At 25.6% G+C, this 72,089-nt stretch overlaps 1 protein-coding gene and 1 long non-coding RNA gene across 41 annotated transcripts; both read right to left on the minus strand.

Moving 5' to 3' along the window:
* Positions 1 to 831: 831 nt before the first annotated feature.
* Positions 832 to 33,385, minus strand: LOC114123048 (collagen alpha-1(III) chain-like). 40 transcript variants are annotated; one of them, XM_050202147.1, is made up of 30 exons: positions 33,122 to 33,385; positions 13,930 to 14,068; positions 13,439 to 13,861; positions 12,389 to 12,667; positions 11,966 to 11,983; positions 11,117 to 11,878; positions 10,443 to 10,499; positions 9,330 to 9,374; positions 9,180 to 9,257; positions 8,924 to 8,959; positions 8,680 to 8,757; positions 8,559 to 8,594; positions 8,346 to 8,417; positions 8,232 to 8,276; positions 8,004 to 8,072; positions 7,858 to 7,911; positions 7,278 to 7,340; positions 7,074 to 7,118; positions 6,856 to 6,942; positions 6,623 to 6,724; positions 5,947 to 5,982; positions 5,218 to 5,340; positions 5,080 to 5,106; positions 4,826 to 4,954; positions 4,697 to 4,723; positions 3,972 to 4,088; positions 3,701 to 3,817; positions 3,360 to 3,476; positions 2,932 to 3,060; positions 832 to 2,870 (listed from the first exon to the last, which is right to left on the minus strand). In XM_050202147.1, exons 1-30 carry the CDS (start codon positions 33,167 to 33,169, stop codon positions 1,537 to 1,539), a joined length of 4,692 nt encoding a protein of 1,563 aa, XP_050058104.1. In that variant the 5' UTR covers positions 33,170 to 33,385; the 3' UTR covers positions 832 to 1,536. The 40 variants fall into 40 exon arrangements, with proteins under 40 accessions (XP_050058104.1, XP_050058092.1, XP_050058107.1 ...); XM_050202135.1 differs by having other exon boundaries at positions 12,206 to 12,667; XM_050202150.1 differs by having other exon boundaries at positions 11,117 to 12,001; positions 12,569 to 12,667.
* Positions 33,386 to 35,194: 1,809 nt separating this feature from the next.
* On the minus strand, positions 35,195 to 36,290 carry LOC126550115 (uncharacterized). The gene is made up of 3 exons (XR_007604162.1): positions 35,958 to 36,290; positions 35,701 to 35,838; positions 35,195 to 35,434 (listed from the first exon to the last, which is right to left on the minus strand). It is a non-coding gene; the product is annotated as an uncharacterized LOC126550115 (long non-coding RNA).
* Positions 36,291 to 72,089: the final 35,799 nt, after the last annotated feature.

The following is a 72,089-nucleotide window of genomic DNA, read 5'->3' on the forward strand; positions in this document are numbered from 1 at the left end:
AAAAATCTCATGTTTTAGAATCCAACTGTGTGAAATATTAATTATACAACATTACTTATACATACTAGAATATAATATTATTTTGCCCCATTAATTAAATTTAAATGATAGAAAATATATTTATTATTTTTGTTATACTTATAGTATTTTTAAGAATGCAATATTATTTTACAAGGGTAAAAATGTGTACTTATTGTATTCATACAATTAAAATATAATAGCTGATCATTGTATAATTATTGAAGGATGTTATTTGAGTGTGTGTGTTGATTTGTGAAAAAATCGTTTATAATTTTAAAATGTTTTTAATAGGCTTATGACAAAAATATTTTGATACTTTATGTTATAATTTATGCCACTCAAAATGAAGTAAATAAATTAACACTACCTATTTTTATAAATATAAAACACAAATTTAAAAACATTTTGGGAAATACATACCTAACCCTTTTAATTCTAATGTAATGTTACTTTGAATTAATGCCTACAAATATATAACTAAATACAATGGAAGATGGAACCTCGATAACTAGAATCTGTTGGGGGCGAAAAATAATTCAAGTTATCGAAAATTCGACTTACAGAAAACCTCGATAACTCATAAATGTAAGGCAAGGCTAAGGCATTCCTTCGAGTTATCTAAAATACGACTTATCGAGATATATTGTATTTATTTTAATATAATATTTTCTTCAAATAGTTCAAAAGAAAATATTTATTTTATTATTAGTGAAAGTTTAATAACATACATTGCTTCATATTATGCTATAATTTAATCCATCAATAAATACTTCAATATATCATATCTAATAAAAAATGTACACACGACTATACAATTCAAATTATACTTTATTTATTTTTAATTGACATTTAGTTACGGTACATAAAAACAAATATTTATTAAGTGAAATAAAAATTGTCAATCAACGTCTATCCAGGAGTTACCTTCTTATAAATATATACAATTTTATCGTAAAAATATATTATTTAATTAGGCTTACGAGAGTATCTATAAATTGACAGTAAATGTTTGGTAACTTCTGGACGGGTTATAATTAACAGATAGTATTAACTAATAAACATAATAAAAATAATTTTATCGAAATTCAATTGGTACAATTACAATTATTGTGTAATAAAATATATTATACGTTTAAAATGACTTTAATGTAAATTATTTAATTGAATATTGTATATTTTGATCCTTTTAAACGTTTATTAATATAAAAAAAAAAACGATTTACATAAAAAAATATCCTTATAATTTGGATTGTATTCAATAAAATTAGCTTAAACTAAAAATAAAATTACCTGAGCATTTTGAGTATTAATTTGTATAATAACACAATATAATTGTCAATTGATTTTTTTTTTTAGTACAATATAAAAAGTCATATAGATAGTATTTTCCAACATATAAAAAAAAACTGAAATGTTAAATTTATCCTTTTTCATATCTTGTTTTATCTTATATTTGTTTTTTTTTAATTTGTATTTTTTTAGTCTTTAAAATATTTGCATTGATTATTTTTGATATTATTCATCTTTAGTTTTCCTTCTTACAACTTTTATCTTTCTTCCAAATTCTTGTTGGTCATAAATTGGGGCATTTGGGTAATTTTTTCTACTTGGGCTTTTAATTACAACGGATGGATTTAATTGACTTTGTTTTACTACTTGATCAAAACTTCCTCTAATGGTTGCAGTTTGTGATTCACTTTGTTCACAATAAGAACATTTGTATGGTACTTGATAAGCCGATGGGAAAACAGGATTTAACTTTGATGATACCACTTCTTTTGATGTTGCACTACCTGCACCGCAAGATGGATAAAACACTACCGGCACGAATCCAATAACAGCGCCCTCCGGTAAATTATTTAAGTCAAATGTTGGTTGTTGCTGTAATTGATTGGTAGAATTACTTGTAGGTGGAACAAAATAGCATGGACAAGATCCTGGGTTTGGCACTATTGGTAAGGGATAAGGAATTATATTGACCGGTGTCGAAGAATCTGGTGAAAGGGTACTAAATTGTTCTTCATAGGATACTGTGCTACTTGATTCCACTGAATTAGTATTTTCAGGTTTAGATGCTGTTTTAGTAGATATACTATACAACGGAGTGCTAGTTTCTGGTTTGCTTGATGATAAAATAATTTGATTTGATTCTTGACTAAATTGATATGGTAATTTGGGCGCTTTCGTAGGGCTGTCAACGTATTGTGGAGTAAGTGAGCTGGAATATCCTGATGATCCTGAAGATGGTCCTGTTAAGTCATTTTTACCTAAAATTACAGCTTTTTGGCCATCGTTGGAATCGGGTACATTTGGAACATTTATGCGTATATCTATCAAACTAGGTTTACTTGTATATTCCGGAGAAGTTTGACTAGACTTACTCTTATAACCAGATGTTTGAATAGAAACAGGTGTTGTTACTTGAGGTTTATCACCTTTAATTTCTGTTGCTGGGTATGTAAACTGTTGTTCAGGATAACCATAAACGTTTCCATTGAAAGGATATTGATCACCAGCTACAGATGGGTATACATTAAAATCTGGTTGGCCGGGATATATTTGATTTTGACCAGGATACAATTCATAAAAACTCGGGTAACCAGATGGTGCATTAGGTTGTGGGTAATTAGGGAGTGGCGCGTTAGGAGGAGGTACTGGATATCCTGAACTTAAATATTCTGGATACACATTTGGTTGCTGAGCACCATAGTCAGGAACATTTGGCTTTTGAGGATAGCTGGTAGGATAAACATAATTTTGACCCGTGTATGATGGTTGAGAACTAGGTTTATTTGGATAACCAGTTTGAGTTTGTTCAACTGATGATGGATAACCATTAGATGGTGAACCTTCAAAATAAATGTTGATTTATTATAAACTTAAAAAATTTAAAGTTATTTAAATATTTACCTGTTACACTTCCACTGCCTGGATTTATGGGAGATGGACTAGGTTTTGGTGAACTGGGATAAGAACTTGGGAATCCTGGAGTTCCTGGGGTTCCTGGAGTACCTGGTTGACCAGGAAGGCCTGGTTGCCCTTAAAATAGATCACAATTATGTTATACAATATTAGAGAAATCACAAGCATTACGTTACTAATACTTCTAGAAAATATAAAAATGAACAAATATTTGAAATACTTGAATTAGATATTTTTTTAACCACAGCACAATTTTTGATACTTAATAATAAAATTTATATTCTTACCCTATCATTGACATTTTAAATCGATATATTTACATAATTTTAATATTAAAAAATTCAATAAAATGTGTTTTTATAGGTAACTTTAATAACTAAAATATTTTAAAAAAAAAAATGATTATAATATTTTACCTGGAGATCCTGGATATCCTGATGATAGATTAGGTTTTCCATAATCGACAAACGTTTGAGGATTTTGTCCAAACGATTGGGCTGGTAAGCCTGGGAGACCAGGGGTTCCTGGTTGCCCTAAAATAAATATAAGAAATTAGCATAATTTTATTTAAATCAGTAAGATACTTCTATTAAAAAAAAAGTTAGAATAAGATTGAGTAAAATATTTAATATATTATAGATGGGGATAAATTAATCACTAATAAAATAAATTTTTTGTACTTTAGAAACTACTTAGTAAATAGATATTCAAATAACTATATTTAAATGTCTAGATTAAAACATAAGTTTAAATTTACCTGGTTTACCAGGAGAACCTGGATATCCGGCAGGAGGTGTAGGTTTTGGGTAGGATGGTCCCGCGGGAAGTCCTGGTGTACCTGGAGTACCAGGCGTACCTGGTTTTCCTGGTTGACCTAAAATATGGATCAAAATTATGAAAAAATATATAGCTTAAGTATAATTAAAACGTTGTCTTGAATAGTGATATGGTATAATAGAATAATTTAGTGTTTTGATATAAATCTATTTAGTATTATATTTCAAGTATTTCGACAGATTTATTTTTACCTGCGCTTCCGGGATAACCAGAATAAGATGGCTGTGATGGGTATGTAGGTTGAACTGGATATGTTGTTGGGGGATTTGGTTTTTGGTATGAAGGTATACCTGGAGTTCCTGGTTGACCTAAAATTCCACAAATAACATAATATACATAATAAATAATTGTTTTGTGTATGGATGAGATAATAGGTATTATATAACTGTGATTACAATTCAGGTTTATAATGATTATAAAAAAAGACAATATTTTTCTTCTTTAAAAATAAAATAAAATACATACGTTATCTATTTATAGTAATTTTTAATTATAAATTTTATAAATACCTAATATTTAAAAAAAATATATAATTTAATTACTTTGAATTACTTATTCAAGTTATATATTTCAAATTTGAAACCAATAATTTAAGTTTACAGTTCATCAAAAATATTTTATAAAAAATAATTTAATAATATCATTTGTAGCATGTAAACTAAAAATATGTATTATTTGATAAATTGTATTTTTAAATGAACTATGAATTTATCAATGACACTTTTTCTAATTTGTCTTTTTTACAATTAACTAGTTACTTTAAACAAACTGTCCCGATACCGTCATCATAGAATTATTATGTTTAAGAAAATGATTTTGAAGTTTTAAACAATTTTGTTTTTAATTTAACTGATTTGATTTAAACTTATTTTTTTAAATTGTAAATCTGTATAGGAACTGTTATAGTGTTATTTACCTGGTAATCCTGGAGTGCCTGGTTGTCCTACAACAAAAACACATTTTAAAGATATTTAATTATTTTGATTTTATTATTTCTATTAATTATTTGAATTGATTATAAATATAACTTTTCAAATATTTTTACCTGGACTTCCTGGATATGAAGAACCTGGATAACCCTGTGAGCTTGGTTTAACAGATTGATAATTAGGTTTTTGATTCAACGTGGAACCTGGATAAGCTGAGCCTGGTGTTCCAGGTGTACCTGGTTGACCTTAATTTTAAAAATATATATTATTACTTTAACAATTTAATTATTATTAAACCTAGAAATTTTAATTATGTTATTTATTTAAAACGTAAAATAATACTTTTCATACTATAAATAATAATATTTACCTGGTAATCCTGGAGTTCCAGGTAGTCCTGAAACAATAATATTATATTATTATCTTTGTAAAAACAATAAAAAATACATTATTTCTATATTTCAAGCATATTTAAAATATAATTAATTTTAGTTTAATATATTGTTACCTTGACTTCCGGGATAAGAAGATCCTGGATATGGAGAGGGATTTCCATATTGGTTATTGGAAATCGGTTTTTGGTATGAGGGTTGGTATACAGACCCAGGTAGACCTGGTGTTCCTGGTTGACCTATGAAAATAATAATTTGATTTATATAAAAAAAAGTGTGAACAGAATAAAAAAATATATTTGATATAATTGTTGAATATTTCATTAATATGTAACAAACTATTATAGCCAATACGAAATTATTGATGATTAATTAATCGGAGTGTTTTACAATATATTTATTTATTAGGTTAAAAAAAATATAATATATACAATACACACTTATTGTGTATAATGTATAAATAGTTATTAGTTAATACTATTACAATATTTTATATGAATCTTTTTACTATTAAAAATTATTTTTCTGTACTAATTATTTGAAATTTAATATTATTTTCATATAAATATAACGTAGTGAACTTTTTATTTCTTGAAACAATGTAATGTGATTTAATAGATTTAATATACCTAACTGTTGTTTTGGATAATAGGTACTTTTTTTTAAAGTACCTATTTCATTAGTACTATAATAAATGCATACAGATATAATAATTTTTTTTCTGTATAATATCAATATTGTAATTAATATTGAAATGATTTATGAAATTAATTTTTTATACTAATATTTCTGAATAATCGTAAAATGTGCTTTCCAATATTTAATATTATTTGTAATATAATTACCTGGAAGTCCTGGAGATCCCGGGGATCCTGGTTTACCTGAAAAATGTGTTTAAATAGGTTAGTCAATACATAAATCAGAATAATATGATAATATTATACTAATAATTAACATATATATATATTTGATATTTTGTTTTGAATTAGTTTTATTTAATTCCGTGTTAATTTAATTCGACACTTCTTAGCTCAACAATAAATAGATAAAATAAAAAATAAGAAAATAAGAAAATAAACAAACCGAATAAATCAAAAATATCTAATTTATATTTTTGTTAATTAAAGTATACTAAGAATGCTATAATTAGTTAGCAATCTTATTTATTTAAATATTTAAATTAATTATTATCTGATTTAATATTTAAAACTTTATTTTTATTAGGCACGATTTGTAAGTTATTGATTTAATTTATTTACTTTTAAATTATAATTTAAAATAATATATTGAAATCATATAAAACTAAATAAATAATAAATATACAAATTATAGTTATTATATTATACTAGTTAATGTATGTATTAGTATATATTACACGGATTTTTAACGTAAAATTTAAAAAATAAAATACATATATTTAAGCAAAAGTAATTTAGTTATTACAATTTTGTTTAAATACAAAATGTTTATTTAAGAAAAACTATTTTAATTTAATTTTTTTTCTGTTTATTACTGCATTACCTGGTCCTACTGGATATGCTGATGGTGGTGGTGTAGGTTTCGGGTATGCAGTTGTACCTGGTAACCCTGGAGCTCCTGGTAAGCCTGGAGTACCTGGTTGGCCTAAAAATATAGTATTTCTTATTAAGATACAATTTATAAATAAATGATTGTGATATTTTTATAAAAAATAAACATTTTATTCTACTACGATATTTAACAATATACTACAATTATAAAAAAAGTTGATTTACCTGGACTTCCGGGGTAACCGGCATTTGGTTTTTGATAAGTTGGTTGTGGTTTTTCATAGGATGGTATGGCTGATACTCCTGGCTTACCTATATAATTTTTATGAGATAGATAAATATCAAAAATCTATAAGCGTTTTGGTTATCATAAATATAATTAACATATAATAATAATTATGTAAATAATACATTTACTTTATTTCAAATAAATATATATATACCTGGTAATCCTGGAGATCCTGGTGTTCCTGGAGTTCCTGGTTGACCTTTTGAAATAAAAAAAAAAAATGGATAATATCCAATTAATATATTAATGCATTTTTATTATATTATTTAAACAACATAAAATATTTTAAAATATTATATTTTATATTAAAACAATTTTGAAATTTTGCATAAGAATAATAATAATAATTATTTTGTACCTGGGGTACCTGGATAAGATGATCCTGGATATGAAGATTGTGGAACGTAAGATCCTGGTTTTCCTTTAATATAATTATTGAAAATTAGAAACTTGCAATTTAATTTAAAGTTACATTGACAGTTTGATTATTAGTTAAAATCTTGTATCATAAGTATGTTATTATAGGTACATTCATTAATATGTATATATATATATTTATTATATAATTACAAAATAAATCATTAATACCCAACAAAAAGGTATAATAGCTTGTATTTTGTAAAATAATGATATTTATGAAAATATAAAACATTTAATATTTTGGTCATTAGTTTAATGTATTATGAATAATACATATTTTGTTATATGTTTATAAATCTAATAATACAATATAAGCTTTAAAATACTTCTAAATTATAATTCAACTTTCAACTCAAAATAATTTGAACTGTAATAAGAATTAATGAACATCTTAAATAATATGTTATAGACGCAATCATATTATCATAAAATCATTACACACTAGTTATTCTAACCACGTTACACTACATAACATACCTACTATATATTATTAACAGATAATATTATGTTTAAATTACCTGGTAAACCTGGAGAACCTGGAGAACCCGGAGACCCTGGTGATCCAGGAGACACTGAAATTAGTATAATCAAAGTATATTATAAGGTAAGTTAATAAGACACCTAATCATTTTTAAACAAAAATTATTTTCATGTTGCTTATTACCTGGAGCTACAGGGTATGAAGGTTTCGTGTTTGATGGAGAACCTGGTAATCCTGGTGTTCCTGGTTGGCCTATATAATACAAAAAAATAGTTAATTATAAACATAAAAATAGTTGTTGAACTGAATTAAATCACAATATTTATTACTTATTATAAACAAACAAAATCATTAATGTATGGAACATTTATGTTTTAGTAAGTTAAAGATAATAAAAATAATTATTTATACCTGGTGATCCTGGGTAACCTGGAGTACCTGGTGATCCTGGAGCTCCTTATAAAAATATAAGAAATACATTTTAAGATTAAATTGCATTAATTTAATAAAGTCTAAGAGTATTACCTGGCCCACTTGGGTATAATGTTCCGGGGTACGTTGTTGGTTTTTGGTAAGAACCGGGAAGGCCTGGTGCTCCTGAATAAATAATTTAACATTCTATTAAATATTTTTTAAATTAAATTTAAATAATATACTCTTTTAAAATATTTGTATTAATATTTTTAAACAACGATTATTATTATTTTTTTTTTTTTTGTAACCATATTGAATGTATACCTGGTAATCCTGGCGAACCTGGTAATCCTGGTGATCCTAAATTAAATTTTGAAAAATAATTAGTTTTAATAATACTTTATTCAATTTTAATTTAAGGTTTTATGGATTGTAATGTAATTACCTGAAACACTTGGGTAAGTAGATGGTTTGTTATACGACGATCCTGGTAAACCTGGTGAACCTGGCAATCCTGGGGCTCCTGTATAAAAATTAATATCTTGTTGCATTTACCATAGTTTAATGTTAATTACAGATTAACAAATATCAAATAAATGCAATATTAAAAACTATAATTCCTTTTGTTTAAGACACTTTAAGTATAAAAATATTATAGTAATGACGTTAATAAGTCATGAAATACAAACCTGGAATTCCTGGAGTTCCTGGTAAACCTGATGAGCCTAAATAAAATTTAAAAAAAAAATCTTATATTAAACTTAATACAATTTGTTTTTACTCTTTTTAAAATAATTAACATAATATTAAATATTTTAATCACGAATTTTTTTAGAATTTGAAAAAAGATAGTGAATAAGAATAAATTAATGTATTAATGAAATTCGAACTTAAATGCAGATTAAGTTAATTTACGAATATTAGAGTAATTATTGAATTATTTACCTGGTGCACTAGGATAAGACGATGGAGGGTAAGGTGATGGTTTTTGATATGATGGATAGCCTGAAGATCCAGGTTTACCTATGAAATTGATATTTAAGTTGAAAATTAGTTTTCTAAGTATTATAAGTATAACTTTAATTTAATATTCACCTGGTGAGCCTGGAGTTCCGGGTAATCCTGGAGAACCCGGAGAACCTATAAATATTATAAAAAAAAATACATTTTCAGAATAATAACATACTGTTTTTTGTGGTTAATAAAACTGTTACTTTCTAATTCTTTTGAATATTAAGTTCTATACAATTTTTTTATTATACAAAAATATTCTATTTTAATATAATAATATGGAATTTTTATGAGCATATGAAAAATTGAGGTTGTCATAATTACAGTTTAAAAAGTTTCTTAGTTCATAGAATGCATTCAAGTTATTTAAATATGTTTTTTATTTTACATATTTTCAATAATCTATAAAGTGAAATATCGTTTTAATCATTATAACCTGAACTTCCTGGATAAGTGGATGATGGGTAAACTGTTAGTTTTTGGCAATTGGGTAATCCCTGGACTGCCTGGGGCGCCGGAGAACCTGATGGTCTTTGTAATCATGGATAATAATAATACAATGTATTTTAATGTATACGATTTAAAGTGAAATGATAATAATTATTTTCATAACTAATATATGATAAAAATTGTAGAAATCATTTAAAAAAAAATTTTGGAGTACATATTTTATGTTTTTCCCTGAACAGTTAACAACTAAAAAAGAAAGAAACATCGGTAATCGAGGTTTTTAACATATGAAAATTTACGCAGGTAATGTCACCTGACGGCATATAGAACAATCACCTACCTCCCTATCACAACCAACAATATTATTTAATAATAAACTATGATGATGACGTTTTATTTTCTCTCTCTGATGTAGCACAATAATAATACTTAAACTTGTATGTAAGTTATGAGATTATAAAATACTATAATTACCAATTTTTGTTCTCAATTTAAAATTAAAATATTGTAAAAATAGAGTATACACAAACATAATTACGTCTTTAATTTTAAATGTTTTAATAGGTCAATTCATTATAATTCTAAAGCTAGGAACATACGGTTAGTTCAGCAGAATGATCATTTTTTAGTATGCATGTATTCAGGGACAGAAAATACAATTAGTTCTCTAACTTACTCTTCATTACAATTATTTTAATTTAATAATAATATAATTTAACTAAATACAATGATGTAGTGAGTTTATACCTGGATAACTTGGATACACTGTAGATGGACTTCCCGGTAATCCTGAACCTGGTTTACCTAAAAATATATCAAATTTATAAATAAATAAATGTTTTTCTTTTATCTTACATTTTATTAAATATCAGATATAGCATCATTTATCATTGTAGATTGAAAAAAATTTTTAAAAAAGTAGTGTAAAACATAGTTTAGAAAATTGAATTGTTATAGTAGATCCTACTATAAGTACTATAAATATAATTGATCAATTAAATGTTAAGCAATGCTGCCTGTATGAATATGATTATTATACTTTTAAAATAGTAATATTTTAGTGGGTGGATAAAGAGGTTTTGTACTGTACTATAGAAATGTAAGAATGACATTTGAGAATAGTAATAAATTGAAGGATAACAATAAAAAACCATACACTTCTTACACAATTATGTCAAATTTATTAAAAGTGATGGCTAATCTTAAATTTATTTTACTTATTGCCAGTCTATCAATAGAAGTGTTTATTAATTATTTGACCAAATGAAAACACAATAATAATTGCATCATTTATACTAATAATATAAAATTAAATAAATAAATAAAAACTACTATTTACAAACGAAGTAATAAACCAAAAATCCGAATCACCACAACGTTTTATAAGATCGACCTTAAAAAGTTAAACTTAAAAGTTTTACCTGGTAATCCGGGAGTTCCTGGTAATCCTGGGGATCCAGGTGTTCCGGGAGTTCCTGATGATACTGGATAACCACTTGGGTAACCTATTGATCCAGAAGAACCTGGAGTTCCGGGTATTCCTGGAGTTCCAGGTGAGCCTGGAGCTCCTGGAGATCCTTGTGAGCCTGGATAGCCAAATGATCCTGATGATACTGATCCTGGGTAGCCAAGTGTTCCTGGATATCCTGGAGATCCTGGCAATCCTGGTGATCCTGGTGAGCCCGGTGATCCTGGTGAGCCTGGGTAGCCAAGTGATCCTGGATATCCTGATCCTGGTGATCCTGGAGATCCTGGTGCTCCTGGTGAACCAGGAGATCCTTGTGAGCCTGGGTAACCAAATGATCCTGGGTAGACTTGTGATCCTGTTGAGCCTGGAGCTCCTGGTGAGCCTGGAGATCCTGGTGATCCTGGAGATCCTGGTGAGCCAGGGTATCCTGGTTTACCAAATGCACCAGGTGTTCCCGGAGAACCTGATCCAGGATATCCGAATGAACCAGGTGATCCTGGTGAACCTGGAGATCCTGGCGAGCCCGGTGACCCTGGTGAGCCGGGAGATCCTTGTGAGCCTGGATAGCCAAATGATCCTGGAACCCCTGATCCTGGATAGCCAAGTGATCCTGGGTATCCTGGTGAGCCTGGTGAACCTGGAGCACCTGGTAATCCAGGAGATCCTGGTGATCCTGGAGATCCTGAGCTTGGGTAACCAAGTGATCCTGGTGAACCTGGTGTCCCTGGTGCGCCTGGTAATCCAGGAGATCCTGATGATCCTGGAGATCCTGAACCTGGGTAACCAAGTGATCCTGGTGAACCTGGTGATCCTGGTGCGCCTGGTGATCCTGGTGAGCCTGGGTATCCTGGTTTACCAAAAGTACCAGGGGAACCCGGTGAACCCGGATAACCACCTGATCCAGGATATCCTAAAGAACCTGGAGATCCAGGTGCTCCCGGTGCTCCTGGTGAGCCTGGAGAGCCCGGTGCTCCTGGTGAGCCTGGCGATCCTGATCCAGGGTAACCAAGTGATCCTGGTGATCCTGGTGAGCCTGGTGCACCTGGTGATCCTGGAGATCCTGATCCTGGATAACCAAGAGATCCTGGTGATCCTGGAGATCCTGGTGATCCTGGTGATCCTGGAGATCCTGGTGCGCCTGGTAATCCAGGAGATCCTGATGATCCTGGAGATCCTGAACCTGGGTAACCAAGTGATCCTGGTGAACCTGGTGATCCTGGTGAACCTGGTGATCCTGGTGCGCCTGGTGATCCTGGTGAGCCTGGGTATCCCGGTTTACCAAATGAACCTGGGGAACCCGGTGAACCAGGATATCCATTAGAACCACCTGATCCAGGATAGCCTAAAGAACCAGGGGACCCTGGTGATCCTGGGGAGCCGGGGGATCCTGGTGAGCCTGGTGAACCTGGTGAGCCTGGTGAGCCTGGTGATCCTGGTTTACCTGGATATCCTAACGAACCAGGGTATCCTGGAGAACCAGCAGAACCTGGTGATCCAGAAGGTCCTTAAATATAAATATTTAATTCAATTTAATTATTTTTATTTTTTTTAATTAATCTATTATTAAATGTATTTCTATATGTTTCTATATCCCTATGTTTGTATTTTATATAAGTTATAAATAAAACACAAATGTATTATAATATGAATGGTTTTGAATTTTAGAATATTAATAAGAGGACGCAACATCCGAATGTGTTATCTGCGTCTTACAATGCTTAAAGCAGCAAATTCACGATCAGCAGATCACATTTATCTCCATTAGTTTAAGCATTAGAGTGAATATACCTATTATGAAACTTGATAGTCGGAACATTATCTGTATTTGTATGTTGGTTTTTACGGTAGTTCAATTTTTTAGCAAGTTATGAGTATATATATTATATGATATACCGTACATTAATAATACTTATAACTCGCTTAATAACTGAACTATCATAAGAACCTATATATAAATTACAAACACAGATAATGTTCTTACCATTAAGTTTCATAATAGGTTTATTCACTCTAATTTTTAAAGTAGCGAAGCTAAACGTGATCTGCTACTCTTAAATTTGTTGTATTACACACTTAAAAGAAGAAGACAACACATTCAGGTGTTTCGTCTTTCGTCCTCTTAACTTTTACTGAATTAACTAATGTTAATTGAAAAAAAGTCTATTATTTTTACTATGGTTTAATTTCGAACTATTTTTTATGTTATTATCAAATTACAAGATGGAATATTATAATTATACATTAATTATTAAGCTTCTTAATCATAATTTCATACCAGGTGCACCTGCTGGTCCTGGTTGACCAACTCCAATAAAGCTAGGGTATCCTGATGAACCTGATCCACCTAATTGACCAGTACCTTGAATTGGTCGTCCTCCTCCACATCCTTTCGGGAAATAAAGATCACCCCATGCTGTAACCACTCCATGGTGTCCATGATGTTCATGCTCAGAACCACCTTCAGAACTTTCATTAGCTTGATTTTCATCAGCAGGGTCATGTTTATGATGGAAAATTTCAACAGATTCGCCAGGTGTGACTACTCTGTATCCCCAGCCATCAGATATATAATGAGTTGCTTGTAATTTTCCTTCTGGATCTACATATCCATAACAACCATATGTGAATCCATCCGGGCCTTTGTTTTCATGATGGAATTGACCATTTGGACCTACTTCATAGCCGAATATATAGGCCACTATAAAACAAAAACAAATTTGATATAAAAGATATTTTAACAATTTATATACATTATAGAATACATACTGGTATCGAAATTTTGCTCATGATATTGAGTTTTGTTGCTATCTTCAATGTTAAGTACCACTTCCAAATCATTTGGGTTAGTTTGCTGAGATAAGGCAAACTGAACTCCCACGATTGCAAACAACAGTATTAAATACATCTAAAATAAAATAAGTGTTCCAATATAGTTTAGTTTAAAGAGATTTTAAAAATGTATTAAAATAAACGTATCTCATTGCTGTTCAATTTAATGTTTAATTAGATTATACTTTTTTCTTCAAGTTAATGCTTAAAAAAAATTTCAAATCTGATTATTCTATAATATATTTGAAGTATGACCTAGTTATTTTTAAGTAGTTATAAAACATAAGCCATTTGTGAACATCACATGAAGAGTATTTGAAATCTTAGATTCGTTCGAGGTATTATAAATTATAATGAAAAATACAGCTTAATACTACTATAATAAAAAGTATAAGTTAGTTACTAGTTTAAAATTAATTATATTAATTTTTTTTTAATTACTTGTAAAAATCAATATTTTAATAAAACTATTATTAATAATAACAGCATTTTTTTCACAAATATACTTTTATTATCTTCTAAAAATTAAACAGCAGTGTTATAGCGACACAGATCATAAAATTTCGACTTCGATGTTTGGATAAATATTAAATAAAGTCTTATAATCTTTTAACAGATAATTTATTTAATTATTTACTTAGTAGATGATTTCATTTTAAACACACTGTATATATTTATATACATATTTTGTGTTTCTAAAACATTAAAATCTAATAATTGACTAAATTATTCAAATCATATAACCTTTATTATATTATAATATGTATATATTAACGAATTCTTCTGAAAACTCATCTACGTGTACTAACACGGATGTTTTGATTTTAAAACCTAATAAATATGGTCATTCTATTATCCTTGCAATTTTGCCAATAAACTTTAAACTGTTTTTTTTTTGTCGCCATTCCAACAAAATGTAACCGTAGTTGTTCTTCAACACAAGATGGAATTTTAAAATTATAATCGTGTTGGCATTTTTGTCCTACATTTATTCACTGTGAGAACCTACTGGTCGGATTCATCACACGAGCTGGAGCACTCGTAATCACCACTTAGAAATTCAACTCAGACTAACGCATTCGCATGGTGAATTACCTACCTTTATTTTATTGAACCATCGCGTAGGTGCGCTCAGTGTGTTGTTATTTATTATTGTACGAATATGCGTATTAAAATATAATAGTTTTCAGCTAACTCCAGGGTTGCATATTTGTCTAAAACTTTATAATAATAAAACAATGTGTAGTTGAATAACTTTTGTGTTACAACTGATACAAATATTTTTTCATTATATGTTTTTCCCATTAATATTACAGAATATATTATAACACATAATATATATGGTACTATGTTCAATAAATTTAATAATTTAACTTTAAGATATATAGGTTTAGGTTATCGTACGACATTGTTCAAGTCCATTTGCGTTAAGAAGATGTACATAAGTTTACAATTATTTTAAAATGCAGGTTACTTGTTTCAAAAAAAAAAAAAACACCTACATAGAGACCTGGCTTATATTTTAACCTTTTGATTTAATAATAGATTAATTAATTTTAACGATATAAAAAATAATAGTGTCAAATGGGTTCTTTTGAATCTACAATTTCCAATGGCATGCACTCGTGCGTTAGTAAGATGGAGAAAACACACGTGGGTATAACGTTTTATTAACACGCACTACTTTATAAATCAATTAAAAATCACAATTAGTTGTGTAGTAGATACCTATAATACTAGTAGATACTCATAATATAATATGTTTGATTTGAAAATATTATCCAATTATAACAAATAATCTACAACATTATTTATTAGAAGAACTGTGTTTATCATATAATATTATATTAGCTATAAGGTTAGCAATAATTGTAGTTAATTATATTATATGTTATATATTTTATACATCTTATTCTTCAAAAAATACTTATAGACTTTTTAAATAAAGTATAAATGTTATTTAAATCATACTAATAAAGTAATAACTAATAAGTAATAGTGAATTGAATTGTTATATTGATTTTCACTAAAATTACTTTTAAGTTACTATTTAGCTCCACAAAAAAGTTTTAATTGTACCTACTGTTTTGATCGTATAATATAATATAATTTGAATCAACAATCAGATCTTCGATTTTAGTCAATGCGATCAATATTTATAGCAAAGTTCATTAACACTATATCCGTGCATGACATATTATTTTTCCCTTAGAATTTATGCTGAAAACTCAAAATATGAATTTTATATGCTTATGTAACAATTAAAAAGAAAAAACTATCAAGTTAGAAATAATCTACTTAATATTATATCTGTATCAATTACCTGTTGTCCTTGAACTGCCAATTATATATTAATGACATTCGTCGTATTAGTCATAAATAAGCATATACATTTTTTTGTAGGCCGAAAGACTAATTTTGGAGAAATTTATTTTTCCTAATCTCATCTTTATTTTAATGTAACACTGAGGTCGACTAGTTTTGAATTTATTAGATAGTAGGTATATGTGATTTCCTATAATAACTTAACCAAATCACTTCATCGAGTATATTGCATAACCGTTGTAAATTTAAGCAAAACTTACATGCATTTTCCATCAATATTGGGCAGCTACTAATAGTTAAATAATATAAAAAATATGTAAATATAATATATATTATGTTAATAGATAAATCATTAACTATAAAATAAATATAGTAAAACATGACTATAATCTTTTATATTTTTTGATTTAAAATGAAACTGCAGATAAAAAATACTGAATATCATTAACTGGAGCTCTTATTTGTTTCTAAAATTTTCAAACGATTAAAACAAAATCTTAAAAATAGTGTGTTCCATTAATTTATTAAATATTTTTAAAATAATATGAGCATATTATTCCACAATCGTTTTTTTTTTTTTTTTTGGTTAATTTATGTTTTAAATTTGACCATTAAAATTTAAAATGATATCATAGTAATACCTAAACTTAATTTGGAATAATATTAAAAATGTAGTTAAATAAAATAAATATACATAATATATTTAGATTTGTTTGCACTATATGATCATATAAAAATAATTAATCGATCTTTTTGGTTTTAAATGTTAGACATAGTTTAGTTACCCAAAGTAAATAAGCAATAATATTTTTATATGTGAATGATAAAATATTAATACAACAGAAGTGAATTCTTTCTCAATTCACATGATTTACATAAGTGTAGTTACCTACATCATATTATTATAAAATATAGTTTTAAATAAACATTGTCACATAAGAACAAAAATGCATTATGTTTTATAAATAGATAAAATGTCTACTTGTATCAATCAATCAATATCTTGTGTACAATTTTAAAGCAAAACGATTTTTTTTTCGTTCAAGTACCTATTATATGTTTAGGTAATAGGTAATTAGATTATGAATAGTGGAGGTTCATATACCCAACACGAGTTATGAATTCATTATGACTAAACATAGACATTTTCGTATGATTATTCAAAACAGGTGCTGAATGAATTTTAAAATTATTTTCCGAAACCATAATAGGTAGTTTGGTTTAAAGCTTAAACACTTAGTTGACTTGAATTTGTCGGTCTGAAAATATTATGGATATTAATTGTGTCAATCGAATAATTTAGGTACATATTGCTTACAATAACTTCTAAAAAATACTAACACACGTACAACAATTAAATTTCAATGCCAATAAAAAAAAAAACCTGATTTCCTTATCTAATCGTTAACGGATAAATAACATTATACACAAGAGTGTACGTACGTATACGATCACGAGATGAGAGCATTTTTCTCACATCGAATGTCGTACTTTTATACGATTGCCTATCTAACACGGTAAACGGTAGTAAGAAAAAATAAATTATTACTTTATCTCGTCTTCACGGCAGGTTAATACGAATCGTTTTTCAATCGCAAAGATGAGATAGGTAGCACAATAATACGCATAATATAGTATTAATATCAAGGTACTCTGGTACGGACGGAACGCCGTGAAGTATAGTGGTAGGATGTAATCTAACCAAAACAGTAGAGGTCTTGGAAAATCAGTCACTGTCTACTAGGTCCACAAAATAAATCGACCGCCATATATTGTATTACGTAATAATAATACCGGACCCGTGGGAATTGCCAATTCTAAAACACTTGGGTTGCGGCTGTGGAATTCTGTCCGTACCCTTGCCGAGTTCTATCCTCAAATCCTCTTATACGCATGACGCCCGGGAAGACGGTGCACAGATTTTTACAGGATTGAATATCAAAATAAACCAAATTACGTACATTATAAGTTTGTTGTTCGGTCGAACACCGTACGTGTCAAACGCGCACGTGACTGTTGTCCCCCAAAACAGATGAGCATAGCGGAAAATAAACATAACATATTAAAACTTATACTGCAAGTACGTGGACGCGTGGTTTACTGGTATTTAAGGTCCTGATAACTTACTAACGTACGTACACGTATAATATGATAAAACAATGGCATAATGTGGTTATTGTCGTTTGGTATAACGGTGTATTTTTATTTATTTATTTTTTGTTTTGTAATGTTAATACAGCTGGGATATAATGTTGTGATTCGGCTTTGTTGAACTTTTTCTTTACGTGCGCGTAGGCTTAAAAATTCTAATACTATTAAAGTTGAGTAAATAGTTCCTTAGTCACGATAACATCATTGTATTTTAAATATAATATTAATGTATTCAATGTACAAATGAACAAAACAGAACGGATACTGCAAACATTATGAATATGCGTTTGCGTAATTTTGCAAACTCGGAACCTAAGTTGAATCAACAATTTCAAAACAATTTTATACGCCGTAACGATAAGCGTATTATTTTAATGATGAAAATACACACCTATTCAGTATGTGCGGATTTCTAATCTTTGATATAAAATATACAGAATATCCCGGGACGCGATTCACAAACACGTTTCAAAAATACTCGAGCTACAATTTGTGTATATAGGACTGTGACCTTTTTTTGGGATTTACGACGAGATTTACTTACTTTGCGAAAACACATAGGATAAAAGCTATTATCGCGTGCTGTAGACCCTTAGATAAAAAAAAGATTATTCATCAATGTTCAAAGTGAAACAACGTTTATTTAAACGCTATTAAATTATAACACACGCACAATACACCTAAACTGTGCAGTCGGGACTACGATTTATATTGTCGTGTTACGAACGACGATGGCCCATTATCCGTTAAAAATTGTATTTTAATGCACCCGTGCACGGGGTCCCCAAAATATAGTAGCAAAACGGGTGCAATATGGATTTATGTGATATTATTGTTTTCACATCGAACGCACGCCATCGGGTGATACGCGCATTGTTTACTACTGCGGTATACCGTGTATTTGACCAACATCGACCATTGTTTAGCAACACTCCATTGTACCTATTATATGCTCATTATATTATTATTACACCACGTTCGATCAAGACGTATTGCCTATATGTTAACATCGCAATACGATACGACGGGTGATAATAGCGCCACGCGGGCACCTGTACGTTTGATCGCGCCTAGATTGACGAGTCTTTTTTGTAGGGCCTTAACAATAATAAACAATATTTTTTTTACGCATTTAATCGAAACGCTGTTTACCGCGGTACACAACAGGTGAGCACGGCCGGTAATATAAAATATTATGTACAGACTGCAAAGGCTAATGCGTGACTGACGGACAGGCTCGTCCGATCGATACGATTATACGATTATTATTATTATTATTATTCAGTGTCGAATACAATGTAATAATATGCAACAGTATACGCGAGTACTGTATTTTACACTCGTATTATACTCGAAGCGGTGTTGTAACGTACGAAACACGTCGAGCGAATAGAAGGAAAATTCATTTCAGCACTTCAGTCGCGCGGCGCGGTCCTTCGACGGCAGGATTGCCTCCGTTTATTATTATTTATTGTTACAATCGACACGATCGCATTATATTATTATCATTAAAATTATACGCGTTTTAACGGCGGCGCGCATATAAATGGTACACAGGCGCCGTCGCTTTTAAGGTGAAGGCCGTCCGGTATCATCATCGCTGTCGTATTATCTACCGCGTCCGCGTATACCCGGTTACGTGAACGTCCTTATCCGTCAGTCCTTTACATATTATTATTAAAATATAATGTAATATGCGTTAATTTTTTTGTACACGGCCTGGCGTCGGAGACTGGTCTGACCAGATATTTTATTATATTAATATTATATTAATATTAATATATTATTATTATTAGTAGTAGTAGTAGTAGTAGTATCGTCATCGTCGTTTGCGTTACGCAGTGATATTAAATTAAACTTCCGTCGGTGATCTACCGTCTCCGGGCCACGCGATTCCGATATATATTATTATAAATCATAATAATATTATTATGCGGTACGGGCGCGTTCGTCGGTTCGCGCGCGTGTGAGCGTGTGCCGTCGGAATTCCACGCGTTCACTTTTGCGCACATGTGTATGACCTAAACGGTTGAAAGTTCAACGTGACCGCCCAAAACCTTCTCGTACGTTTAATAATATAATATCGTTATTATATATATATATATATATATATATAACATTATATACGAAGAAGACCGGTATACGGGTCCGCGCGTGGGTAAACACTTTCGACGACACAGACGACGACGACGACGACGATGTTGAATAATAATAATATCGTTCGCTTACATTACGTTATATATATATACATTTTTTTTCTAGGTCTACTTCGCCCGGAGCCTGCGTTTTATTTCTAGGAGAGTATCCGCGCCCTCAACACCGATGTAAATATTCGTACACACATGCGCTCGAAGGTCGACCGCCGCGGAGATGTGCGCGCACGTCCGTGTGCATCTTATTGTCTGATATAATATATAATATTATGTGTATGAGTGAAAGTTTCGTTATTCGACATTCCTCTCGCGCGGGCCGCCACCGCCGCCGCCGTGAACGGTTATAATACGCGTCTCGAACAGAAAAAAAAAAAAATAAAATAAAAAGTAATAATAATAAACGGAATAACAATCGAATGCCCGGCGTGTACGGGGACAGTGCGGGGAAATGCCCACGCTCGGAAACAGCGGTCCATAAACCGGCAAAATACCGCAGAATATTCAACAGAGATTATAAGACGTGTCTACGCCTGGTGGATGCGCGTAAACAACACACATTATAATATTACCATATTGTATTATCGGGGGAGCCGTATTGATGTGGCCGCTCGCTCGGTAATATGTGATAAAATCGAGTTTTGGTAAATAAACGTTTTCGTAAGTGTATTTCGACAGCGTCCAAAGTGTCTTTATATATACATACGTACGCGAACCTACACTTCAGTTTTTACGTTCAGGCGAATAAAAATGCATCTTCGACCCGGACAGACTCGCGACGACTGTGTGCAAATGACATTCGTATTGGGACACGAATACTAAACGCTTGTGAAAACATAATTCATAAACGCGCGTTCCGTCTCTGCAAACACCGTATAGTGCGTCGTAAATTTTAACTGCGATATAATATATTACACTATCGTATTTTGTACTCATCGCGCTACACGTATAATAACAATAACAATGTAAAAGTATAGTTTTCGTTTCGAATATTATTATAATATTATTTAGCATTTAACCGTAATATTCGTATGATAAAGTTATATGTGCCGCGTATTTCAGTTCCGTAGGTGTAAAAAGTACCCAAACAGAAAGTGTGGGTGCGGTGACTATTATAATAATGTATCGCTTTCAGGTCTTTGCGGTCGAAATGATTCCGAACATAATAACACTATACAAATAATACGTACAATACACAATTCGTTTTAATGAGACAAATATTGTTAAATATTGAAGTAAAAATGATTGATGTCTATGAAAATAGCAAACACCGATAAATTACTTTCACTGGCCCCGGGGTAGGTTCTAAGCTTTATGTCAAGTTCGACCTACGGTATTTACGCGCATTGCTTCCCGGCGGTACCGAAAAGACACCATTCCCCGGAACACCGTCGTACCGTATATAGTATAATGCGCATACGTGTGCGAGTGCGTACCCGTACGGATTACATAATATTTGCCCACACATGTGAAATAATACACACAACAATGGACGAAGGCGCGAACTCCGACAATAGATCTGCAGACGTGCTGGAGATATAATACGACACAAGCAGCACATCCAGTATTTTATTTTGTCTTATTTTTTTGTTTTTGTTTTCGTCTATCTCAATGATAATAATTAATCGCTGTCGTGATCCATGTGAAATGTAGTTACACAGTGTATGTGCAGTTTGACACGTTTATAATGTCATTCCACACTCCGGAAACGAATGCGAATTCGAATGTATAATATATTGTAATAATATACGAACGCAGTAAAAGTGCTGTCTGTAGCCTGTGATTTTAAATTTTTTCGCAAACTATAATACGTTCACGACTTTGTCAACCTTATTTATGCAGACATTAATACACATTTATAAACAATTTTTTTTTTACTGATCCGTCCATAAAGCTTTTGAATACATTAGGTATTTGTTTCAAGTAATACGCGTGCACTTTTTAACAGCTAAAGTAATCCTCTATAAAATGTTTGGGTATACGCTTAAAAAGTTTAAAAGTTAAAGTTAGAGAATTGCAATTTTTTTTATCAAAAATATTTTACTATACTTCGCGATGGTATTTTAATATTTATTCCGGTTTTTTATAGAAATAACATCATGAATAACATAAACAAGATAATTAATATTATTGAATATATGTTTTTTCTCTCCAAACGAAGCTTTACACAATATCAAACTCGTCGTAGCATGTCTTAAGGTTATTAATATGTAACTATATTATAATAGATAAAAATTATTTAAGGATGTTGTTAAATTCTTTATTTCTTAAAATATGTTGAATGTTAAAACAATGATCGAAGGTCTATTATTTATTTCCAATACAATTTACGAAATATCTTCAAGAGGAAACTTTAAACTTTCTTAATATCAATTTAAATAATAAATTATTTTTCCATCACGATGGATGGACACGATCAAGTCTATTCAGAAAGTTAATGTTGCTTAATTGGTCATAATGATCTTTGAAGCATTTATTTATTTAAACTAATTAGTATGAAATAAACTTTTTTGACATAGAAATATATTAAAACACGTGATAAATATAAATATAAGTTTTGACTTTTACTGAGTACTATTTTTTACAACTTATAATATAAGTATAGTGTATTTGACTGTTCCTTTAACTTAAAATATATGTATAACGGAAAATCATTTTCAGATAAAAATTTAAATAAATAATTATTTAAGTCTCGATGATTGCAATATATTTCCAATTTAAAGTTTTAACTACTATTTAAAAAAAATCCAGCGATGTATGTAAACTTTGAGTTCAATAATAAATCGTTGTATATGAAAAACGATTCTGAGCGGAGCCTGTATCTGACATACGGTCTCACAGGTGAGTTCCAAAACATCGTATTTATTATTGTTATTAATACGTATTATTTGGTTTATAACAAAATAACAATAAGTATACATTTTGTAAAAAATCAATATTGCGTAAATAATCCCGTTTTCTATATTTTTTTTTTCGTTTTTTTTTCTGATTAAAAATAGTATGTGGAATTTTTTTTAGTTTTGACCAATTTATATTTTAGACTAAAATAGTATCAACTAGATCTGATATTCTACAAGATTACACTTAAATTTTAAAATTAAAATATTATTAGTACACCTAAAGCTGTTGTTAGAGAAAAAAAAATAAAATTAAAATACACTCATCATTATAAAATCAATATATTTATCGCTTTGTTCTGAATCTAAAATAGAGTTTTTTTCATACTACAGTTAATCAATAACGATTTAATTAAAAATGAAATGTAATGTATGAAATATACATGACAAAGAAAGAAAATAATTAATTCAAATTAAATTATCTTTAATTTAAAACGATGAATAAATTCTAGAAAAAAATATCAATTGGATAAAATATCCAAGTATTTAAAAAAATAATATTTAACCATACCTATGTATTAAGTTGATCAATCTAAAATAAATATATTTTCAGTATACTTGTTACATATATGAATTCAAGATATAACAAAACTGTTAATACAAAAATTACGTAATTTTTTACGAAGAGGGGAGACAAAAATGTTTGTCACGAATTCGCACTCTCACAGACTATCATATTCATAATAACAATAGTAAATGGCTGTTAATTACGGGTATATCATAACTGACAAGTTCGACTCGTATCACATGTAACCTATGTCTATTTCTGAACTCAATAAAGAAAAATAGATTAGTCAGCCAAACAAAAATAGTTAATACTCATTACTAAACCTTTTGTGTCTTTCAAGATCTTAAATGTAGGAAGTGCAGTTAAAGAAAAACTGGTAACAAAGATGCACAGTTTGGTTTTACACTCAAATTATGATTTTGATAATATTATTATAAAATTGAAGTGTTTCGAATTACGTTTTCATTATTTAACCATGCTGTCATTCCCCATTAATGCGTGCATATATGGTCACTTTATCATCTATCGACACGGAATGATGTCCGACCGTGAAATTAAAATCGTCAACTAACAATTCCCACACACACACACACACACACACACACACACACACATACAGTGACAATGATCTAAATGGGAAAAATGAAAACGATAAATAAAGAAACAAACAAATGACATAGTATTATGCAATACAAGTCACGATTGTCGTTATCCCGCGTGGGGAGTTGTACGTATCAAAAATAATGGTAAATCCCAATTATGAGGGAGGACCGCGTCGTTCAATGTATGACTAAAACGGTATCGGCCGTCACGCTCATAACGTTTCGTGTTGCATTGGCTATTATTCATCATTATTATGGTACACGCAAAGGAATATCACATTTTACAGCCGTAAATATTGTTCGCATGTATAATATATTAATGCGATGTAAAGTACAACGGCGGCGGCAGCATCCTCGCGGCAACTAACCTTGTCGGCCGGTCGACGGCGATGTCCTGAACGTCAAAAGGAGTAGGAGCTGTTTTCTTGTTATGCATAATATGCTATAATATTCGTTCGGCGTTCGTGTGTGCGTGTACCGTGTGGGTGCTGCGGAATATTTCCGACGAATTGAATTCGCCACGGAGGCGCTACGACCGGCTTTGGAGACATCGAAATTAATGATAATTATTGTTGTCTCATAATAGTGCTGTAACAACCCGAGAGAGATATGTCATACGACCATATACACTACGTTCGAATAACATTTTCTACCGATCGTAACGACCATATTGTTATAACGGTTTGTAATATTATCGGCCATGAATCATCACGAAAACAACTGAAATAAATGTTTAACCTATAAGTACTATAAAATTAAAGACCAAAAGTTGAAACCGTTTTATTAGTGAAATATTTAACGATAAATATTCTTTACGTTATATAATATACATATTAAATTTAATGTATTTTATTATGAGTTATCGCACAAAATACAAATAAAACCGTATGATTTAAAAGAAAAAAAAATAAAGGAAAATTTTTACAATATGTCTTTCTCCAATTTTTTTTTAAATTGTATTATCTTTTCTATATAAATAAATAGGTAATTCGTTAAAATGTTTAATTTAATTAATACATAATTTTATTTATTTATTGTATTTAACTTAAAAAAACACAGTTTTATAATAAGTATAAAAATATAAAACTAATGGCTACCCCAAAAAAATAGTAACGCCGTGGTTTTAAAAAAAAAAATCTATTTTGCTAAATAAATTTGAGTACTCCTTGTAGTTAACGTGTCGCCACTGTAGGCGTGTAATAATTTGTTTAGAAACAAACCCAAGGCACTTAGACATATAGCATTAGCATTGCTAATAATATTATAATGTACTCGTATGGCGTTATGAAACGACACAGTGACCGAAAAAAACAATAGAAAGACCACCCGCCGTATCAGCCAGGTTTATGCGTCACATTGGCTACTTATACTTTCCATATTGACGCACAGCTATGAGGAATATTTTGCAATCCGTTCCGTACCGAAGGGAAATAAAATTGAAAACGCATTGTTTCCAACTTAAGTCCGTCGAGACGTAAGCAAAATAAAAGTCGTTATTAACGATCATCCGACTTGGAAATACACATAAAAATCACGAGAACAGACGTGTACCCTATCCCACGCATCTCTCTTGAACGGTTGCCAAGTTTTATAAATTATAAGACTGGTATTTTTCAAAGTGCACACATATTATATGGTCAAAATCACACGACACGTGTGACACGATGATAGGTCGTTTTGAAAATCACGTTTAACCAGCATGGAAAAAAAAATAACGATACTTAAGAGCAGATTTCCAGGTAGTATAATATATATATACATTAGATTAAAGTGGATTTTGAAGAAGCCATTAGTTTCATCGTCTACAATATTGATTTTCTTTAAAATACTTTGACAAAACTTAGAAAACATTATATATTATTGTTATAAATTGTACACTTCTATCAGGAAATGACTGGTCGCGTCTAAACCAGCTTTAGGTATATATATTATATATATATTTTTATATAGATTTTTTTTTTAAAACAACAGAACGAAACATCAATTTATCAACATTAAATCTATCCGATTTCATAACAGATGTTTTATAAAAACCTAATGGCAATGAAATATCATCAGTTTTGTGTGCATTTATTTTTCAAGAAAATCCTTATACAATTACAATTCCAATCATTTGATGGTATATCTAAAGCCTTATTTTCACCAGCAAACGTTAAGTTATTTCATTATGTAATCCGTAATTTATGTTTCTAGACGACAGAATTGTAATTTTGACAAAAGCCGGGTTCTTATTAAAGCTGTCATCCGTCAGACATATTTTTTTAACTGGTTGATAAAATATTTTATTACATAATACAGGATCCGGTGAACGTATTGCAAAAAAAAGTTAAAAAAATGATTCATTCCAAAAAGTCAGAATGAGTCAGTAAATTACCCTATAAATTTTAAATAAATTACTTATGTTCGAATAACAAATAAAACACGTATATGATTTCTTTTTAAGTCAGAGATAGTGTGACCTATCTCCTTATACCCTTGACCGAATGACTTGTTACGTTTTAAATTAAAACGTAATCACAATCTATTACATGCTAGAAGTATATTAATAATTTACCCCATTAAATTAAAACTACACGCTAATTTCGTCACAGCGAATCAATAGATATTTCTATAAAAAAACGTAATTTAAATAACATATACTCAGAGATGTTTTAAATGAAACCTGATGTACAATGTAATCCTATTATAAAATCGTTGTTTTAATATATATATATATATATATATATACATTAAGCTTATACATTTTGCTAATTAATATAATTTTCGTATCAATTATTACAATATTGTATAAGATATTATGCGATAAATCATCTCTTTGGATTAAATGTGAAAAATAATATATAATGCAATACTATTATTACAATTAAAAAAAAAATACCAATGTACATGTTAAAAAGAATATATGACAAAAAATTTCATAATATATTATGTATAAATAATTAAAATAATAAGAAATAATTAATAGTAGGAAGTGACCGTAGCGTGTTTTAAGTAGAGATAATTCAAACTTTAAATTGAAATAATATTTAATTCAAAATGAAGATAAATTTATGATACAGATTTTCCATTTTTAAAAACTCTATAAATATTTTGTCATTTGAATCATACAAATATAATATTAACTACAACAACTCATATGAATAATGAAAATCAACAAAGTTTTTGATAACTCGTAAAAATTTTATTTTATTGATTTAAATGTCATATTTTTCTTTTTCGTATAATATTTATAATATTACATCAATAAGAGAGGCTTACTTTATTCTGTAAGCCTTATCTCGGTCTACAAATGTGAACTTATTTATTTTTAAGCATTTCCCGTTGAAAAATCCTGCGTAAGCCACATTTTTTATTGGTGCGTATGACAATATAATTTATAGTACATAATTTTGTATTTAGTTTTATTTAATATTTGTATCAACCAACTAAAAAAATATTTATACGAAACTCAAATAAATCAAAACCGTTAATAATCGGTAATTGAAAAAAAATCCATAATTCATATGAAATATTTACTATAATGAGTGAAAATTTTGACAACATTTTCGTGTGATGACTTGGAGAATAATTTGTCAGAATTTTATACTTTATACAGCATTAAAAAAAATCCAAAAATAAAAATCCTTGTAAAATTAATAACCAACGTGTCATCAAAGTCATAAATGTATTTTGACACCGACTTGATAAAATCACTCACCTGAAGGACAGAAATAATGAAAACTAGAATTTTTGCAACCTCCCACACACAAATTGATAGGACGTTAATTTAATTAAATTTTAGACATGCGTTAAAAATAACAATTTTCATATGATCTGTCTATAATTCATATTCTTTATAAACTTGTTCATAAATTGCACTTCTCACAACATTACAAATCGTTAATCAACCATTATTAATTTAGGTAATATTTTTAATTTAATGAACGCATTTTTATTGAACTATATTTAATATAACGACGGTCCGTAATTTTAACAAAAGCCAAGTCTAAGGATATTATTGCTCATTATTGAGATTTTCACAGTGTGAACACACAATAACATATTAATATATTGTATTGTTCATGCAAACATATCATCAACTGTTTAAATCAATACTTGTCGATGTAGGTAAACTGTTAAACAGTTTGTAATAATGAAGTGTAGTGTAAAGTGTCATCTAAAGTGCGTTATCGATTGTCATTTGAATGGTACTACGTACCACGTCTAGTATATAAACTTACTTCAGTCAAACGGACTTTAAATAATCAATAAATAATAAGCAGATTTGTATACTATATAGTCTATTGGGAGATGGAAGAACGTTATTAATAAATTTATTTTGAACGTTATAATAAATTTATTTCCGATCCCGGACGAAACATTATGGGAAAAATATAACGAAATATACTATTACGTAAATTATAATTAAATGTTTCAAAACCGTGTTGACATATTATTTATATTTAGCTTGGTAAAAATTGATTAAACTGATGACATCGAGTAAACCGAAAATGTCACAATGACTGTATTTTTTTTCGGATTGAAACATTAATGAAGTATACTCAAAAATATTGATTAAAACGTATTAGTTTTGCACTTTAAGAACATATTGCACGCTATAGATATTGATTCTAAGTATACATATCATATCAAAATAAATCATGTTGTCGTGGCTTAAGGTATTAATCTTGAATGTGTTATGGCACAATGTCAAATGTTATACGGCAGACAGATAAATCTAACGCGCAAGATTTATCTGATTCACGATTAATAAACTTTGTCATTATTAGCATGTCGGTCGTATCCAATATCCACAAACTAACAATTCAATAAATAATAATCATTATAAAAATGTTATTCACGTGACTGTGAACTGTGTTGTCTAAAATGGTGTGCAATATTAAGCTGTAGGGTATATCTACGTGACAATTAATCATTTTATGCTCAACAAAGTCCTTATCATAATAAATAAGTTAAACTTAAAAGTTGGTCACAAACATTTTACTTTTAAAGGATAATGTTATTATAGGTTTAAATCATTAGATACAGTATTGTAAAAATATTTTATTCAATAAGTCTGTTCATTTAATACTTTTTGATTTTGTTTCAATATAAATTGTCAAAAAAGATTATTTATATTGAACCAAAATAAAAAGCATGTTCTGAATAAATTGTGGAATTAAGAAAATAAAATAATAACAATAGATTAAAACTGAACACCAAATAATAATGGAGGTATCATAATATGCTAATATTAAAATTATCTTCTTAAATTTTTAACGTATAATATTAAAGGTGACAGTAGTTTAAAGAAAACGCGTATAAACAATAATTTATTAATTTAATAACTAATATAATATGTGTTTAGTACTTATTTGTTTTATTTTTATTCAAAATTGTATAAAATGCATTTTGAAACCTTTCAAAATTAGATTCAAGAATATTTTGTTCAAGAAAATAGTGACTTTTTATAATTAATCATATTATTTTTTTTATTTTTATATATAGTTTTATAAGAGCAAACAATAATATGTGTGATTGAATTTTCTATTTTTTTGGAATACAAAAAATTTTAGATGCATAAATAATGTTAGTATTTCCGAAGTTTTTGATAAATCCATTATTATTTAACATTTATTTTTAATAATATAATAAATGATTAGAAAAATAGTGACCAAACCAGTTAAGAAATGCCATACCGATTCCGTGGTAATAATTTATTTTAAATTGTAGTTTTAAAAAACTAAAAATTTGTTTGCAGTTTATGTATAATTTATGTTTTATATTATTGTTACATCGAATTATAAATTAAAAAATTAAAAATCTATTTGTGAAAAGTTATTGTTATTTCTATGTAAATTTTATGAATAATTGAATTCATATGTATTAAATTTCAATGTTATTGGTAGGTATTAACTAATAGATATAACGCATGCCAATTGCACAATATGTAATTTGAAAACATTTTGATAACAATAATATAAATTACAAATTAGGCAAACGACAAAATAAAATTCGAAAATTTAGAAAAAAAATTAGAAGATATTATTTTTGTTTTTAATATTTAAAAAATAAAATTAAGATTGGAATCCTTAAAAGTGTATAAATACTGAATTTTTGTATAGAGTACAATATGTAGAAATGGATATTAAAACAATAAAAACATCTATTGTGCAATTCATGTATATCATCATCAAAATTATAAGGAAAGATAGTGTAAGAAGGTTACATAGATGTCACACCTTGATTACGACCTAGATCAATGTTACATTCGTTCGCATCTTCTAATAATTACGATTCAATAATTTATTACTAACATGTCATTATTGAATACATTATAAAAGTTGACGATAGACAATATCCTTTATAAGCTGATAGATACTCATGTTAATGTATAAACGAGTTTTTAAAACAATTTTTAATCTTTAGTTTTGTGTGAAAAATAATGAATACATTAGCGTATAATTTAATCATATTATTTAATAATGTTGTTACGTCATTGTCAATTGAAGAATTTGTTCTTTGATAAACTATAGATTATGATTTTAAAATGTATCAAAGCATAGTCATTCATAATAATTTATATTAATATTATACTATCATATATAACCATTAATACCTATATTGACAATTGTATTACATTTGATTAAAGTATTTTTTAATACAAAGAAAAACTATGTACATTGAATAACTAAGCCAAAATTATCATATCTGACTTTAGGCATTATTCATTGAAAGGTAAATCATAATCTATCAAAATGCATGTATTTTAATATTATTGTATAAGTTTTTTTTTTTTAAAAAATACAGATTTATTCTAAAAATTGAACGTTTTAAGAACGGTTATATAACGTAAGTACCTACATAATATTACAATAATTATAATAATGAATTAATAAAATAATCAAGTTATTTTATCATAATATAATATACTGATTAATTAAAAATGAATAAAAAAAAGATTAATCATAATTTATAAAATACAAAATACAAAATACAATGTATATACATATTATTACCTACTAAAATTAAAAGTTTAAAGTAAATATTATAGTATTAGGTACCTTCTTTATTTTGTAGTTAACTTTTCTCATGTGCAAAATAGTACTTTTAAAACAAACAACACTTGATTTTTTTTTTTTTTTGTTTAATTGAACATATTTTTTATTTTAGTTTTTCACTGTGTATAATATAATATTAATGTTCCGATTATTAACTCGTTTTTTTTGTAAAAAAAGCTGGTTTAATTCAATCGTACAACTATTTTGTTGATCTGAGTTACTTTAACTAACTATGAATTTATATGACCATATTATATAGTTATCAATTTACCTATGACTGAAATAGGCTATCTTAAATTGCATGACTACAATTTAAAAAAAAACAACTTTATCTAAGTTATTGTTTGGTATAATTATGTATATTCTAAAATACCTAAACTATGTTATCATACATGAAACCTAGTATTAGTTATTCACTTATTAAAAATATTTATAAAAAAAAATATCGACTATTTTATTTTTCTCTGTTGTTTGTTATAAATATAATTTTGTATATTTGCTCAAATTGTTGTTAACTAATAATATACAAAATAACTAAACAAACTGTTAATGTTTAAATGTTATCAATGTTTTTATTTTAATATTTGTATTTATGTACTATGTAGTAATAGTGTACAGTTCCAACGAAATAATTGATTATTAATTATAAGTTACATTACTCAAAGTTAACGAAGTGTAGTAAAACTTTTTTTTATATCTTCCGTGGATATTTAATTAATTAATCTATTAAACTAGGTATTTTATAATTAAAGAATATTATTCTATACTTAAATAATTTAAAAATATAAGTAAGTATAACATTTAAAAAATAGTAGATATACTAATAGTTGGTAATCGTTATAAAATAAAGTGTACCTTATATCTTATCTATATTAATTGATAAAGTATTTTTAAATTTTAACAACTATGGAATATTAATAAATTTTTAATATTTTCTAATATTTTTAGTTAAATAATATAAATTATACATTAGTATAAATCTTATAATATTCAAGTGAACAAACTTGCATTATGCGAATACATAATTTGAAGATGCTATTTTATATAACTACAGTTTTGCAACTAATAATAATTAATTGTCTGTAAAATGTAAAATTAAGACGACTACATAAGATCTAGGTACACAATATCAGTCAGTCAATGACTTTAGGCTATAACTATATAAGTAATGATTATATAATAATAACTAATAATTATTAAAAAAGTTAATTCGTGTCTAAAAAAATGGCTTATATTTTTATAACATAAATATAATATTATCAATTGTCAATAAAAAAAAGAGAAAACCTTTTTTATTGTTCTAATAATAATTATTTCCACCCGTCAAAAAATAAATCAACTTATTCGGGATATATTGTAACGTTATATTGTTTTTTTTTTTAATCTTTAAACAATAAATCTCCTAATATCATCGGTATTTTAACAATATTACATATAATACAGTATAGGTACTCACGTTTGTACGCGGTTTCAGAATCATCTTGCCGTTTCGTTGCTGGCGCATGGCGTCCGGATGCTCGTATGGGTTATCCTGCTGGAACCCGAACGGCCGGAGCTATATTGCGTTCGCGTGCGTGAACGCGTATATTTTATTGTAATGTTATACGCGAGACGACGCGGCAGACGAGAGTGAACGTGTACCTCAGTGTGTGTGTGCGATAACAATCGCGGGTGCGTTGTTTGCGGACTGGTTTGTTCCGGCGTAAAGAGTACGAACCATTGGTGTTTCGATCTTATATAGCGAAAGCCGGACCGGTCTGCACAGGGAGACTTTAACGCCGCCGCCGGAGCCAAAAAGAAGATGACGGCGGCGGTGGTACGAGCGAAACGAAAAAAAAAAAAATATCATACGATAAAAACCGTATTACGTATAGACGGGGGTCCAGCGGTCAAGGTCCAGCGGATGCCGCTTATGACCCCGGACACGGATTATTTTTTTTACACGATCGATGGAAACTGGAAATCCCAGATGTAGTCGAATGCGATTATTATATTTTACACGCATACGCGCACCGTGTAACACATCTAATATAATATAATATATTAATATATCAATTGCGACCTACCTACACTATATTATTATATCAATACTCATATGCAGTCACATACGCGGTTATCAGCTAGTAAAGTTGTCGTGTAAAATGTAATCGTTATTATTATAGTTCTATGTGTGTGAATATTGTACACTTAATACTTATACATAAAATATGAAATTATATAAATCGTCTGTAACAATGTATATAATATGTATATAAATGTGTAAAGAGAGAGAGAGAGGACTTAACGCTGAACTATACGTTTACGTGTGCCAAAAAATATCTTTCAATATTGTTTCCGATAAAAGTAATTAATAAATGCATAAACAGAATAATACGATTTTCATTTATTGATATTTTCCGGCAGGTGCTCTTCTCTGAGTAATAAAATGTTAAATTGTGTTTATGTAGGTAACTTATGTAGACTACCGCAAAGCAATATTAGTGACGATTATTGTTGAAATTAATCGTTGCGCTTGAATAACGATAATGGTTGAATTATTTATCAAACAAAATGTAAGCATTAATAAAAATCTATAAATAAAATTAGGTATTTTATTATTTATTAAATTATTATTGGAATAATAAAGTAAAAAAAAAATGTTTAAAATAAGTTTGAATCACCAATATAGCAATATCTCAAATCTTAATACGTCATAATAAATGTAAAAATAAAAAACATCTTAATAAATTAATTAATTTCACTAAAATTGAAATCTTCAATACTCTTAGACAAATATATAAAACGATTGTCAAAATTTTTTTGATATAGAGCTACAATTTAAAATATTTCCATAATTTATTATTATGACTAACCTATACCTAGTCGTATTACAATTTCAAGTTTTCTTATACATAGATTACAAAAAATATTTTCTAAAATCTCAATAAATGTATTAAGTTAAATCCTATACAAATATTTCTGAAAATTAAATCAGAACCTTAAACTGTTCAACTGGAGAACCGTTTAATATTTTAAAAAAATATTAGAGATTATATGAAATATATTTAAATAGCTAGGTTATAGTGATAATATCATATTATAAAAACACAAAATATGTTTTCATATAATTTGTGATAATACATATTACTAAGTTAAATATTTTTTAATTTGGAATAAAAAAATTAAAATACATTTTAAGTTATATTTGAAATTGCAATTAGTTATCTTATCTTACGAGATACAAATATTACAATTTTATCGTCAATTATTAATAATGATAACCAGCTAGGTACTTTAAAAGTTATTGCTTAATTTTTTAATTCAATTAGGTACCTAGATGCTGTATGTATTTCTCATGAATTTTATTATGAGATTTTAAATTCGTGTGCGTTTCTAATTACCTATTCATATATAAGGCGTGATTTAAAACATTGATTACATGATTTTTTCTACATTTAATTATGTGTTATGGACCTCCTTAATAAATTAATTATATGACATCGTTACATAGCTTCAAATTTCAATACGCCTTATAGTAGTAAAACGTTGATTCATGTGTAGATGTATTTCAATTTATTTTAAACGATTATTTAAGATTCTTAGGGCTTTATAAGAATAAAAATAAATGTTTCTAACCGTAAATATAGCAAAACTCTTTGCATGCTGATTTTTGACCGAAAAATGTACATTATTCATGTCAAATACAATCCGTGACTTTTTTCTTTAAGTACGTAAAATGTTGTTATATATATAATATGTTATCAACATAATTTTATATTCTGGAATTGCACTATAAAAATTAAAATAATTACTATTATTTTATAAAATGAGAACAATATTTTGCTTTTAAAATTACTTCTTTAACAAAATAATATAATACGTTGGAAGAGGAATTATTTAATAATCATTTACAAAACGCAAGTATCATGATTAAGAATCTACAAAATATATATTATATACAATAGTAGTATAATAATTTATTGATCATGTTAATTGAGTTTAACAATAATATTTAATTGAGTTTAGCATGTTAATTCGCCGAGCATGTGAAAATACCTGTGCGTTTAGAACACGTAAAAAATAACTACGTTGAATATGACTATACGTTCGTAACTTATAAAACACAGTAGGTACCTATGTTAACTGAATTGTACCGTGCATTGTATTTTAATAACTTGTTGGAATAGAATGCATCTAGAATATATTACAATAAAAAAAAAATATATATATATATACGACTTTATGCACATATAATTACACAATTACAAACATTAACTAATATATAATTTATAATTGCCAGAAATTAAACTCACAAATTCATCCGAGTGAAATGTCATTGGGATACTTAGTATAGGTATAACGCGTACGAGATATTTCACATATTTTGTCACTTAAATCACGCTACACAGACATTTCAGACACTGCCTCACAGACTGGCTTACGGTAAAAAATAAAATACTCGCTCCGTTTTTCCATTACAGTGGGTTTAACGCCAAAAAGTAGAATACGTAAAATCACTATTGTTATAAAATAGAATGGGAATACCTCAACATATATTATGCTACGGTGGATTTTTGATACATTAATTTAAAAACGACAAGAACTTTTAAATTTTCTTTAAAGCATTTTTTTTTTTTTTATTTTACCTGCTGTTTCAAGCACATATAGTAAAATATTAGTTACCAAGGTAACTTCTTTGAATAATATTATCTTATTTAATAAAATATTGTAATCAATGGTGTCATAATAAAATATTATAGTTAAATACTCGTAATATGTTGTATTTACTGTTAATAAATTAACATTTTTGTGTTTGTTTATTTGTATATATTTTTTTTATATAATATTGTAAAACTTGAAAGGAATAACCTTTAAGTACCAAATTTATTGTGATTTAATGTTTACTGCGATTTACTAATCAGTAATCAGTAATCATTAGATGAACAGCCGCGGAAATCAAAGCTATAAATTATTCTGAGATTATTTTTGGAGGCATCTCAGACAAGCTATCTTCATTATTACATAATTTATTTTAGTGGTATAATTCATCATTTATTATACATATTTTATGTAAGATATAGTCTTAAGAATTAAAACCAGACGAGTTACAGGTGTTGAACATCACAACATTCGCTCATCTTGGCGCAGAGTAGTGGTGAATTATTGATTATCTAAGAACAATGATATCTATATTATATATTTTAATTTTGAAAACGATTTGTAGCTGCATCTCATCGAATTTTTACTGTTCAGTAATTTTTCATTATGCCTGGAATAAGTCTAACCACTATAAGTTTATTAAAAGTTACCATCTAAATTTTGGAGTACCTTTATACATAAAACTCATTGAACATAATGAAAAAATTAAGATACGGAATATGTTGAAAATAATTACTGAAAAAAAAAATGAATCACTTCGCCTATGATAAAAAAAATATGTGTAATAATTAAATTGTTCAGTGTCAATTGAAAAATATTTGAAACAATAATATGTCATATACTTCAATCATTTTAGATTCTGAGCGGAGCGAGAAATATATTGGTTTTACAATGATTATTTCTTTTTTATTCTGTAAACACTTTTTCTCCCCCTAAAATTGCTCAAAAGTACAAGTTTAGCATATTTTTTGAAAGGTAATGGTACTTTTAAACGGTCATTTTTCGATTTTCGAAATGATACTCGAAATAAAAGCGATTAAAGGAGAAAAAATGTACAACTTCACGATTATGTGGTGTAAAATAATTACGGTTTTGATTATCACCATAGAAATGAATAAAATTAAATAAAAAAGATTCGCTCAGAATCGTTTTTATCAAATGTAATCATATTGCATTCAAATCGAATACCTACAGTAAAATTACACTAACCTGTCCGACGACCGAAGGGACGATAGGCAAACATCCACCACCAAAATGCGCTGACCTACATTTTTGGTATATTTTTATCTAAATTACAAGTGATCTGGAAATTTTTCTTTGTAATCAACTATTTATAACTGATTTATTACTAGTTTATACAGGACAGGCCATATTTAATATACTTACATAATATAGTCTATATTCAGGTAATCTATAATATGAAATAACATTTACAATTTCGTTGTTAGGAAATTTCTTCGTATCGTTTAACATTATTTTTAATTTTTTTTTTTTTTAATATCTCTATTAGTCACCATAAAAGTGATTGTTCAGTTGTCCAATAAGTCATTGTTAATAATTTATACTTATATTTGTATTTGGTACTATCTTTGTATTCATTGCTTAGGTATTATAAATACTAGTGCTAAATAGTCGCAACAACGTAATAGTTTCAATGGTTAAATAATAATTGTTTTGTGTGTGGTAACGCTAAAATATTATGATAATGAAAAATGAAGAAAATAATACCTTATTTGTTTTCAAATATTTTAGACGGAAACAAAGACTTTTATTTACCTATTTATTTTTTATTTCAAAGGTAACATTGATATTAAAAATATTTACCATCTATGTGAACAAAACTTTAGTTTTTGATGGCCTCTATACCTAATAGTTTTGCGTTGAGTATTTATTTTTTTCAAGGGCGGACGAAATTGAAACCGCCGTTGGATTCTAGATTTCAATCGAGATTTATGAATTCAATATGATGATAGAAACTTTTATACAGTATCATCATTTGAAATAACATTATTAATTAATATCTACAACGAGATGTTTATCAAGCTAATTTTTGTTCCTTGATTTTTAGCTCTGCAATGAATTAAAAATACATTTTGATTCCTCAGATTTGCTCAATATAAAATGTTTGTAAAAACAGTACATGATGTGCTAATTTAAAAAGTGGATTTATCCTTGTCACTAAAAAATTGTTTTAATATTCTTCCTAGCTTTAGTATTCTTAAACATGTATAGCAAGATGTAATATTTTTAAATTTAAAGAGAGTTATTCAAAGAAATGTATGAATCAGCTATAAGCTTGTAACAACATGACAAATATGGTATTATAAGGTTAGACACCAGCATTTTTCTAACTTGAGATCATTTTTTACTATTTACAACATTCATCTAAAAATATAAATTATCAAACCATTGGTGATTTAGGGTGTTTCATGATTAAAAAATAAAAAAACAAAATGTACTTACATAATATTATATTTAGTTTATTCGTCAAAATATTATTATACACTAAAAAATGGTAATTTTTTACGTTATTATTCAATGTTACTGTATGCCTGTATATCGTTGTATAATAATTATCTATTGAAGATTTTAAAAACCAAAACATTTGTAATATTTCGTCTAGTAGATATTTCTATTATTAAAAATAATAAAACAATTATAATATTTTAGTACATTACAAGACACAATAGTAATGATCTACCTATGTAATAATTTTAACCACGAATGTAGTGATGTTAATGAATGACATCCCCAATGAAGCCATCAAGCCTATCATTTATTAAAATCATTCATTTTAAAAACTAAAAATATATATTCTTATAACAAATTTTAAATGTATTTAGCAATAAAAAACAACATGTTTTTCTTCATTATCGATTTATGACCCATGTCTATAAATGAAATATATAGTACCTATCGCATAGTGTACTAACTACTAATAGAAGTACTATAATAGTACCTGGACAGGTAGATGAACTATCTACGAATGTATTAGTTACGTGGGTTAACTGAATTCATGAATTTAAAATGAACTATAACTAATGTGTAGTATAGCCTAATAAAATAAAATTTACCTATTAGTTTTAAGTCGTTGACATTGCTAACGAGTAACGGTAAATGCGCGCGTTTATATTATCACGTAAAAAATGGCAGATGTATGAAATATAAATAGAATATTAAACTAATTTAATATCAATAAAAAAAATTGTATTCAATGATTATGTCTCCAAAAGTGTTGACTGACCAAAGCATGTTATTTAAAAATATACGTTTAAAATCAACAATGGTATTAATAATTAGTAAGCATAGCAATGGAAGTCGTGACAGAGGCGAACGACTCACGACGTCTGCAGATGGACACAAACACAATAGGATAGGTATATTATAACTGATAACGTATTCTATGGACGTTGAGTAGAAACATAGAAACATAGAATCAAAACAAATATAAAGTAAAAGATACAACAGGTGATTAAACATGGCCAATAAATTTCATGTTGTTTAAAACTACGAGTATCTGTTTATCGTGTAACTTACACCTACCGACTAAAATATTACTACCTATTAATTACCATATAAGTAAAAATGTTTTACTAATTATTGTCTATTTTTGAAATATCAATTAATATATTTCGAAAATTTGTACATATTTTAAATTATAGAAATATATTATAATATAATATACTTTAGAAGAAAAAAAAATCTTTCGTTTTACAATAAATATAACTTTGAAATACGAGTTTATCATATTCTTCTGTAATATAATATTATCATCTAATGTCTTTATGTGGATTGATAATTGAATTCATTTTTTGATTTTTACAATTATTTTTTAAATCGTAGGAATTAATTAGGTAATCGTTGAAAGAATGTTGCTAAACAAAATTATTATCATGCTCAGGATTATTTTTTTTTTAAATTGAACGTTTTATTATTGATTTCAAATTGAATATAAAAAATAGTATACAGTGAAACAAGTACAATAATAATGTCTAATAATAATAATAAAAATGATTAATTTTATTTTTTTATATTATACACGTCATAAATATTATTATAAGACGAACTACTCTGAAAAATACATTTTATACAAATCAAATATTCAAATTTACAATTAAGTAATTAATTTGATATTCTTTATTTATTTATTTTTTATTATTATTATTCTTGAAATATATTTGTTCAAAGTCTTGAAATTAAAAACGTTTAAGTGTGTTCTGTTAGAATTAATAAATAATAAGGCATGATTAAGATGAAATAGATAGTAAAATAGTAAGAAGAACAAATTTGCTAAAAAAATAAACAGTAGATATACCTAATATTATATAAAAATAATAATACCATGAATATTCATGAAATTTTATGTATGAAGTATAATATACATAATAATATTTAATTAATTAATTGTTATATTTAAAAATATACGCACAGTATGAATTATGCACAAATGTTTATTATTTTTTTTATACATATATATACTATATTTTGTATTCAATGTTTTAAAAAATATATTAAATATAGGTAGGTATCTAAAGATTTACATCTAATTAATTCAATAATAATTTTAATATTTTGTAGCTACTAAAAATTGTTATAATTTATAAGTGTAGTATAATTTATGAGTAAAAATAACCAAATAACCAATATCAAAAATATTAATTTACAATCATGAACCGAGACCGCATCTATTTTCATCCATAGAATTGTAATAATATATTAATCATAGTTTTTAATTTAGAATTATGATCTAACCATCTAACCAAGTCTTTGTCAAATTTAAATTAAATAATACATATTATTATATATTATCACTTACATAAATAAGAATTACTTCAATTACTGTATTAGTGTATTATTATTATAAACATAATTCATACAAATAATAGAGGTAATATTCCCTTTATATATTACAAAAATAACAATAACACATTTTTTAATGCTATGAAAACTCTTCAGATAGTTATAATACATATTATTATTTATTTACACGATTGACCGGGAAAAAGAGAACTATATGAGATTATGTATATATAATATACTTTTATTCATGGTAGTAATATAGTTACATAATCAAGAATATTTTATTTTTTATTCGATCTCAAAATTTAAATTTAATTTTAAAAAAAAAATCATAGATAGTATACTGGATATATCTATATTGTTTGATAATGGAAACCAGGCATAATGAATACTTCATTGGAGCTAAAAAAATAAAAGACTGGTCAATTATGTGATTCTGATGTAATATCTACCATTCTAATAATTATATTATTGAACAGCATAGGTATTATCTAAAAAGGGATTGTATTAAAATCGGTTTTTAACTATAACATCAGTATTTAGTACTATTTACTATAGGTGCATCTTAGGTACATTGATATATTTATAAAAACCATATACCAGGACTATTTATCAGTATTTTTATAATAATTTTTAGTTGGTAAATACCTGGAAAAATAATCTTTAACAATAAAACAAGACCACTCTTAAAACTACAGCTTTAAAAATGTCAGCAGGTGTAGTTCCAACAATCATACTCATAATCCTGAAAATAAGTTTTATTATACATAGAAAATAATTTGAAAAATAAAAAAGATACTTAACTACTATTATACATGAATTGTTTAATATAGACTATAATATTCTATCTACTTAACACCAATATAAATATTAATTTATAAATATATTTTAAAAACGGTATACAAAACAACGGTCTAAAGCACCAATTTTATCCTTTTAAATTATATACATATATTTTTAATTTAAAAATGGTCCATTGCTGGCTGAAAATAAAAATAAAGGAAACAATAAAAACCATTTTACTGTGGTTTCTCAAATAACATTTTACTTTTATTAGGCATTCATTAAAATATTTATAATTATTTTTATTAGTATTGAAATAAATTGGATTTGCTGCATAATATGTACGAAAATTTACTACTCGTAACGTTATATATTTGATCAAACGAACAATAAAAATATTTGGTTTATCGCTGCAGTTCTATTATTACATTCACCTAATCTATTAGATAATATCTTTTTAACTTTTAAAATTTATTTTTCCCCGCGAACGTAGAATCATACAATATTATAAAAACCGTGGGTTGTGACCTCTTCAATACAACATCTCATCTGTGCGTTATGATAGAATTGCTGTTTTATTCGAAATGAATTTCGTAATTCAAAATTGTAATATATTCTCGAGTCAGCGCGGACATTTGACACATAGGTTGTTACGTACGTACGGGAATGGTTTCTCGTTACACCTGTACGGTTGTACCGTTTATCACTGCTCGGACAACATCGCTGCCGGGTCAAAAACACATTATAAAACCACAGTGTGTGCAGTGCTAGACAAGGATTACAATTTATAAGACCACTATGCGAATTCAGGATGGTGCTCGAATAAAATTTTTATTATCATTATTGTTGTTTAATTAATCGTGTCTACATGTGTGCCTACTAAATTTGTTCACATTACAATATTTGAAATCGCTGAAATACTTCTGATCGTTAGTAATATTATGACCATCAATCGTGGCCTGAAATTTTGTTTTAAGCTATACGACATGCTATTTTTCAGGGTTCCAGTCGTGATGGATATATTTTCAATTTTTCCGTCGATTAATTATAATTTAAAAAAATATATTCTATATACTTTTAAATACAATAATATATGTACTCAATAAACGCATACGTTGTACAGTCATAAAAAATACGAAAAGACCACATGCAGCATTTCACCACAACAAAAATTCAGCGGCTAATGGCAGTCGTTATGATAAAAGGTTTTGTGTATAGAATATCATATTGTGAGACCTTTAGAATTCCGCTGGTCGCCATCATTCGGCGATCATTGAACTCCATAAAATATTTCGGTAAATGCTATCTAAAAGCATCTACTCGGGCATACATGCACATAAAAATAATATTATTACTATCATGTACTGTGCGTCAATAACCAGTTTTATTTTGAGCGACAATTTTTTTCCTCCTGGCAAATTGTCATTGATGTGCCGTTGTCGTGGACCTTTATTACACAGTCATTGCGTTACACCATATCAATATAATGTTATGACATAATAATATATGTATAATATGGATGTTTTAGACGAGGTCGACGACGTTTGGTTATAATACCGCACATTTTTTGTGCTTGGTTTTTTTCTTATTAACATTTTAAATAAAATATTTAAGGTTATTTTGAAAAACCTTTGGTTATTAGTGAGTTGAATACTATTGATTATACAGTATTTCAGATATGTTCAGTGATCTGATATTTTAAAAAAGATTTGATTCATAGTCGACTGCAATGCCATTTATAAAAACAAATGTTTTAATAATTTTTAAAAATATATTATGTACCTAATGTTAATTATAAATCTGGAACAATTATTAATTTTTGTCATTGGAAATAAAACATTCCATCCTAAAATTTATATTTTATTATTCACATAATATGCACTAGAGTCTAAAATATATGAGGAAAAATATGCATTTGTTTATTTTAATTTAGAATGAATATTACCGAAAAAAATATCATAGGTACAATTTCAGATTATTGATTACAAGTAAAAGTTATTTTGAATAATTGTTAGAATACCATTATTACAAGAGTTTATATGAATATATTTTCTTCTTAAGTTATATCTTCGATAAACAATTCCATATATTCGTAGAAGTATTGATTATTGAAGTATTGGTTGAGTTTCAAGAAATCCTAAGATCAGTGTTTATAGTATAGTAATAAGTTATATATTTTTATTTATTTTCAACAATAATTTTTAATTCAAATAATATTGTTTATTTTCAAAAATGTATGTCCAATTAAGGTTTAGTTTAAAATGATATTTTATTGCAAACTTAAACTCGGACTTAATTACATAGTACATATCATCATAGTTTACCATAGGTTTGAATTTATCCCCTTCAGTATTCACCACTAGTTAGAAAATATCTTTAGTTAATTTATTTATTTTTTTTTATTCATTGGAACTTACCTAGATCATAATTTATTTAATATTTTAATTTTTATCACGCATACGTTAGCAATTCATTGTAACAAATATCTGATTATTTAAATATTAGTCATCTTAAAAAAAAAATGATTGTTATTTTGTTACATTATATTTGTTGTAATGTATACAACGAAAAATTTAATACAAAACATTAACTTTGATTCAAATTCAGAATTATTTTTTAGTTTAGAATTTGTGTAGTATCCATACAACATACTACATAATATATTATAAATACATGAATATATGTCACAAAATGGATTTTTTTGAATTTCAAAAAATTATATAATATTAACAGATTTGGTACAGTGAAAACATTTATTTATTTACATTAAAGCAAGGGAAAAGAACTTTTCAGTGACAGCATTTTGGCGTGAAATTATGACGGCCTTATATTGTTTATTATTAGGTCTTGAGACCATTGTCTCCTGAGCCTTCTGGGTGCAGTGGGAGGGTTAAGGCGAATAAAGATTGTTAAGAGGTTATGAAAGAAGGGATTACTGTGGTTTTGAAGGCAGTTTCAAAATTTTGGAATACTGTTTTGTGGCTGTTTCTGTTATTTTGGGAATTTGGAGGTACCTATATGTGTGAAATATAAGGAGGGTATTTGAAATATAATGATGGTACGGGGAGATTAGTATATATATTTATATTTTTAGCTAAGCCCAATACTTGTATATCTTACATCTATATTATCATTATGAATATAATTATTGAATAAACAGAACGTGGCAACGATTGTGTACTCGTCGGTTAATTATTATAATATTATATATTTACTTAATTTTCATAAATTTTCACAATAATGTCAATAGACTTATTAATTTATTAGATTTTAAATTAAAACAAATAAATATATATATGTTTATACATGGAACTTGGTAATTTAGTTTATCCGTAACAATAAAATATCACAAAATTATATTATGTACCTATTGAAATAATATACATATCATAAAAAAAGTAAACAAAACATATTATATATTTTATGTTTTTCTTTCAGAACAACTAGCAATTTTCATTGCTTTTAATACAATTAAATTCTAATCATGGCAGTGAACCATTATAATTGGTAGGTAATCAATACAGCTAAGCTGAGCTTCTTTAATATATCGTGGATTGTAGTAGTTAGTAGGTATGTATTATCTTAGCTCTTATACATAGATACTTTAGTAGAAGAAACTGTTAATTGTTTCAAACTATTTGCAAAAACTCAACAATGTTATTTAGGGCCAAGAATGTTGGTCAAAAAGTATATATAAACTTTATTTAATTATGTCGAATATGGAAATTCACTTGTTTTATTAATTTAAATTATTTAAATCAATTATATATTCAATAATTATATTATCATAAATGAATCACTCATTTTATCTATACCTTCAATAAAAAATGTACAGAAATATTATAGCCTATTTAAATTTGGAATTTTATTATGTAGGTATGCACCTAAATCTAAAGTGTAAGCGTATGTACAAAACAACCTATTATAATGAATCGTAAGTCTTGAATTAAATTGTTATTTTTCTTTTTAATAGTTTTAACAATAACTGAAAATATAATAATTTATTTAATTCGTTTAAGTTGAATGAATTCGTATCTAAATAATAAGCATAGTGACATAAACTCATAAATCCCGTCTTACTCTAGCTATACATTTATTATTAATTATTCAAATGTTATTTTTTATTATTACTATAATATTTGTCATCATTACTTTATTATTATACATAACAGATAACGTCTCCATAGTTAAATAAACAGTTGATAATCACCCTTAAATTATTAATAACAAATGTTAATTATTTATATTGATTAAATTTTATATAAATGTAGTGTAAACACCTTAGCTGTTGTAGGCATAAAATATATAATAAACAAATAATAAATATTTATACTATTCAAATATAGTTAATAATTTCAAATAGTTGAGCACGACGACAATATATTATATCTATCGTGTATTTTTTCTTTACTAAATTTAAGCATTTAAAATAAAACAAAGTTAATTTAATATAAAATATTATATAGGAAATAAATAGATATGAATAACAAATGGTAATTACATTTCTTTTATTGGTTTTTATTAGCTTGTTAATTAAAAAAAAAAAGATTCTTTGTAAATTGTACTTACAGCAATTCGGAATTTTTTTTTTTTAAATTATTTATTATCAAAATTTTTATGAAAGTTGATATTTAAACGATGAATAATTATTCAAGTCCAACGGCATTGCTTTATAAATTAACATTACTTGTTATATTATACAAATCAATGCTATAATAATTATTATGTAGAATATACGACTTTTATTGATAAAAATTATTCTAACCTAACGAATGATAAATAAATTACTAATAACAATATTTATTATAATAATATTATATTAAAATATCCTTAGACATATATGTATAGGTGATAGACCGTCTCTATTTAGTGAATCGTTTTTCGTACACAATGATTTATCATTGAGTTTAAATTTAACACATCCATTAAAGTTACCCGCTCAATGACGAGGTAACCTCGACACCTACTACACACCACAATGACTTCTGCGGTTTTTTAATTACTTAAAAATCACAAAAAATTATATAACAAAATCATTTTCTTTGAAGAAAAATACGCCCTTCCAAAATCTAATGATTACGATTAAATATTACTAATATGGTTAACAATATTATACAATCGGTCTTGTACTTAATAAATGTTGTATGTATAAATTTAATACCTACTCTAGGTACTTCACAAAACTTAAATATTGTATATAGTTACATTATCAATTGACGTGTAACTATTAACAAGCTTACCTACAGTAGTTTATTTGTAAATAGAAATCATGTCGTTAATAATCTTTACATAGACAAATTCTACCCACTACATAATTGTAGAATTGAATATGGCTTTCATTTTATGATTTAATGGCGTATTTTTTAACATATAGGTAGTTAGAACATCATACAGTTGTTTCGTAACAAAATGCTTTATTTCATGTCGAAACATCGTAAATACGAAGTGTATTCTATTTTTTTTCCTATACCTATATAATATACTAAATATTTTCAATCAATCATTGTTTTATTATTACGACCTATGTGCACTTGACTGTAGGAACAACAATAAAAATATAGTCTCTTTAGACTCTATATGGGCCATATTTTATTATCCATTTTAGATTATGAGCGGAGCAATACACAAAAATATATTACAATTGACATATACAATGATATGTGGTTTTTTTTTGTTTGTCTGTCGTCACATTTTGGAGCAATAAAAATGGTTTTGATGGTAGTTTAGTTAAACATAATTCATTACATAAATATTTTTATAGTCGTTTTCATTTAAACTTCTGAGAAAATTGTAAATTTATAAATAAAATAACGATTTTTCCTAAATCAATTTTCATACTATTATTATGGTTTGAAAACTAAAAATCGTTAAAATTTAAAAGTTACACTGTTGCTCAAATAATATTTTGAATTGTCTTAATCTATACACAATGTGATTTTGAAATATTTTATTATAATTCGATATTTTAAATTTTCGAATTAATTAAATTTCTTTCTTTAAAATGTCTTATATTTTTACGATCGACAAAAAACTTTGAAAATTTAACAGATTATTGCAGATTATTTTCATTAATAAAGTTATTTTTATAACAATCAGTATAAGTTATAGTTAAGAAATTTAATTTATTTAATAGTTTAAAAAAATGTATAAATTTATCTATTTTAATAGTTAACGCTCAAATATTAAATACAAGATTTTTCGTGGAAATTAAAAACTTTTATTTATATTTTAATATAATTATGAAATTTACAACACACGTTGACATTTTTAATATAATTTTAAGATATTATCTATTCATACCATGAATCTATTTTTATTTTGTTACAGAATAATATCATTTAATTTTGAGTTGCTTAGGTTGATAAAATGTGATAGATATAAATATATATAATAATAATTAAACACTTTTATTTAATAACATATTAAATTATTTTAATAGCCTAATATTTTTTTAATATTTATATCAAAAAAGATATAATATTATAAAACTTGAGATCGTTTTTAGTACACAATAATTTATCATTGTATTCAAATTTAATATATCCATAATAGTGACCCACTCGACACCTAATATACAGCTGAGCCCTGAGTTCTGGACACTTGTCCACCAATTTTATATAATTTTTTTTTTCAAAGCATTTCTGAACATCCTTATTTAGCATAAGCTTCATAAAAATAAAAATATAAAAACCGCTTCTGTAGTCAAAATAAATCAAATTTATTATTTATAAATTTACAATCAATTAATTTAGGAATTAAAAATGTATTTAAAAAAAAAAACATACAAAAAAATTACTTTCCAATATCTTTAAATTTATCTTTAATCTAATATTATTCTATTTGTATATTTTACAATAGAATATTTAGCTTTTTATGATTTAAAATATTAAATAATAGATATATTTAAGTATAATAATTAAATTAAGTATACAATTGCGAAGAAAAACATCATTATCTAACAATATTATTATTATAATAGCTATCATCTTTTATTATCGTTCACCCTGAATATATTATGCCATTTTTAATGACTTATGGTCACGATTATACATTATAAAATTGGCCAACAATAGATTAACATTAACATAAACATAATAGATATCTTTAAACTACTCTGTGTTTAAGGAATTTATATGTATTATAAATATTTCGTGAACTATTGCATTATTTACATATAAATACTATTTTAAAACACAATTACTAATACAAATACACATTTAATAAAAATGTATACAGTATATACACACATGGTTTATATTTTTAACTTATAAAACCAATTACTTTGGTCATTTACCAATGTATTATAATTTTTAATTACATCATATTTATTTTTTATTCGGGTTGTATTAATTCAAAATCACAAGTTATATTTTTAGTTTTATGTTTATGAAAATTGTAATTTATAATTTTGAAAGTTAATAATGGATCGAAAGTTACCTTATTAACAATAATAAATTATAGGTGCATATTTAACTATAGTTTATTTATTTTTTTTTTTTATTGTTTATGGCTACAATTTGATATTAAAATTTAAAATTGTAAAATTATTGAACGATAATCTAAAAAAATCAGAATAAAAAATATATCTATATTCTAGTATAGATTTTTATTGTGAATGATGTGTTTCTGGTAATAAATAAATTAGGGATAATTTCTTTGTTAAAAAGTGTGTTTAAAACTGTTTGATTAAAAAGTAATTGAGTAAAATAGTCTTAAACTTTGAATATACCTTACACTATTGACCATTTTATAAATTAAGGAAATGTAATTTAAAATGGTAATAAAATGATTATACCTAATATGTAACTTATTTTTACTAGTTAAACAGAAGAATGTGATATTTTACTATTTATGTAAATGTATAAACCGAATGTATAAATCATTTATCATTTATATTTTGTATAAACAATGTTCCAAAAAGGGATTAATTGTTCACTAACTTCGATATTTGAACTTATTCCAAACATTTTTCTGATACTACTTATCAAATATTTATGACAATATCGATATTTTACTAGCATAAATCACAACATTTTATTAGAAAATCAAAGTATTGGGTATTAAAATTAATAAGATGAATAGGTATTATAAATTAAATTAGGATAATATAATCGTTATAGTTTAATAATATGATTTATAGTAATAAACATTTAAATTAAATTAATTTGGTAGCACCGTTGACCGTTAAATACAATTATTAATTAATTATTATTTAGCTCACTTTATAGTATGTTTTTAACTTATTTAGGTGTATAATGTTTTAATAATATAATATCATAAAATATAAATGCATGGCGATAACAGTGTATACTAATATAATTCTTTTGATTTTATTGTTGATCAATACTACAAAATCGTGTGTCAAGTAACTTTTGTTTAATATTTGATAATAGTCACCATGAAATACATCATCATATTAATAATATTAACATAAACATTAAACATATTAAAAAAAAAAACACAAAAATCATTGCTTATATCGCATAAAAATAAATAGTATTAACTTTATTACAAATACCTACTATAGTAATTACTTATGATAGATGTAACGATGTTATTATGAATCTTTGTTTCGTACGAATTCAATGAATAATATATAAGTGTAGGTTATATAATTAACACTGGCTTGTAGTTAAATTATAGGTTGACTTAAATTCGAGACGCTAATGGTAAACGTGTTAATCATTAAGGTGAATAATTGTAGATTCTGTCTATTTCATTTAATCATGTTCACATATTATTTTGTTAAAATTAAAATTAACATTAATATATTTAATATTATCTAAAATAATTAGTTAATAGATAATAAAACATAATATAAACTAAACCTTGAGCATTTTTAATAATATAAAAAGTGTTTCTTCTTGGTAGGAAACACAATTGGGAAAATGTTATGTTTGTATGATAGCAAAAATTGAATTTTTTTTTATTTTTTAATACTGCTAAATTCCAAAAACCAGTTCTCAAATAAAAATTTATTTGTTTCCAATTTCAGTTCTATAGATAAATTACATAATATGGTTATTTTAGAACATTTATTTTTACTTAATATGTAATCAGTAATCACAGATAATATAAAGAATAAACATTTTATAATTTGGTAAACGACTCTTAACCTGTATAATACTATAATATGAATATAAATTAAAATACTTGTACAACATAACTTTTAATTTTCAGAAAAATAATTTCCATCATCACCGAATTAAAACCAGCTAATATACCAGTTATAAATGTCCATTCATCGACATTCTACAGGTTGAAAGAATATTGACGTGTCGCATAAAGTATCACTAAATATTTAATGAATCAATAGTGAGCTAATGGCTCCTCAAACATTATTTAGTGGCTCTTAAAATTAATCAATTTTTATGTAGCTCACCATAAATGTTTTATATATTTTATATTTTATGTTATACAATTATTAAAGACGTGCCTGCAGTTAGAAGATTATTTGAATTTTGACTTAAAATTAACGATGTACCAACATTTTAAAGAAAATAATAATCTGCTTAATAACTTACAGTAAAAAAAAATTGATCTCATTTAAAATAATTACAATTTAAATGAAATTGAGATTTTGTTTTTTATTGAGCGTCATAATAATATGTACATTGCATAGCATGGATTGAGTTGAAAATTATATTTCAAATAAATACATACAAATAAAATTTTTAATATTAAATTGTAATTGTACAGTGGTGTTAATAAGTGCATTTAAAATTCTCTAAACAAATATAATATAAACATTCCTAGTACAAACCTAATATATAAATTGTTATTATTTCGTTCTATAAAAAATAGAATAATTATTCCAATAACTTTTATTACTATAGCTTTTAAACGATAGATTAATGTTATACGTGTTAAAACCTATAGCAAAAGGTTTGTACATTTATTATAACTACAGTTTTCGAGAATATTATATTGCATTTATTTTATTATTCGTAAAAATAGCGATCAATAGTTTAAATTGAGATTTTAATAAATTGTATTAATTTCTATTCCTGTATAATATAAAGTAGATACCAACTAAAAAACAACTTTAAGAGCGATTACTCGTTAATTGAAATAAAATATTACTTATATAAGTTCAATACGTTGTGCTACACTAAATACTTTTGTCAATTAAATGTATTGTTGTCAAGAACTTAACTATAAACTAAAAATTGATATATTTATGACTTAACTCAATAAATCATCATTAGCCGTTTTTAGAATATGATTTTTAGTAAACGTATTCTTAATGTATTTTTTATTTTAAGATAGCTTAATTTTTTTTTTCCAGTTGAATGTAATAGAAAAGGATGATTCTAGTTTGATAAAATAAAGCTTGTAATACCAATACTATCTCAGAAAACTTTTTAAATAGTAAAAACTAGTGAACCACCCTGTATATTTCCATGTTGAGAAGTACACGCGAGAAATTTATTTACGAGTATTTAAGTTATAGAGTTGGAAAATGTTTTAGGAGTCAAATAACAATAAGAACATGTATAATATGTAAAAATAAATTGTATTGTAATCGGAGATACTCGTGACAACAATTTTTAATCATTCTTCTCTTTATTCTATAAATTGACAATAGGAAAACATCTTGTAAATCCATCCCTAACTATTGAATTTTAAATCATTATTTTTTTTTTTTTTTTTTTTCAATGAAAATGAAAAGGTTTTGTTTTAATAAAAGCACGTGCTGATGTGACAAATGAGTAATATCTCAATACAATTAATGCTGGTGCTTATATAAAACCTAACTGTGGTTACTGGTTTATTAAATATTATTATGTAGTACCTAATGTATAATATTATTGATGAATAAAATAATTTAGGATATAATGTGTGTAGTGTTATATGTTAATCACTGGGTAATAAATAGATAGATTAAAACAGACAATTCGTATGGCATTGACATTTAAAACAAATGAGATTAGTCAATGTAATTTGTAAAATGATAAATACCTACCTTATACCTACCCAGATTTCATTTACTTATGATGAAATATACAATTACTTTTATTTAAACATAAAATGCATAGTCCATATTATGTACCAAAGTTTAGTAGAATATAGGTAATATTAATAGGATATGTGTATACTTATCTATCTATTGGCAAGTCAACGTCATTCATACGAAATCATTAGTGTGACATTAAAAATACTAATACCAAATATCCAAATCAATTCTAACCTAATTTATATTGAAGATACTATCTAAAAATCTATGATAATAATATAAAACTTATATATTTAATAACTAACTATACACATTTATGTGTGTAAACAATAATTGTTTGCAACATTTATTTGGTTTCTATGTAAATAATACGTGATTTTATAATTTATGGTGAAAACAATTTCGATCATGATGATTAGTATATACTACGTCGATTAAAATGGGTTATTATAATACTTAATGTTCGTTACTTACTATATATTATTAATATATTAATGGTTCTAAGAGTATATAATCATAACTATTGTATTCTCTTAGAACCATTAATATACAATATGCAATAAAAAATCAACTTAGAATAATTTAAAATATAAAATCATTTTAGACCTTATAATCTAATGAGTAATTACAAATTAAATCATTTTTATAACAAATTGTGGCTTTCGAAATTTCAAATTATTACCTTTTGATAGAATATTATATTTTTGTCTATTGATGGATTAGAATTTTTAAGCACACAAGTAATATGATCAGACCGTAAGAGCGATTACACAGAAAATAAAGTGCTTTTAGATTTTAAGTCAAAAGTTTAAAATAACTAGGTACTTCATTGATTAAACGTAAAAAGCTTTCCATTGAACATTTCTTAGAATGGAAAACAGTGATTCTTACGTGTATTTGCATGAAAACATTAATATTAATGAATTGTGTAATATTTTGCCATTTTGTATTTCTTTTTTTCTTTTTTTTATATGATAACACCGAACACCGAACAGATCATTAAATATTTTGTTTAAATATGGACAAATTATTTTCAGTATGGTAACTTAATGTTTGTAATCAATTATATATTTTCTTATTTTAATTTTCGATGTATAAAATCTTATTTTAATATAAAAACACTTATAACAAAATAAGTATGAATACTATAAGTTACAACATTAAAAAATAGCAAATTGGTGATAAATTATAGTTTAGTCTATTTTATTTATTTATTTGTGTCGTTGTGTACATAGTACCTATAATATTATAATAATGCATAAAAGTTTTAATTTCTCTCATATAATATTTTTAATAATAATAAAGTAACTATAAAATCGTATTTTGATATAAAATGCCATCCAAATTTAAATTTGAAATGTATATGAAAAAATTGCTAAAAAAATTGTTTTCTGGTTTCAGTATAAACTTTAGTTTAATTTAAACAAAAATCGTATGTATTTTTTTCATAGATATAGTAATATATCGACTGCACTCCTCTTTCCCAAAACCCTGTCAATGTTTCGTCAGAACAAGATTATTAAAAGTAGACGGAGCTCACTTTATGTCCACAAATTGCATGATTCGTCACTGTCTTTTGAACTTATATTCACCCATGGATCATATTCAGTTTAGAGAAGTTTACTCATAGACCATTTTATTTTAAAATAAAATTAGAAAAATTTAGAAATTTAAATAATTTATTCAAATTGTCAAGTATTAAAATCAACATCAAATTTAATAATTTTTATAGCAATTTTAGTATCAGCCACGGCTATCAATAATATTATCTTTAATTGTAATATCAGCAACTTGAATTATTAATTATTATGGTTGATAATTTTGTTATATATTCTAAGATGTATTATTTGTTCTTTTATGATCTATCTTAGTTGTATTTTTCTAAAAAATCTTTGTTTGCCTCGGACCTCTGTCTCTACTATCAGTCTATTTCTGTATAAGTCAATAGTTTTTTTTTTTTTTTTATTAATTTTCAATAAGTAAATAAAAACCATATAAGTAACCTTCTATTAAATTGTCAAAATTTACAATCGATTAAAATTATTTAATGAAATTTATATGTATGAAAAAAAAAATCTAAGAATTTAAAAAAGAGTTAATAGCTCAAAAAGGATTAATATATTTTAAATGTTATATTAAGTATCTATAATTATGATATTATTATATATTTGGTTAAAATTTTAGAATTTATCATTTTGAATTGTTAATTCATTGACAATAATTGTAAATATGAATAAAAAATATTTAGTTTAATAGTTTAATAAATTATGACAAAAAAAAAAATACTAATATAATTTTAATTATCATATATTAGGCACTATTGTATTAAAATAATATTTAGCAATATATATTGCATTATAGAATAAGAATTTATTATGATATTATACGTTATAATAACTATAATAATCTACCCACGAGTCCTGCCATATACATAATTTTACCCCACATAATTGGATAATTAAAGAGGCATTATCATGGTGACAAAATCATATGTACCTACTTAGTCACTTAAACATGATTTATTTATAAAGTTTATATACATTTTAATTAGTGATTTTATGATATTTGTACATTCCTTATTGTTGATTGTTGATTCTTAACATAACATTAAATATAGTGGTTTTACCATAATGTTTTCTTTTTCTTTTTTAATGTAGTCATGTAGATAATAGTGAAACTAACTTTTCATGGTAGATTGAATGCTCAACTTCAAATATAGTGCTTAGTATTTGGATCAATTTAGTACTTTAGAAAGTCTGAAGTTATAACATTCCAGTACTTTTCTTAGAATCGGGAAACCCGGAATACTTGCGTAATACCAATTTTGGCAAAATCGATTTTGTTGTAAATAAAAAAACGATTATAACCGCAAATTATAGATACTTAGAATTTTCACCAAAATACTTAAATTAATATTTTGTATACGTGATACTATTATTTTCACATTCAAAATTGACACATCTTAATTTTTTTATAATATTTTACATTTTTACTTTTATTATCTTATTATACTTAGTTTTTTTTTTTTTTTATAAATCTTGCTTTAAATTAATTGTATCACTATATTATTATTCTAAAACTATTAATCATAGAAATTTGAAGCATTCCACTATTACTTAAATTATAATTTTATACAGACTTTATGCATTATTCAAAATATTTAGACATATTTTATGCTATATCTTATATAATCTATTGTATAATTAATTTAATATAATTTTACACCAAAAACCTTTGCATACCGTTGTACGCTATAGTATGATATAATATCATAATAAATAATAATATTGTATTATATTCGATATTTTTGACAAAAACTAGTTCAGCATACGTTATGTTTAAAAATAGGATAATAATTACTAGTAATACTAAATTTCTATTAATTATTAATAGTTGTATAAATAAATTGTAAAATGCCCTTTAAAAAATATAGGATATTATGATTAATTTCAAACTTAACAGATTCATTAAAAGAACTTCACATATTTTATAAATTTTTTTTTATATCATCAAGTTCAATCTATATTATATTCATCTATTTGATGAAAACAATCTTATTTTAAATACATATAGAAACTCTTTAATTGTTTATTTATTAAATTTCAACTTAATATTTTTATTCATTTATAATTTGTATAGATTATGTATTATTCATAAATTGATAGGTAATTACCTAATTAATATAACATTGTAAAATTATCTAACTATAATAATAAATTTAGTACACTATATATGAATTGTTCCAATTTAAAAACTAACATGACTGAGAAAATGTTTTTAAAAAATAAAACATACAATACAAGCGTACTTGACGTTGAAACTTTTTCAGAAGCGTAAAACATTGTGTGGTTACAAACCACTGCTTAACACGTTCAATGCCGCGGTCGACACGTAGTCGACAAAATATGCATTGCCCCGGACGCCGCTGTCGACACGTAGTCGACAAATTAGTTATTGACTTTAATGTCTCATAACTTTTGCTGGAGTTGTTTGATTGTATTGAATTTTTCTTCTGGCCATTTGTGATTACATTACTAATTGAATGGTGTATTTGGTTTTATATTTGGTCTAAAAATACACCTGTTATTTCAACTTTTCCCGGAATGTAGAGACGGAGCTCCTTTTATTTGTTTAATACCAACATATATTGCATATCGTCGTCTAATAAAGTAATAAATATTACTTGACATTTTAATTAAAGATATTATTTATAAAATTCAATTTTTCCCGGATGTAGAGACAGAGTGGCTTTTATTACTATTAGTATAATTCTAATATACCTATATATATATATAATGCATATTATCGGTTAATACGTATTATTAGATGTTATTAGTTAAATAATATTATTAGTTATAAAGTATAAGAAAATATATGTGTAGGTTCTAAAATGATATACAGAGTGTAACAGGAATATATGACAAATAACATAATATACTAGAATAGTCGACCGGGTGGAAATTTGTTGCGGCGACGCGGTAACGTACGGCGAATAGGCCGCGGCATTGAACGTGTTAACTAAGCTATAGAATCGTGTAGCATAATATAGATGCTACATTACATTTAAAAACGATTTGTATTCTGAAATAAATAAAACTAGTAATTTTTATAATTCTTAGGAAATATTATAGAAATAAAAAGTTGAATACCTACTACGTAGTAGTTAGAAAATACTTATTTTGAACGTCTGAAATCTAAAATATTAAAGTTTAATATTAAATACCTAACCTAACCAAACTTTGTTATACATTTTCATCAAATTTGTTAAATAAATAATATAATATTTTGAAGAAGAATAAATTATTTAGGAACAATTTTCATCCCAGCTATCCCAGCTATATAAAATATGCTGTTTTTAAAGTTATATTAAATCACCTTAAAAAATATTCAAACATAAAAATTCATTATTAAACCTAACCGATATTTTTTTATGACTTGTCAGTTGCGTACAACACGCAAGGTATTGTGAATTTTTAATTCTGATAAACTTATAGTACCACATGTGTCCCATTTCGATCGTCACATGAAACTTTATGACACTTTTAAAAAAGAAATATAAGAAGAACAAATATTTTATCTTAAAACCATATCATATTTTCTTGATCTCTGGTCCAAATTTAATAATACATTTCAATCTTCAAATGTTCACTGAATATAAATTTATGTGTTATCAGTTAAAATAAATTATCGTAATTTATTATTGGATAGTATAAATGAAATGATTATAGGTACCTTGTGATGCATTGTTAATGAAATATTATACTCCAAATGATATTTTTTCCAGATACTAATTGAGTGCTGTTCGTTATATACCTTGGACCTATATCCCTATAAAAATGAATAGTTTAACGGTAGACTATTATTATAGTACATACCTTTTTAATTACCCTCGGAATTATACCTTTCTCTATAAGAGTTTAACATTTGGATATAGTTTTATATAAGCAGTGTTTGCCTATATTTTATATTGTGTCTGTCTTTCACATTCACCATAACATTATTTTATTGTTGTATTATTATCCTCATTAAAATAATATACTATATTATATACCTTCACTATTGGTATATGATTCGGTAAAATTGACAATAGTTGATCAATTGTATTAATAGTTATGATTAATAATGTTTTTGAAGGTGAAACAAAATCATTCCAAATTTGATTTTTAATATGGATCTATAATCATTTATTTTAAATTAAAATGATATAAATTAAAAACTTTTAATAAATAAAACTTCTATTAAATATATTACGAATTTTTATTAATCCTCTGCTTATTATAAAGATAGTTAATATTATAAGAGTTTGATAATGAGAAACAGACAGGCAGACAAAGTGACATACAGACATATTAATGAATATTTTGGCCTTTTCCGACTTCTTTATTTCTCATGCAAGAGGGTATTAATTTTAATCATGTGACTAATGATTAATCAATAAAATTAATTATTCGATTATGTGATATTATAAATGAAATTTCATAAATATTAAGTAATTTAAATATTCCTAAAAATAACTTTTAACATAGCTAAATGTAAAATTACAATTAAAGAACTAGTATTATGTTCAAAAAATGTAAAAATTACTAATTATGATGACAATATTTGAAAAATAATTATAAGATTAATTTAATGTAGTTTTAAAGAAGCAGTGATGATGTCAGATATGATTAAAATATATTCAATATGTAGATATTTATTTAATTACATACACATCATTCATTCGTGTAAAAATACTTAGATAATATGGTAATATATACGAATATGTTATTTTAAATATTTTATATTTTCAATGTGACCAGTATATATTTTATATATTTCTTTGAATAACGATTCAAATTCCAAATTATTGACCCGTAATTATATTGAGCAAAATCTTATAGGTTAATTCAACATATTTTGATAGTATTCTTTAAAATATATCATCATTAAATACATATTTTGTCGCCAAAATAACCTAAGATATAATATTACACACAATCTCATTCAAACATTTTTAACTTTGATAATTCAAGTTTTTCATCACAATGGACACAATTTTCTCTTACAATATTAAGTATCCAACTGTTGTAAAAATATAATTGAACTAATTCGTTTATTTTAACAAATTTATCCTAGTAATTTTATTATTATGATATTTAATGTATTTATTATAAATGAAAAGTAAATATTAAATCAAAGCATATTTTAGGTTTCATAAGATGAACTGTTCATAGTTTATAAGCAATAATATTTTTAATTTTATTGAACAAATGTTATGTATTAAAAAGCTACTATATTATATCTATGTCATATATTAGCAGGCGTAGTATAAATATGATATGAACTGTTAACATTTTTAAAATCAATCAAATTCAAGGTTTACAAGTGCTTTAGGCAAGTATACCTTATGTCTACTCTTAATGATTCATCTACTCAGTGGATTTAAAACTTTCTTTTTAAACGTTTTAGTACTGATTCATCTGAAATCTCATAACCTTGTCTCCATAACTTTGTTAATTTAATATTCTAAATATGGATTTTAATTCAATTGGAAATACTTAATACATTTAGTTCTAACATAAAACACATTAATTGATAAATACATTTATTAATAATTTCTTAAGGAAAAACAAAATCTAACTTATATTAAGTTATTTAAATATTACATTGTTTATTTATAAACTATATTTACTGAGCATCTGAGTAATTCTTATATCAAACAACACATAGTATTTAAAAAAATTATACTATTAACTATTTTCACATTATTTTAACTTGTTAGAAAATTATGTTATTAAAAAGAAAATATGATTATTATTATTATCATCTTTTAAGCTTATTTATTCATTTTAATGTCAGTATAAATTTTTAATTTCTTATTCCAAAGTAAAATGTTTTCAGAGTACTAAGATTTATAAAAATCAAATTTTAAACGAGTAGTCTATGGGTTCTCAATATTGATAACTATGCATATTTAGTAAACACATCAAATTTATATTATTTTATTTTTATGTTTTACAAGAAAATATTTATTTATCGTATGGCTACTAACTATTACAATAGTTTAACATTTAACATTTAACACACTTTATTAATATAACAAAAATAAATAAATGTTAATACAAATCGAAGTATAACAAGCCATAAAAAAAAAAAATAGGATACATGATTGTAATAGTTAATAGCTATACGATAAATAAATAAATAAATAAACAAAAATATATAAATCAAATAAACGTTGTGAACAATTTTTTTTACGTAAATATTCTCGTATTTCTGCTAGTTTTCATAGTTTTTCTCGATTATATAGAAAATTTATAGAAAATTTCCTACTTTTGACTTCTACGAACAAAATATTCTACTGGAATTTTATCTTTAATGTTAACAATAATTCAAGTAAATATTCCACTTAAAGACATAATAAGACAAAAAAAAATAAAAATAAAAATAACACACTCATTATCATAGAATTAATAAATTCCTCTTTGATTAGAATTAAAAAATTTTAATAATTTGTTTTTATTTCTACGTAAGCCCTGGAAAAAATAAATATAGTTATTAAATGTTTATATATAATAAAAATAAATGCATATCTAACTATATCTTTTGCATTGTACTTTTTGTAAATTTAATTTTCTTGCCATATACCTATTGAAAACTGTTATATAATTATAGACATATTAAATACAAATACTTTTATAATAAATAATAATATATCAAGACAAACAGAGGTTGTTTTTATCAAAGCATTATATTTGAAAATATTCGAATCGTAATAATTTTAAATCAACAAATACAATAAATATAGAGAATATCAACCCATACAAATAATAATATTTATGTTAAACAGAAAATGTTAGTGTAATATAGTTTATTTATATTGTTCTAATAAAGAAAAAGAGTAGGTTTAAAATGTTTCCATACAGACTTTTATAGCATACTGGAAGGGAGAGAAAATAGCAAAATGTTATAAACATATTATATATTTCTATAAACTTGTCTGTATATTTCATAGCTCACGACACAATTTTCTCTCAAGTAGAACATTGAACATGGCATATAATATAGTTGATATCATTTCATTTCTATCCAAGCTGAAATTTATTTCTACGACAAAATTCGATTTTAATAACATAGTAATTGTTGCAATATTGTTTCAATCATTTGAAATAAATTATTAACCATACCAAATCATTCTATTTATATACACAAAATTGATTTTTAAAAATTAAATTATAATGTACTATTCTGCGTTATGATGTAGGTTTATTAAAGTGTCAAAGTGGGGAAACGGTTCATTTAAATAATTAATTGAGCTTTATCGATTTAGTCAACAATTAAATTGTGTAGTATATTTTGAAATTTTAAATTGTCTGAATGATAATAACTTAAAAAATTAACTATTTACAAAATGATCTTAAGATTATTGATTCTAAATAAATGTACCTATTAAATAGAAAATTAATATTACAATATGTATTACACGGACTGTGAAGGTTAAACCTAATACAAGCAGGCCTTTTAAAAACTATAACGAGTATAGATTTCCATAGTTTTAATATTATTAACACATGTGTTAATAATACTAAGAATAAAATGTTTAAAGATTTAAATTTTATTGAAAAATAAAAAAATTATTAAGAACGTGATATTCTTTTTATTTTTAAAATGCGACTATTTGAAACCAACAGCATTGTCAAATAAAAACACTAAATGATAAAATAAATAACAAAGTTTAAACTTAGATATTATTTATTTGCATTTACATCCTATTGACTTAACTGTTTTTAAAAAGTTATATACTTTTGCGGGATTACTAAAATAACTATTTATCAATATTAGATTAACTTTGCTTAAGAATAAACGAGTACGGAATAATTTATTAATGTATGATTACCATTGAAATATTACTGTTGATTATGCATACAGTAATGATAATTTAAAGTATAGGTGTTATGTTGCAAATAAGTTATATAATATTTAACAAACTTTCTGTTATTAAGATAATATTTTATAAAAATTACAAATATTATCGAAAGATCTTTCATATTTCTGGCTTATGATTAATTCAACAAGGTTCTAAATTGTCCATTAATGATAACTAGATATTGACTTTATTTAGCCAATAATCAAATACTGCGTGAAAAAATCAATATTTTCATAAATAATAATCCTTCTATTCAAATCATTAAGTGTAAAATATTATAATAATGTTATTCATTTAACGTACTATAGAAAATGATTCTCTTTTTTTTGTTTTTGTAAAAATGTTGAATCAAATCAATACAGTGCTATACCTGTTATTTGCAGGTGCCAATAAAATAATAACAGCTTACAATACTAAATTTCGTTTTTCGCTCTTAAAAATAACGATATTATTATAATGTATTCTTGGTGCAAGACTATACGATTGTAGCATTTTATCAGTTTATATACAGTTCAGTTTTCACGATAAGACATTATTATAGAACGAGAGATATTAATTTAAAATATTATTTAATGATTGAAACACAAAAGTGTTGAAGTACTTTAAACAAAAGTTTCCTGTACAATAATAAATATGTAAAAATAATTCACAGATAAATACAATAAGACAGAATTTATTAATTCATGAACTTTTTGATTATTATAAGAAGAATAAATAAATATAGCGTGTGTTAAATAAAAAAATATATACTTTTGTTTCTCGGTTATTTGAGAATAAACACGAAAATACAATGACCGACAGTACCTATACGGCTCAACGGCTGTTATAGAAAATCTTCTGAAATAAATAATATGTTTTACATTATTTAGTTTAATTGGCATTATATAAATAAAAATATTAAATATACATTTTTAGTCATCAAAAGTGTAAATAAGTAATATTATTTTTTCCACATCTGAATAAATAAATAAATATTATGAAAATTTCAAAATATTATATTTTGTCATCTAATAGGTATGTTATTAATATTATTATTTAGGTTATTAAATCAACAAAACAAAGTAATATTTAAAAAATAAAATACAAATTTCATCTCAACTGTGTCATTTAAGGTAAGGTATAATCATTAGGTGTATAATTTTCAACACACTCGACTAATTAAATTGTACTTGTAAAAATAAGTTTCGACTTTACGGATTAATTTATAATTTAACATAAACTATATTATGCAGTTGACAATCTTTGTTTAATGTATATGTATGTATTATTATACCTTCAAGTCTTAAAATGTTATTAAACTTTATTTTAGTTTCATTTTAGATGTGTTGGAATAAATGTATAAAATATTATATAAATTCATTCTTGATACAGTGTCTCTTGAAATAACCTTAAAAATACTTGTATCATTTAACAAAAAAAAAAACATCGACATTAACATATATATTTTTAGTAATTAATCCAATAAATCCAAATGAATGTAAGTCAAAACGTGAACTAATGTCAATAACAATTAAAACAATGATAAGTCTCAAATTATGTTCATAAACCATACTTAGACTGTAAAGTGCATAACATATTTCAAGCGTAACGTAAAATTATTTTCAAGTTCAGGTCAATTACTATGACTTTTGAGAGTTTGAGAATTTTTTTTGCACGATTTAGTAAAAATATTGTTCCTATATACAATAATATATATGGAACCTATAATATATCACGACCATTTCTGCCACGGACCCATGTATGACTGTACCCATGGACGACAATCTTTATTATGAGAAACAGTGTCAGTGCCACACTTATACACATTGTACAGAAGATGGAGCATGGGGAACAATCACGATATGGAGACCGTGTAAGATGACGACTACGTGTAAACACAGGGAGGTCATGCGCCGGTGCCGTAAAAAATCGGAAATCTTCTCGAAACTTAATCATCACGCGGACCATCTGGACCAGTTATGATGTAATCTAGGTGTGTGGTTAGATATTTTCTATTTCATTAGATTATTTTAATTTTTTTCCTTTTTTAAATAGTGTAACCTTGAAATAGCTTCCAAAATGATAGTACATACAGTGCCTATACAGATAAATAAAATAAACACACACACACACACACATCACATAATACATACACACTATACATGAGTGGAGATACATAATCGTTTCAGATCAGATCCGACCTCGAGTGCATGGCATTCAAAGGACGTCCATTCGGCGTTTTATTTTGTTATTGTATATTTCAAGATGAGCACGATTCGATTTCCGAATCGTTTAAAGATAACACACACACTATATGCACCGTTGTTTCCAATGATTAGATAATGTTTGTGTGGAAAACCGGTTACAATTTCAACAGTATATCCACGTCCGGATTATTTTTCGCGTTAAGAATGCATAGACGAGTGAGTTATAACTTCAGCGTATAAAAAACACTGAAAAACGAATGTGTTAAATGATTAACTAATAGCAAGCGACAAAAATAGAAGAAGATCGTTGCACACGAGTTTAGTCGGAGGTCGTGTATTAGCGACTGTTTGTTTATCCAATAAAACACATTTTATAATAATTGCCACATCTCTGTGTTACATGATAAACAATAATGATATTCCATAGAGTCGTAGGTCTATTTATACCTACTGAATATACTCGTAGTATAATAATATAAAAGTATATACAATAAACTATTGAACTGTAATCGTCATGATGGCATTGCATCGTTTTTTATTACTGAATGCATTATGCTAATATAACATTTGACTTTCCTCAGTTAACTGGACGTGATTCAAACTGTTATTGAGATATTGCCAATGTTACATCATTTTTAAATTACAAGAAAATATACAATTTTCAAATCATACATCATACCAACTTCAAGTTTAAGCGATTTAATTTCAATTATATTTTTAAATCGGTAATAATAGAAAACAATATTGATATTACAATATATCTTGAGATGATCAAAATTCTCAAAACGTGTTACAGCAATACATGGATTGAAAATGAGTATGAACTAATAAAAAAAACTATTGAAAAGGTAAAAAAATCAAATTTATACATTTAAAACGAATTTAGATTGTCATTCGATTTACAAAATTGTAACTTTATCATAACTGTACAAAATACTAAACTTATGAAATTAATTAGGTAATTATTAAGAATTTAAATTTAAATTGTCAATATTTACTGAGTTAAATACGTTTATCTATTTAAATTGTAAAATATGTACATTTATATATATATATATATTAGAAATTCAATTTTATTACACAGTTCTAAAACGTAATAAAATTGTTTTCAAACATAATACTGTGATAACACATACTAACTTGTCCTCTACGATAACTGTATTATTGAATATTATGCAAAAACAATGTCATATTTATTAGTTGTATAATCGTATGAGTTATGAATTATTTAATTTTAATTATATTTAAAAACAAAAATTATGTTCTTTTTTTGATAAGCCATAAAAATTGTTTTGTATCTAATTTGTCATGATCATCGATACTTTTAATACCAATTTTAATTTGTCAGTATTTTTTATTTTGTACTCTATTTATAATGACTGTATCCACATACTTTTGACTTATTATTACATTTTTGTATTATTATTTACCTAATATTTTACAATATCATTCAATTATTTCTTACATGTTTCATACAGTTTTTTAATATTATCCAAAGAAAAATTGTAACAATAATGCTATTTCGAGTAAATTAAGACATTTTTCTAAAAGTATTAAGTTACCTAAGTATTTTAAGTTGTTAGCTTTCCCAATAATAAAGGAACCGATTTTCGTCTATACACGTAAACTGTATATAATCGCAGCCAGAATGTATCATGTGTTGTTAATTCTGTTTACTGAAGTTCGTTTAAGTACAATGAAATATGAATTTCTATATTAGATTTGGTTGCGCAATATTACATTATATTTCATATGAATCTCATAAATTATACGCATAGAAACCAGGAAGCGTAATTGTAAAGTCTATTACTTGTTTATATATTGAAATACAATACTAATTTTACTTTATAGTATATTATACCCATCGTTAAATCATAATTTTATTATTATTATTTAATATTTAAAGCTGTTATACAATATACAATACAGCAGGTTGACATTTATAGAAAAGCACTCCATTGATCATATAGGTAATCAATCATCTATGAATGAAAACAAACACTAAATTAAAAATAACATGCATTTATTTATGTTTACTAATTAACTTTATTAAAAAAGTTTTTTTTTTATTTTATTTTAATTTACGGAAATTCACTGATGCCATTTTGTGCTTGAAATATTAAAAAAAAAAACTTAAATATTCTCAGTTAAGTTTATTTTAAGTAATAGTCTTTTAAAAATTAAATTAAAATGATTTATTTCTGTTTAATAGATAGTTAAGCGAGTAAGTAGAACTATAAATTATCAAAAATTATAAACACTTGTTATTCCAAATCATTAAAATAATATTTCATTTATCATACATTTAATATGAATATCTATATTATATAAGTGCCTTAAACCATCAGTAGATATTGATAGATTATTTAAAGTGTACGTTGGTTTATGATTCTATGAAATCTATTGAACAACAGTTAAAAATAACTTTGAATAAATTACTAACAAGTAATTGTAATAGTTAATTTTCATATCCTACATTTCTTTAAGTTTCAATTGATTTTAATCATATTTTTGCTTAACATAATTACCTCACTTAGTGTTTAATAACGTTGGTAGCATTATAGCTAGCTTAAATAGTATAATCATTATTTTGTTTATTTAATTTTCATAATTGTAATGTGGAATCAAACATTTAGTCTTCATTATTGTTTGTTAATGAAACGCTGAGCACGAGGAACATAACTCAATTATTAGGTACAATAGGCGCATATTACACACGATTGCCTTTGACATCCAACATTAAACATGAGGATTGTAAATAAATATTTCATTTCACAAACCTTACATTTTCAGTAATTGTTGTCACTTATCCTGTAATCACTTTACAAAACATAATAATTTTATTACTAATCTTATTCAAACTTATTCTAGTAAACCTGAATATTATTAAAATTAAAATTAAGCCATATGCGTTAATATAAACATAGGCCTTATATTATAGTATAAAATTAATTTTTATATAAATCTAATTTATTGATAATTATTTTTATTAAAACACGAAATTACTCAAAACAATATTAATAATAAATAATAATAATAATTAATCTTTGATGAATTCTATAAAAGATCAAAGTTGTTTTAATAAATGTATTTGTTTGAATATATTTTACATTTATTATAACATGTAGCTTATAAATAGTAGACTATGAAAAAAAAAAAAATTGAATTAGAATTTGTAATGATAGTAAAATTGCATAAATATATTATTATGATGGTTGCAGTTATGATATACACATACATATATTGTTAATTTAAAAACAAGTTCTATATTATGTGTTGTATAATATAATCACAATAAATAAAATTTATTTATTATCGATTATTTTGTTTAATAATTTACTATGTTACTATGGCATACATTTCTTGAATAAAAGTATTTATACATTGTAAATACATAAATTGTTAAAATATTGACATAAACCACTGTTTTATTAATGAAACAAAGTTTTTTTGGTTTAAAAAAAAATATATTATAAAAAATAGAATTTTGAAGATTAGTGAAAACATAAATTCAGTTATTTTTTTATCATAAGTAATCTATTAAACTGATTCTGAATTTTGTGCCTAGAAATGAATGTATACATTTTACAAAAATCTGTCTATTATTGTTCTTATTATTATTATTATTATTAAAAAAAAAAATGAGCCCACAGAAACATAATCAAATGGTAGTATTAATAAAGTTCAATTACATCTGTATAATATCTGAGATATAGTGATGTATACATTATTAAAAATACTAGATTATACAATATACATTGTATTGTACGATTGTAGAAAGGAACGAGTGTGTGGATAATATTGTAGTTTTGGCTGCTTTATCGGCTCGTTCTTGTTCTATGGTGTGGGAATGGCAGCTAAAAAAATTTTAAATAATTTAATTTTGAATTTGATACTTTGGAGATTAAAAATATAATTTTGAATATGGTGGCTCATATCTGAAGGTTTGAATACATTTTTAATATTATAATAATAATAAAAATAATAAAAATGTCTATAAATTATAGTGCAATGTTTAAATTTTTTGAACTGATTATTAGAAATAGTCATAACACAGCAATTATAAACAATTTTGATAATTAGTATCAAAGTTTTCTTATTCTGTTTTAAGGTTAAAGCATATTTTTAATCATGAAAGATAAAACACCGTTTCTAATTTTATTGTTATAAAATCCCCTAAAATGTTATCACCTTGCAATAATTGAATTAACCTTGACCAAAAACGCATAAAAGGGGCGTTATTTTTTTCACCGTCCATTCTCACGAATAAATTCAATACGCAATCAAAACCAAAAGGGTACCGACCTGACAACATAATATCATTGCCCTCTCCTTATCATGTGAGATAATTAAAACGCACACAATAAACGAATTATTATTGTTATAATAGAATGTTCTTTTCTTTTCTTTTTTTTTTAAATGTATTGTCTAATGAAGTGTAAATTGAATAATAATTAAACGCACGATAAGGAACTGCTTTGTGCAAGTCAAAATGCCACACGAATCTATTAACAGAAACGCTAATTACTTTGGTGATTAATTTGAATGGATATACTATTTAGCAATTACATTTTTAGCATTGTTTAGATGTAAAAAAAAGGAACGTTTACAACGATTTATGTGACCACCTGTATGGTCTTTGTCACCGTTCTAAGTAGTAAATATTAAATATTCGCTTTTACACGAGAGGAAGGTTAATTTCCATACATTGTTAGAGTAATTTGAATACTATTGTAACTCTTGGCCTACATTAGTAAAGTAAATGTAATCCTTTGCATTTGAATCAAAATAATACTGGTTTAATTAATTTAAAGTTATAAGCCTTACAGCATACCTTTGTAATATTTAATGAAACTTGATTTGATATACCAATACACTTATCAAAATTCTAAAAACATTTTTTTTTTTTTTTTTGATGCTTGTACCTATGTACTTACTGTGGTACACAAAGTAAAATTATAAAGTAAATGTTAGTCGCGGATCCAAAGGGACGATATCACTCCCCTCCTGTAAATATATTCTGATTCCGCGCCTAGTAAGTGTTGTTTTCTTCCATGGGTATAATATAAAGTATTGTCACTAAAAATTAAACATTGCATTGATAAATTCTATTAACTAAAATTAAAATTAAAAATAGTATTCTATTATAAAAATATAAAGACAGAAATTTAAATTACTTAAATAAGTTGTCATATTACAACATAATTTGTGAACTTTCTCAGTTATCTAATTTAAATTAGTATTACCTACTGAAAGTTTTCTGAAAATCATACAGTCTTTTTAAAAACTTTGCATTTATGAAACAAGTTATTTAAAGTTTAAATTGAAACATTAAATTAATTGAAATACACAACTAAACTTTTATTCTAGTTTTATTTTTTAAACAATTTTAATAATAGTTATTTTTATATCATACTGACGTACTATATTTATTACATTATAATATTATATATTTATATTATTACACTATAATTAATAAATTAAACCAAAACTTAAATAATAAATTTAATGTTTAATTTACCGTGCAAAATTTAATTTTTTTTTCTAAATAAATTATTAAAACATATTTTTTCAAATATCGTGATTAACAACATTTAACATTGTAATTATACTAAAATAAACAAATTTTGAATTCTTCTATATTTTAAATTATTTAATATTATTTAGATTATTGTAACGAATAGGAATAAACGTTCATTAAATGGTATAAGCTTCCATTTACAAATATATTTTAGTTTTTTTTTTTTATTATTATTGTATAATACTGCTGTAAAGCGTAAAATGTACTGTATAGTTTAAAATATTATTTTTAAAAAAATGTAGGATAATAAATTTTAAATATTCCATATTCTATACTTTGAATAAAAAAAAATAAATAAAAGGAGATAATTTTGGTTATTAAACTCGTATATTGATCAATTTGCTTTAAATTTTTAGTTTTTAGTTTTTAAACATAAGTGCATATATTATACAAACGTAAATACTAGAATTATGAATTAAATAATTTTGATTTATATAGATAGTCTAATAAGTTAATTGGAATTGGGATTCCATCATAACACAAACGTATCATCCAAAGCTTATGATACCTAAGTTAAATAATATCTTACTTTCAATGACCTACATTCATAACATATACATATATATTATATTTGTAATTGTATATTTCTCATTTTAAAGCTTTGTTTTCATATTTTCTAACAACATTGATACTAAACAAATAGTATCAAATATGTATATAATTTAACATATTACAATTAACAGAATTTCAATCCCAGAATTATATAAAAATGATGATAACTGCTGTTTGTGAAACTAAAAAGATAACATAATTTAGTTTATTTCCTGGTTTATAAATTATAGTTTTTACCAAAAAAAAAATTATTTCCTTAAAAGTCAAAATCCATCTTATTGTATTATTAAAGTTACATTTTTGTAACAAAAAATATTTATAGTATTTGTATAATGTATTATGTAAATACTTATAGTTGAACATTTATTACAAATTGTATTCACTTATGAAATTTATATTTAATAAAATATATTTGATGCTATTCTAGTTGACGTCTGCTACTTATATCTTCCGTATTTTCTATGTTTAATAATTTACTATAAAATGTATACACTGTATTAATCATACCGTATTTATAAAAAATTATAATAAATTATAAAAAGAAAAACAATTATACAAAAATACATATTCAAAAAAATTTATTTTAAGCTCGCCATGAATTAGATGTCGTGGTCAATCGAACTTATATACGTTCTCAAATTATTGACATTAATGTATTTTAAAATGTATAAATATTATTTAAAAAGTATTCATTGTATAAATTTCACAAGTATACCTAAGATTCATAATGTTCGTGTCTTTTTATCTGCATTATATACATATTACAACAATAATTAAAACATCGAAAATACGAGAGATATAAATGGAGGGCATCAATTAGACCAGTGTCATATACTTATTAAATAATTATTTAAAAAACAATTTTTAAGCTTATTAATAATTACACATTTAAAGGCGGTTTTCAACTTTTTTATCATATGCTTTTTTAAGCGGTTTAGAATGGGTAATTTTTATAAAGTTTATCCGGGTTGACAGTGACTTTTCGACTCACTAGGTAAAAAAAGCTTATTTTCTACAAATTAAACTTCCAAGACAGGTATAACAAAAAATACATTTTTTGATAATATTTTTGCATATTATAGGCTTAAATAAATAAAAAAAAACTCTTATCATCTTTGTTCCCTTATAAAAATAAATAATTGAACTTATATTTGCATCAAATTATAAATTCTAGTCATAACTTATACAATATAAAATATTGTTTTTGTTGTTTTTATGTAAAATGAATTATCTAACTGATATCGTAACAGTCATTATTTTAATATCATACTTTACTTAAGAACTAAGATATTCCTATTTATTAGTTATTATTATAATAGTAAGTAAAAAAAATACTTGGAAAAAATGTTTAGTTAAGTTTTAGTTTATTCTATCAAAACAAATATATATATATATATATTATTTTCTTATGAATTATTGTTAACGAATTAAGAAAACAATTTTTATCAACTTAATTTAAGTATTTTAATAGTCACACAACTAATTTTAAACTATATGAATAATAAATATGTCATAATAATC

Source organism: Aphis gossypii, chromosome 2 (genome assembly GCF_020184175.1).
Source record: "Aphis gossypii isolate Hap1 chromosome 2, ASM2018417v2, whole genome shotgun sequence".
Lineage (NCBI taxonomy): Eukaryota > Metazoa > Arthropoda > Insecta > Hemiptera > Aphididae > Aphis > Aphis gossypii.

What these genes read in the sequence shown, in the direction of transcription:
- LOC114123048 (XM_050202118.1), bottom strand. Translation starts at nt 33,169, where the DNA reads ATGCGCCAGCAACGAAACGGCAAGATGATTCTGAAACCGCGTACAAAC. An exon ending in AGGATCTCCAGGATTACCAG is followed by an intron (nt 6,943 to 7,073) that starts GTATATATATAT and finishes AAAATTATATAG; the next exon opens with GTAAGCCAGGAGTATCAGCC. An exon ending in GGGATCTCCAGGACTTCCAG is followed by an intron (nt 5,341 to 5,946) that starts GTAATTATATTA and finishes TTATTTTCATAG; the next exon opens with GTCAACCAGGAACACCAGGT.